At 42.5% G+C, this 66,028-nt stretch overlaps 1 protein-coding gene across 3 annotated transcripts; it reads left to right on the forward strand.

Moving 5' to 3' along the window:
- Positions 1 to 3,257: 3,257 nt before the first annotated feature.
- On the forward strand, positions 3,258 to 56,202 carry LOC149447621 (N-acylethanolamine-hydrolyzing acid amidase-like). 3 transcript variants are annotated; one of them, XR_016305844.1, is made up of 12 exons: positions 3,258 to 3,462; positions 9,007 to 9,174; positions 14,673 to 14,799; positions 16,963 to 17,053; positions 25,862 to 25,938; positions 33,004 to 33,176; positions 33,575 to 33,637; positions 37,707 to 37,773; positions 39,123 to 39,151; positions 42,068 to 42,140; positions 54,746 to 54,816; positions 55,860 to 56,202. XR_016305844.1 is itself a non-coding variant. In XM_089652305.1 (11 exons), the coding sequence occupies exons 1-11, from the start codon at positions 3,269 to 3,271 to the stop codon at positions 55,869 to 55,871; spliced, it is 1,074 nt and encodes a 357-aa protein (XP_089508431.1). In that variant the 5' UTR covers positions 3,258 to 3,268; the 3' UTR covers positions 55,872 to 56,202. The 3 variants fall into 3 exon arrangements, 1 of the variants encoding a protein (XP_089508431.1); XR_016305845.1 differs by lacking the exon at positions 55,860 to 56,202 and adding an exon at positions 55,272 to 55,853; XM_089652305.1 differs by lacking the exon at positions 54,746 to 54,816.
- The last annotated feature ends 9,826 nt before the right edge of the window (positions 56,203 to 66,028 follow it).

The following is a 66,028-nucleotide window of genomic DNA, read 5'->3' on the forward strand; positions in this document are numbered from 1 at the left end:
TCATATCACTATATAGACTCAGAGACTGGGAGGCATTGAGTAATGTCAGGCAGCTGACAGAATAGCATCTGTCAGAATGCGGCTGACTTTAAATCCCTTGTTTATAAAGTTGAAGAGTTAGACTTATACAAGAAAAACTAAATAAAAAGACAAACATAAATCTTTTGTAACTAAGCCTGCATATTTTACAACAGGTAAACTGTAGTGTAAAGTAATACATAAATTAAGAACTCAATTACATGACATTTATTCAGGTAAATACACTGTGCAGTTTGCTGGCAGGTGTTGATCTAACAAGATTTGGTGGAGCATGGCTAGCTATAGCCATAGACCCTTCAAAGCAATAATGCTAAATCTCCATCAAATTTTTTTTTGTTGTTTTTTTTTTAAGTTTTAATCTCTAAGCCTTAGCATCAATTTTCATAACAAAACAGGTCTTACTACATTTCAGTCGCCTGAATCTCTGGCGTCATTTCATGCACTGACTTCAATCATGTAAACAGCGACCTTCTACAGAACTGTAGGCAAAATAAATACATACATTCCTCCTGTTTGAGCAACAGGGACTTTGCTGTGAAGAATCTACATTTGTGCAGCTTTCATAATGATGTTTGCCACCCTAACCCTGTTTTGCATTACTATTTCAAATATTCACTCAGCAAATATCAATACAGGATGAGAAGTTTGCATTATTACCTTTAACTTTGCACCTAGCTAGTAAACTGAAAGTTATAGTTACTCTCTAGCTACTCATTCACACAATTACCAATTCTGTTAAACTTGCCATCTAGGAAGTGGATCAGCCATGACAGACATGGGCTGATGGGAGTTGCACAACAGTGGTGCCAGGGAGTACTATTCCAGAGGGAAACAGGCAAGCTGTGCTTCCTGAATGGCCCCGTCATCTTCTGGGATCTGTCATGTGTCCCACAAGACTTCGGGGAGGGAGGGTAGGAGGACAACTTCCGTTTCCGATCGCCTAGGCGATCTCAGCGGAAGTGGGAGCGGGTACCCGTAAAATTCAGGTACCCATTCCCCCCGCTCCCCAAAGGTGCCAATCCTTAATGGGGAGCAGGGGACCAATCTTTAAAGCGGAACTCCGCTTTAATAAGGAGTTATTCATGAAGGGAATATTTCTGCCAGAGGCAAAGAGGGCAAAAAGGAGATGCCCCCTCTATGGAAAAGTTCTATACTACCCCATACCACAAACAAGGTAGTTGAGTATGTGAAAAGTTCATTCAAACCCTGATACAACTGCTGAAAGTCTTAGCTTGTGAAAAACAAAGGACATGAACTCATTACTTGGCCAAAATTGTTAAGAAATAAAACCATAAGGCATCCCACAACCAGGCACTCCAGGCCGCTCACCCTACCAGGTTATGTTTGGCTGAGGTCCACAAACCTTTGGGCCACTGTCTCCAAAGAAAAACTGGAGCATACTTTGCCTTTATTTATTCAGAAATTGAAACAATGCCTGTCTGAAGTCCAACAGTTCATTAATGACTGGTCATATGAGGACAAGGAGAGTCAAAAGCTTTGACCTTCAACCTGAGGACAGAGTGCTAGTCTGATGTAAAGGCACATACCAGCAAGAAAAAAATTGCAAACACCATGGGAAGAAGTCCCTGGAGTTGTTCTACAACAGCCTATTCCAGGTGTGCCATTTTAAGATATCCAGAGAGAAGGCACTCAAGAAAAAAACTGTGGTACCCACTGTAAGCTCATCAAACCCACTAAGAACCAAAGAAAGGTTATGGGTGTTTTTGTAAGAACCTGACCAAGTTCATGAGCCACTAACATCCCAGCTACCAGAGGTTCCACAGATGCTGTGGCTGCCTTTTGCTTTTCCAGCATTATCTTTAAAACCTCTCAGGACATGCCACGGATCTTGACAATATTACACATCCCATTAGTCATTCAGCTCAATCCATATCCCTGCTGTGGTGCCCTCTGAACCACCATCCACCATCACACCTCAAGATAAAGATGCATTTTGTCTCAAAGGATAAAACCATAAATAAACCTCTGAAGTGTGCTCAGAGACCTAATCTTGGGAGACCCCTTGAACATTTTACACAGAACTTGCCTTGAACAGTAAGTTCAAGTGGGGTGCCATGTGGTGGAGTGCCACTCCACTCACCATGCTCAGAGGCAGGTGTGGGCTTTATTAATTCCTCTCCCCACAATTCTTTAAATTCCTGCAATCCCCTGCACTTTTTTAACTTACCCAGGGGATAAAACGTTCCCTGTATCACACCATGAGGTGTACAGAGCCGCATCTGATGAGGCAAAGGTGGTTGTACACTGCAACCAGGAATATGATTCTTCACTGTTAGAGGACTGTTGGAGAGCACTTCTCCAATGCTACCACTGTACTGTTCTTCAAGTAGGGGGACCCTGCATCTCCAGCTGCTCGCTTGTGCTACCAGTCCTGAGACTCCTACTTAGCAGCTCCCTCTACTTACTCGACTGTGTTGATAGAGTTGGACTTCACTATGAAGTAGTGAATGTAACTGTTTGTGTACTTTACTGTATACTTAAAGTAGAACTAAACCCATTGATTTCACTGCTTCCAAAAACAATTACATTCAAGGTATGCTATGAATGATAACTGTCATGGTTGTGTGTGCTCTCAACCAAACTATCAAGCCATTAAATGGGGGGGGGGGGTCATAACTGACCACATGTGCAGCACTATGACAACTGCAGATCAAACAGACATAAGATGGTAGATTCCTTGGCTGTAAATGATAGGAGGGTGTAGGTTCGCTTTAAGTATCGATTTTCATCTAGTTTATGTGACAATAGAGCCTTAGAGAGACTGTGCCTTGATACCAGCTAATGTTTGATTGAGAGACATTGCTTTGAGTAATTCATGCTTGCACAAACTCATAATCTGTTTAACATAGTTCTATACTGTATGCATATTATTTGCCTTTCTGCCCATTTGCTTTGTTAATCCTGAATGGCACCTATTTAGTAAAGTTTTGTTTGGCTAGCTATAGTCAAGGATCCACCAAAAATATTAACCCTATATTCCCATCAAAGTGGTTGGTTTACTTTCAGGTTTTAAGTCAGCTTTAGGCTTTAGAGTCAACCCTCATGGCAAAATATAGGTCTTACTCCAATTCTGTCAGCTGAATGTCAAGGGTTCATCCTCGGACTTTGATCAAGTAAACAGCGGCCTCTTACGCAAAATAAATAGTGCAACATAAATAGTCATACATTCTCTGGTGTTGGCTACGTCCCTGCTAAAATTTATATTCCTATGTCTGGCATGGCTTGGCTATGGGTGTTGCTGCTCCTGGGGTCCTGTTCTCTCACCTACACATCTGAAATAAAGGACAATGCAGCCCCTCGATTTAATATCAGCTTGGATCTGCCTTCTGAGGAACGCTGGGAACCAATTATAGAGCATTATAATTTTACGGAGCTACAGCAGTATATGAATAACTTATTGAGGTATTTGTTCAGCCTGGCAAAAATTTCTGTTAAATTTATATAATAATGCTATATTGACATTGCTATGGAGATTATTGTAATTACACGTAATCTGTCAATTATGAACATTTCTTTTTTTATTTACATAATACATTGAGAGCTTTGTATATGTATAAGGAACTTACATTGTAATAGATACCCCATGGTTAAATTTGTACAACTGCAGCAAATTTGATGCTCATTAATGTGCCTTTTGTTTTCAAAACGATGTATCTTTAAATATTTAAGGATGATGTGTAAAAATTTGTCTGGCAAAAAAAAATTTGGAACTGCCAGTAATTAAAATTTATGCTAAATATGGAATTTAAAAATGCGCTACCCAAAGTGAATATTGCAGTAGCTGTGTTGCCAGGAATTTTCATTTAGAATCTTCTAAGCAAGAAAGAATATTAACTAAATATTTTGATTGCATGAATTTAAGAATTGAGATACACTATGCAGACTACTTAAACCGGAGAATACAATACAAAATCTGGTGCAACTCTGTATAGAAATTATTAAATATTTTATTTTCCCAAGCGGGGGGGGGGGGGGGGGGGTTATGCCCACACTGCATGGGAAAACTACTAATTTTGTCAGGGGGCTTAGGGAAGAGCTATACTTACCCTGTCCTCCAATCCTCTGGAAAACTGCGCTCCCCCACATCCAGCTGTGGACTGTTACGTTGCCGGTCTATGGGTATGATGATGTCAGGAACAGTCCATTCACAAGACCGCTGGCGTGCAGGGGGGCAGAAGTGGCAGGGACTGGTCTTGCACTCCGAGGATCAGCGGATTCAGTAAGTAAATCTTCACTATTATCACCCCTAGACAAAAACGAGCAGTTAGCCCCACTGCATGATTCAAAAAATGTTTTGCCTGGATTTCTGCTTTAATTGAACAAGCTGAAGTTAGAAGCTGATTGGCTACCATGCAATGAGTGCACCAGTTTTAGTAAATCTACCCATATAAGTTAAAAATAAATATTCATTCTAGGGTTAATAGATAAACATGTAAAAGAGATCAGTAAATCTTACCAACATGTTTTAACATGTGAAAATCCTAGTTTTCATGTAAAAGCTGTATTAAACCCAAAAGCAAACATTTATTATATTGCAGCTTACAAATTTTTAGATGTGATGGCTGCATTCATTGTCATTTCTAAGCCTTCTTTCTTCTATTTGCACCTTGTGCTCCAGCCAGTAAGTCTGTTGTTTTTCAAAAGACCATGCTCTCCAGCAGAATGTAGCGGTTACAGGGTTGAGAAAAACCATTCAACACTGACAGGAGTGCTTACAATGATCAGCTTTTAATTATTTACGTAAAACCTTTATTCCACAAGGAAAACAATGGTTACCTATAAGGTATTAGCTGGAGTTTGTCTTCAATTTGTTAGTGTATCTAAATCTGCTAGTATATCTAACAATCCTCTCCCCCCAGACTGACAAAGGTGCCCTGTGCTCATTCATCCAGATTGGAGGCACTCTAATACAGGAGGTGTGTTACTGGCCAGATCACCAGGTTTAAACAGAGGGAAAAAAGCCTAAAAAAATGAAAACTAATGCAGCCACCAAATCTAATAATTGATAAGCTGCAAAATATAAAATTTTTGGTTTTGGGTTTAATACCTCTAAAGGTTTGTACTTATATAGGAACCTTGGGCAGCCGTATTAGTTTAATACATTAGGACTCTTCTCACTCTTTTTCAGTGCTATACCGAGGTGTGCTTTAATGTTTTGTCTCAGAATTCAAGTATATGAGTCGGCTCAGTTAAAACAATGTACTTCCTGTGTAGCTCAATATTTTACCGCAACAGTTGTTAATAGACGGATTAATTGCATTGAGCGCTGAAAACATCCTTTACTTGTCTAATTCCAATCTTTATATTTAACCCCTTGGCGCCAGCGCCTTCCGGCCCTTTAAGGGTTTCAGAAGCCAGGAGGCGGGGCGGGGTTTTAAGTCATGTGACCACTGAGATTTGCCGTCATGGCGGTCACATGATCGGGAAAAGTCTCGATCGAAAGAGGAGATTGGGACCTTTCTGTGAGTACCGGACATGTGTGCTGGGAGCGTGCAGGGTGCGCGCTCTCAACACATATGTTTTTCTTAATTGCACACAAATGTGCGGCCACTCAGCGTCAAGGCCCAGACGCCAGGAGGCCGCAAATGTGCGGCCGGTGCGAAGAGGTTAATACATTAATAAAAATAAAAAACCAGCAAGCTTGTAGAAATGTGAAAGTCATATAAACATTACTTTAACCTTGTCACACCGACAGTACGCAAAATATGTAGCCTCTCGGCGGCTGGGCTTTGACGCCGAGCAGTCGCATATTTGTGTACCATTTGTAAACAAACGTGCTCTGCGCTCTCCCAGCACATGTGTCGGTGTCCCACATAAAGATCCCGATCTCTCCTTGTGATCAGGATCTTTCCGATCATGTGACAGCCAATCACGGCAGTCACATGACCCTAAACCCACGCCCCACCACCCAGCATCAGAAACCCCTTAAAGGGCTGAGAGGCTACAGTGTGAAGGCGTTAACCTAAATACTGCAAATAATTCTGGCATATACTCACTGCAAATACACCATATGGCCCCATTCACACCTAGTGTTTTCTAAACGTGTGTTTTTTTGCACATTATTTTGTGAATGTTTTTTAAATGACACATATAGGGCAGCCCATTAATGGGATGCTCTATTCGCGACAAAGTAGCCCATATAGCTTTTATGCCACGTTGAGCCTTGCACATTTTTTACCTTGCAGTTTGCCCTGTATGTTGCATATTTTTTTACACTGCAAAATGTGTGTTGGTATGTCGCATTTGGGGTGTCCAATAAAAAAGAATGGCACCATAAATGCAACACATATTTTTAGTTTTTTAAGGGCCCTTTCACACTGAACACAATTGAATGCAGTTGGCTGCATTTTTAACTGCACTCCAACTGCATAAACAGTTCAAAATCTAGGCAATCCTATGGGTACAGTTCACACCATTGCAGTGCAGTTCAGCGCAGTGCAGAAAAGTACAGCATGTTGCATTTTTCCACACCACAAACGTGCAAAAACGTATGCAAATGCACTGTAATGCATCACAGTGCACATTGAAACCATAGGAAAGAAGATGAAGGAAGTAGTCTCACAAGTCAAATGCAGTTATAAAAGCGCAAAAACATGCGTCAACTGCATGTAAAACAGGTATCAACTGCATGCATAGGTACAAGGAAAAAACGCGCAGTTACATGCAGTTTCTGGTGTGAATGAGCCCTAAGGAACTTAAAAATATGTGATTTTTCGTGCATTTAAATAATGGGAAGTTGGGAATGGAGCCTACCTTCTCTTTAAATTAGACCTGTCAGTACAAGTTCCAGAACTACAGTGAAGACACTGAATTGTGCCTGCACTCATCTGATGTCTGTTATTCTAAAAATGAACTCTAGCTTGTACCTGTTTGGTCTGTTAAACATACAATTGTTATATGTTTTGTCATATGTGTTTAAGGCTGGCCATACACTATACAATTTTCTGTCCAATTTCTGCCCAATTTCCTTTAGATTTACCTTCAACTATGTAGTGCAAGGTCCTGCCTGATTGGATACAATTGAAAGTGTTGTTTGGGTTTAACCTCCTATTATATGGTTTTTGGTAAATCTAAACCAAAAATCTCAAGAAAATTGAATAATGTATAGCCGGCCTTATACGTGTAAAAGAACTGTTGATCTTGCCAGAAAATCCAGTGCTGTCCTGCAGTTTACCCCTACTTAGGCTGGCCATACACTATACAATTTTCTGTCCAATGTTTGCCCAATTTCCTTTATATTTACCTTCAGCTATGTAGTGCAAGGGCCTGCCTAACTGGATACAATTGAAAGTGTTGTTTGGTTTGACCTCATATTATATGTTTTTTGGTAAATCTAAAGCAAAAATTTTAAGAAAATTGTATAATGTATGGCCAGCCTTAGGTGTGATGGATGCATTAGTTTTAATTATTAGGCCTTTTATCTTTATTGGATCCTGCTGGTAACACACGCCTGGTCCTAGGGTGACAACGCTCACTCACTGCACTGTATCTATGGGGTAGCGGTGTTGTCATACTTACATAGGAAGTATGTTAGGACCACAGGATACCTTTCCTCTCCTCTAAAACATGGGTGGGTGTTCTGTAGGTCACTGAGCTAAACTGAGCAGACTGATACAACTGCAGAGTACACAATATGTTAGTTGTTTGTTCTTGGATTCAGATACACTTCACATTTTTCTGCTAGTGTTGAACACTGGCCCATCTCATGCATAAGGAGCCAACAGAAACGTATACAAAGCAGAGGGGGCAGCCAATGCTTATTTATACTAAACATTGCCTGAACTGGATTGTTGTAGCCCTCCAGGGATCATGGAAGAAATACCATTAGAAGACTTATGTTGATTTTAAACCCTCACCTTGTATGTGATGGGAGTCACTTTGGGTGGGGGGCCCATGGAACCCTGCTAACCTTAGAGAGGTGGTGAGACCCCTGTCTCAGCTCCCCATATCCCTCTTATGTGTAAGTCACCCTGTGCCTGTTAGTGGTGCACGGTGAAATGTCCTGCTATTGTGTAGACATGTATAGGTGGGGGTTGTTCATTGTTTAATGCCATGTGGTTGTTCCATTGTTCTATTGTGTGTCTTGCTTGGGAGCAAACTATTATGGGATGTATGTGTTTGTGTATTGGCTTGGTGGGGGGTGTCTGCTGTGTGTCTCTTGTTACTAAATGTATTGCCCCGCCCTGTGTATATATCTTGTATCTGTGTTAAAATAAAGCAGTGTATTTTCTGGTTTCCTGCAAGTCTGGTGCTGTCTCGTCTTGTATGGCCAGCGGTGGTGTCCGTGGATCTGTACTCGGACAGGGAAGCGGGAGTCTAACGGAAATACCCTAGTGCGGTCGGTGTTGGGGTAAAACAAATTTAATATAGAAAGGAAAGGCAAAACATTTGTGTATAGATATAAAAATGTTATAAATACCTTTTTTTCCCTTTTTCATAAGTGATCACATGCCTTCTGTTCTCAGCTGCATAAAAGCTAAGGGAGGAGAAACAGCAGAACAATGATCTTCCCAGTGAATGGCTATGCCATGAGGGTGGGGCATGTCAGGACAAGTCTGATCATTGGAGGAGAGCATGTGCTCCCAGCACAGCTAGAGAAAAGACCATGCTGTGCTCCCATGCCTTTAAATACAAAGAGAACAGGATACTTTTACATACAAGTACATGATACAACAAGCACATATCAGCAATCTGAAAAGTTGGGTTTATATATTCTTTAAAGTTTATTTTAAAGGTAGAGTACAGTTAATTATATTTGGAAAATAGGTTTAAAGTTATCAGATTTGTAAAAAAAACTCGACACTTATGGTCTTACAAAATTGTTCAAATTTGTTTTTACTACTCCAGAGAAATGAAAGAATTAAATCCTTAGTTCTGTTGCACTTGGATAGTGAATATGAAATCCTGCAAGATTGTTTTTTGTAACTGTTACTTTATATTTTCCAGCCTGATCAAAGATCATTGGTCCAAGCCCATATATTTTATAATGGCAGATATCTACTTAGATCTTATAGCTCATGAACCGTATGCTGGAGAGATCCGTGGTATAGCCAGATCGTTTGGCTTAAAAAGCTCTGAAGTAACCCTCATAAACCTTTTCTATGAAACTGTCATGTAAGTTGTTTGCAAGTATGCACTTTTTCTAAATAGGCATCATCAGTATTCTGTCATTGACATAACAGTAGCAGCTACACAAACAGAAACCAGCACTGGGCCCCTATCCCCTAAGGTAGGGCTCTCCAAACTTTCTAAAGAAAGGGCAAGTTTAGTGTCCTTTAAACTTTAGGGGGCTGGACTGTGCCCAGTGGGAGTAATCAATGCCTGATCTTTCGTATTAGAGGAGAAATAATTGCTGCTGTTGGGAGGAATAGTGCCCCATTTTTCTTGCCAGTCGATGTAATTATACCCCATGCTTGGTATCAGTGGAAGAAATGATGCCCTGTTGTTGGTGTCAGTGGAAGAAATGGTGCCCTGTTGTTGGTGTCAGTGGAAGAAATGGTGCCCTGTTGTTGGTGTCAGTGGAAGAAATGGTGCCCTGTTGTTGGTGTCAATGGAAAAAGTGGTGCCCTATTGTTGGTGTCAGTGGCAGGAATTATGCCATAATTTCCAGATAAAAGCTAGCAAAGGGCCACATCCGGCCCCAGTTTGGAGACCACTGCCCTAAGGTAATAGGAAAATTCTTATAAAATACTGAGACTGAGAGCAACGGTTTGGGCACATTTTTATCCCTCTGACACCAAAATTGTGTGCCTAATTTTTCCCTCCAATAATTTGAGTCTAATTTTGCTTCCACTGACATTAACAATTTGCTCTTAATTTCCATTGACAATAATGATTTGACTGATTCATTTCCAATGACACCAATGATTTTGGGCTACACAAGGCCTTGTTTACATGGGTGTATAAATGTGTATCCCATGTGAAGGCCTTGTTTACCCACAGGTGTTCCATGCATGGCCAGCGCACGGGGTAGGCATTGATATATCTCATGTGAATGAGCCCCTATGATGACACTGGGACTGGGGTGGTGGTGGACTACACTGGCTACACTAATGTGGTGAGTGAGTCTCGTTTACACTAATGGGTAGGGGTGGTAAAACTCTGCTGTTGAGCCACATTTTTACTGTCCCTCAACCGCTCCCCATTTAGATGGGAAGGTAGCGGCCGGGGGGGTATGCACATTGCACAGCAAGAATTATACCCTGCTGCACTAATGCCCACCGAGCACAACCGATTCAATTGAATGAAGATGCACTGTAACTGCCCCACAATCACTCATGTTATTGGACCGCAGTAGCCCAGAATTTAGGGATAAAAACAACATCTATTGCAATACAACACACCCTCACCACCTGTTAAATGACTTCTGAAGAGCTATCTGAATGCAGATCGTTCTTCAGAGACCATGGTTAGTCTGAATGAGCTCTTTTGTATCACTGTCATTTGAGCAGTGCAGTGTCACTATGATGACATTGCACTGCTCTGGCCAATGTTCAGATACACTGTGTGCTGCAGTGGCATACTGGGGGAGATTTACTGAAGCTGGTTCACTGAGAAACTCCTGCAAATGTGCATGGTAGCCAATCAGCTTCTAACCTCAGCTTGTGCAATTAAGCTTTAGCAATAAAACCTGGAAGCTGATTGGTTTCCATGCAGAAGTACACAAGATTCGGAGTGAACCAGCTTTAGTAAATAAACCCCACCGTGTCTTTGAGCACTAACCAGAGCCGTATAATATCATCATAGTGACAGATCGCTTTTTGTTTCTTTTTCAGTGTGTAGTACTGTTCCCAGCACTGTACTACAGCCGATTGTTGAGAGAGGAGAGATCTTACAGCCTGTGTTCACACATGTGATCACTGTGATTGTTCATAGAGATCACATAGTACAGGGCCAATGAAATTGGTTCTGTACCCCAATCTGTGATCTGTGTCCAGGGGATGAGCAACTAGAACAAGAGAACATACAGTATGTCCTCCTGAAACAAGGAAGCTCCCAAATCTCTATTTATATATAGTGGCTGGAGGGGAGGTGATTAATCAGATTAGTATAGCTTTCTGATTAACCGCTTGCCCTCAAGAGGATTTACCCCTGACCAGGCCATTTTTTGCTATATGGCGCTGCATTACTTTAACTGACAATTGCGCAGTCATGCAACGCTGCACCCAAATTAATGTTACATCCTTTTTTCCCCACAAATAGAGCTTTCTTTCAGTGGTATTTGAGCGCCTGTGTGTTTTTAATTTTTTTGCGCTATAAACAAAAAAAGACTGACAATTTTGAAAAAAAAAACAATATTTTTGACTTTTTGCTATAAAACATATCCAATAAAAAAATTTAAAACTCAAATGTTGTCATAAATGTAGGCCAAAATATATTCTACTACGTCTTTGCTAGAAAAAAAAAACCCAATACATGTAATTTAATAAGTTTACATGAAAGTTATAGCGTCTACAAATGGCCATATATATATATATATATATATATATATATAATGGAATAAAAAAAATTATACTAGTAATGGCGGCGATCAGCAACTTAAAGCAGGACTGTGGGACTGTGGCAAGGAATTTTGACACTGGGGCCAAACTGTAACTGCCACTGACATCACCAGTGACACTAATACAGTGATCAGTGCTAATAAAAAGCACTGACACTGTACTAATGACTGGACAGGAAAGGGTTAACATCTGGCACGATCAAAGGGTTAAATGTGTGCTGTGAGAAATACACAGCAGCATGTTCTTGCTGACAGGAGAGAGATCTGTGTTGTTTACATACAGGTCTCTCCCTTATCACTGTTCCTCGTTGATCGCCAGGTGCCAGCGGGGATCAACATCTGTAGCCGCCAATGGTGGAGCAGGTAGAGCGGCGCGCACGTGGCCACTACCCAGAAATGCAAAATCATGTGTATACAGGTGAAACTCGAAAAATTACAATATCGTGCAAAAGTTCATTTATTTCAGTAATGCAACTTAAAAGGTGAAAATAATATATGAGATAAACTCATTATATGCAAAGCAAGATAGTTCAAGCCGTGATTTGTCATAATTGGGATGATTATGGCTTACAGCTCATGAAAACCCCAAATCCACAATCTCAGAAAATTAGAATATTACATGCAATCAATAAAACAAGGATTGTACATAGAACAATATCGGACCTCTGAAAAGTATAAGCATGCATATATACTCAGTACTTGGTTTGGGCCCCTTTTGCAGCAATTACTGCTTCAATGTCGCGTGGCATGGAAGCTATCAGCCTGTGGCACTGCTGAGGTGTTATGGAAGACCAGGATGCTTCAATAGCGGCCTTCAGCTCTTCTGCATTGTTCGGTCTCATGTCTCTCATCTTGGCAATGCCCCTTAGATTCTCTATGGGGTTCAGGTCAGGCGAGTTTTCTGGCCAGTCAAGCACAGTAATCCCATGGTCATTGAACCAAGTTTTGGTGCTTTTGGCAGTGTGGGCAGGTGCCAAGTCCTGCTGGAAAATGAAGTCAGCATCCCCATAAAGCTCGTCTGCAGAAGGAAACATGAAGTGCTCCAAAATCTCCTGGTAGACGGCTGCGTTGACCCTGGACTTAATGAAGCACAGTGGACCAACACCAGCAGATGACATGGCTCCCCAAATCAACACAGACTGTGGAAACTTCACACTGGACTTCAAGCATCTTGCAGTGTGTGCCTCTCCATTCTTCCTCCATACTCTGGGTCCTTGGTTCCCAAATGAGATGCAAAAGTTGCTCTCATCAGAAAAGAGGACTTTGGACTACTGAGCAACAAACCAGGTCTGTTTTTCTTTAGCCCAGGTAAGACGCTTCTGATGTTGTTTGTTGTTCAGGAGCGGCTTGACAAGAGGAATACGACATTTGAAGCCCATGTCCAGGATCCGTCTGTGTGTGGTGGCTCTTGATGCACTGACTTCAGCCTCAGTCCACTCCTTGTGAAAGTCCCCAACACTTTTGAATGGCCTTTTCCTGACAATCCTCTCCAGGCTGCGGTCATCCCTGCTGCTTGTGCACCTTTTTCTTCCACACTTTTCCCTTTCACATAACTTTCTATTAATGTGCTTTGAAACAGCACTTTGGGAACATCCAACGTCTTTTGCAATTACCTTTTGAGGCTTTCCCTCCTTATGGAGGGTGTCAATGATGGTTTTCTGCACAACTGTCAGGTCAGCAGTCTTTCCCATAATTGTGATTCCTACTGAACCAGACTGAGAGACCATTTAAAGGCTCAGAAACCCTTTGCAGGTGTTATGGCTTAATTAGTTGATTAGAGTGGGACACTTTGAGCCGAGAATATTGCACCTTTTCACAATATTCTAATTTTCTGAGATTGTGGATTTGGGGTTTTCATGAGCTGTAAACCATAATCATCACAATTATGACAAATCACAGCTTGAACTATCTTGCTTTGCATATAATGAGTCTATCTCATATATTAGTTTCACCTTTTAAGTTGCATTACTGAAATAAATGAACTTTTGCACGATATTCTAATTTTTCGAGTTTCACCTGTATATACACGTGATTTTGCGCAGCCCTGCCGCCCTGTAGCAGCAATTCTGCTATAGGACGGCGGGGAAGCAGTTAAGTACAGTTTATTGCAAACATTTCCCATGCAGTTTCTGTAGCTCCTTTTTATATTTCTTTTGTGGTTTCACACAAGCATATATTCACAATTTGATCATCATCTATAATTGTGGATAGAGTACTTTAGGCTTTTTGATCCTTCTTCATTTACTCATCTGTAGCAAGGTCTGGTATGTGTTCTTGATTACACATCCATGTACCTTCTCTTTATCAGCAGCATCTTCATTTAAATGTCCAGGACTGGTAGCTCTGGCTTGTCAGAATACAAATTAAAAATGAAACACTGTTAGTATCCATATATGCTTTCTGACCTTTTTCTTTTTTTTAGAAATTGTTTTACTGTACCTCTGAGCTGTATCTGTACCTGCAGCAGTATGTAGTACTTTGGCTGTAGCTGGGCCAATAATCTGTTTGAAAACTGTTCCAGATACTGTATGTTTTGTTTTTTTTTAATCAGTCAGATGTTGCTGGACACATGGCTATGTCCTTCTTGTATTATATGGAAAACAACAGGACCACAGAAATAGGATATTACATCATAACCATATAGTTCCACTAGAGGGAGCAATGCATTATTCCAGCAACCAACACAGCCACCTAGTGGCTAAACTATGGATCGCAGTATAATATATGAGAATAGCTGTTGCACCTATGTCTGTATAAACAGCTTGCTAATACCACACCACATTTTTTTCTTTTTTATTTATCATATATATTTACAACTTAATGTGTATATTGTATCGTGAGCTGTAGATTAATCATTTTCAGATCAAAGGGATCATCTGCTAAAAAATTTTAAAAGGGTACCACCATAGTCAACAGGTTGTCAAAAACGTATTTAACCTAATGAACACACATTATGGTTCCGAAATTGTTAAAAATAATTAACCAGTTGCCTATATATGAATATAAATTTTACCATTTTAGTACCATTTGGGAGGAATTGTATAATTTTTCCATATGTTGCCAGTTTTCTCTTATTATAATTCTAACAAAAATGTTTGTCCAACATTTCTAGGGGCTGCACAAGTATAATAGCAGAAACTAAGGAAGGATATATTCATCACACAAGAAACATGGACTTGTACTTTCCCGTAGACCTCAGAAAGCTTGTGGTGGATGTGGATTTTATTAGGAATGGGCAGGTACAGTATAAAAACTATTAACTGAACACATTTTACTAAGCATAACCATGCTGAGTATTTTTTATAACCTGAGATTCTGTAAAAGGGGTTGTGATATTGTGGCTGATGTCGTGTAAATGAATGGCATGTCCAAAATATCAGAATTATATAGATCCGAATTCATACCTAAAAAAGAAGTGGAATCTCAGTCAGTCTATACATGACTGCTTTAGAGGAACCATGTAGTCTAATAGCACACACACATATAGATACACAAACATAACATGCATACCCCAATATGGATTCCAAAGGAGCCTGCTAGATGAAAAAAGCACTCCCTGGAAGTTGGATGGTACAAAGATCTTCCCTCAGAGGAAAGGATGGTTCCACAAGTCTACTCTGTCAACACCTAGGGCAAAAGCACCAAGGTAAATTACAACAAACACCCAATCACTCACCATTGGGGCAAAAACACTAAATGATATTGTCTATTGTGAGGTGATTGATGCAACTTACCTTTGTATGCATGTAAAAAAAAACTTAAATAGTAAATAAATGCAAAGACATACTTTGACAAGTCCTTTAAATGAAAATAAAAAGACTTGTCCCATGATGTAAATAAATCGCCAGGCACGTTGCCCAGCAATGCGATTTGCTCTCAGTTTCCAAGTCCAACTCCCACCGATATGCAGATACATACACCACCCCGACTGACATGACCAAATGTTGTCATGTCCATATTTGGTCACTGATGTCACCTCTAGATCCCACGGGCATCAAGACTGAGGGTAGGTTGCATCTCTGGATGACATAACTGATGATGGATCTACATCTTGGGACAATTTGTTGTTTTTTTAAAAACATATTAAAGGTTTGTCAAAGTGTGCCTTTGTGTTTATATACCATTAAACCCCATGCCATTTTATTCTTGTGTTTGGCATAAATTCTCCCTTAAAATTTGAAGGGTCTGGTATAGGTTTTTGGGAGGATTCCATGCCATTTTTTTTGTTTGTAACAAGAGGTTCCCCCATAAAATTCTACCAAATCTGAAGGGCTTGGTGCTGATTTTAAGGGGGACCAATCTCATTTTTGTCTAATTTTTGTTAAAATCAAAAATATTTGCTTGTAATTTACTTTTACCAGCCAGTATCTTTATTTTGTAAAAAATGGTATGGGGAATCACCAAAATCTATACCGGGCCCTTATCCATCTTAATGATATTGGGTCTGGTATTTTTGGGTGGTCCTTATGCTTCCCATGGCAGTTCCCAGCCCCCATACCATTTATTGCCAATACCTTGCATAATAGCATTTAAAATAGGGATATTTGATTTGACAGATGTGGCTCCCATTGACTTTAACCTTGGGTACATTCAGCTCTTCCTAGTTAGGACCTACTTCAAAAGTGTTTCTTACAGTGCATGTTGGGTGATAGATGATATTTTTCTGCCATAAATATTTACTTGGACAGAACTTTTGTATTATATGAGTTGTTGATCTCAAATTAAACTGTTACTAAACCCAGGACCCTCCATTCACTATATCTGGTCTCCCACAGTACACACTACATGGAAATGCAATTATTTTAGTAAATATAATCTGCTAAATACCTTTTCTTATCAGCAGTATATAGCAGTCTTGTGACTTCTATCAGTGTGCAGCTTGTAGGAGGAGTTTTCATTCTGCTCTGACTGGCCTAAGAGGCTGCATAATCCATCACCCTCTATTTGGACAGTGCTGATTGACCATGTGCCAATCACATGCACCCTCCCAAAGATTAAAAAAAATCTCTAGACATAAACACTAAACTGAGCATGTGCAGAGTGTCTCCTAGAGCTCTGTACTATCAAGAGATGGATTGGGGACAGTAGAAGAAGGGGTGGATTAGAGAAGACAGGATCGAACAGCCCTTTTACACAATGCAGATGATTAACCCCTTAGGTTCCACTGTGAGTATAACGAGCATGCTTTACTGCATATAGACTGATTTTACTGTTGTGAGTTTAGTAGCACTTTGAGAGCAATTTTCACCAGGTGTGTTCAGGTAAAAGCAGGCAACTGATTTTTTTATTTCATTTTTTAAAATGAAGTAATGCAAATTAATACATGAGAAAGCCATGTGTGTTTTAGAATCGAAAATGTTGGTAGTTGTTTTATAATTGCTGTTATGTGTATTATATTTCAGATTGTGTACACAGGAACAACCTTTCCAGGAATAGTTGGTCTTTATACTGGGCAAAGTCCCCAAAAATTTACTATATCTGCAAATTCTAGAGGTAAAATATACGTGTGCTTGTACATACAGTATATTCCTTATATAATATATTTGTTTTCTTATACTAGTGTTAAAGCTAGCAATGAGCATTTTTATACATATTTTTCTTTTACCCAGCCCACCACCTTCAGGGATAATAATATTTCTTGACAGACTCCATGGAAGCATACGTATGGATTTACTCCACGTCCTCTCCCACTCTATAGGAACCCACTCCTGTAAATTTTGGCTCAGAGCCCGAGGTCACGTTCTTTGTTTGTCTTCCTCAATAGGACTTGTGGGTTAGAAGTTATTTCCTTACCTTTTTGATTATCCTTTGTGGTCAGGGTCTGGTGGATCAGCATGCTGGTATATTCAAGTGTTGCCAGATGATACGTCCTTTGGCATTTGCAGTATTCCCCAGCTATCAGCAGGGTGGAGGTGGGCATACAAGTCTTCATGCAGCTGAAGATCCAAGGCCCTAACATTGACAGGCAACGTGCGGCTGACCAAATTGCCTTGCTATCTGTGGGTGGCCGTGGATTGCCCAGTGTGGATCCTGCAGCTGTCTCCCCTTTCCAGGCACAGGGTCAGGTGTAGACATGTGCAGAACATAAAAACTTGTTTTGTTTAGTTTTGATTCTATTCAAATTCAATTCAAACTAATTCAAATTGCATTCGAACGCTAATTTATTTCAGAAGATAGTTATATTATATTTTATTCTATTCTATTTTATTTTTTTTCTATTCTATTGTCTCATTTTCTATTCTTTTCTATTCTATTTTGAATTCATTCTATTTGAATTTCCGAAGACAGTTATATTCTTTCTATTTTATTCTGTTGTTTTTTGTAATCTCTTCTATTCTATTCTTTTCTATTATATTGAAATCTATTCTGTTCGAATTTATTCTATTCGAAATTCGAATTTACGCAGTTATATTCTATTCTATTATTTTTATTCTATTCTTTTCTATCCTAATCTATTCTTTTATATTGTATTCTATTTAACAGTATTGTTTTTCTATTCTATTCTGATCTATTTTATTCTATTTGTTCTATTCTGTTCTTTTATATTCGAGTTTGAATTTTGTTTCATTATTTTGGATTCTTTACTATTGTAATTCAGAAATTCAGAGACATCTGAATGTCTGAATAAGGAAAAATGTGTCCAAATTTGGAACAAAATGAACCGCACATGTCTAATCACATGTTATGTTTGCATGGCAGTTATATATGTTTTTAAGTGTGTCTTTACCTTTCTTTCCTGGCTCTAGTGTTTTCTCGACCTCTCATGGTGGATGGAGGGTATCTGCATTGCAGGCCACCACTTCTGTTCTGGCCCGGCGCCTGCAGTATGCTTCTGCACATGTGCGAGCCTCGAGCTAGTTCAGTCAGACGGGAGGCAGTGACGTTACACAGGCGGGAAATTTAAAGAACTGTCAAATTTCCTATGGGCAGAATGCGGCACTTTCGCCAAGCTGGGTGGTTCACATATACAAGTATGCTCTCTGTGTTTAAGCCCTAGGAGGCTGTCTGCCATCCAACTGTGTTCCTAATGGTACCTTTGGCTCTATCCCCTGCCCGTCTATATAGCTGCCACATTTTGGATGTTTCACCGCTCCCTTGTGGCCAGCAGCAGGTAGGAAGGGGTGTTTTTAACCCTTTTCTTTTCTTGTTTTGTTGGGGCTTTCTGGAAATTTATAACTCTCTCTTTTGTGCATTTTCTTTCTCTCTCTTCATTAGCCCTTCAATGTCTGATCGTCAGCACACAACAACATGAGATGATAGAGATATGCCTTGATTGCAGCAGCAACATTCCTCTTCCAGTTTAAGAGGTTAATAGGTCCACAAGTTCCTCTGGTTCACTGTAGGTCAAGTTCATCTCCAGTTCACTTGTCTCCCTTTCAGGCTTTCAACATCATCCTGTGTATTTTCCAAGGTCTTGTTGGCCATGATGGCCTTGATCAAGAGGCATATGCCTGCACCACTACCTGGATGATCTCCTTCTGCTGTCGCAAGACAAGGGGCAGCTTCTGGAGCACAGATTCCAGGTTATCTACACACTTTAAGAATATAGTTGGCTGTTAAATCTGGGAAAGAACCACTACTGGCACTGTCTTCCTCCGACCTGTGAGCCTCTTCGTGTTTAAGATTTATCGGCACTATAGTGTCTATGGCTCCGATGGTCATGTGGGTGCTCTGCAGGATGCAGTCCTTCCAGAAGGGGTTTCTCCATCAGTGGGAGCCAGGAATAAGAAACCAGGTCATCTACATAACCTCTGTCATGAGAGAGAGTTTGTTCTGGTGGCTACAATGGGAAAACCTGAACTAAATAAACTATGTATAAATCAATTGAAACAAGTACATATAATATTATAAACGCAGTGTCAAAAAAAAATAAAAATACAATAAACGCAGTGTTCAAAAATAAATATTATAAACGCAGTGTCCAAAATACCAAGGTATAAATCTATTAATCAAGTACATAGAATAATATAAACGCAGTGTTCAAAAATTAATAATATAAACGCAGTGTCCACAAATACATATTATAAACGCAGTGTCCAAAATACCAAGTGTCCAAAAATATACTAAAGATGCAAATCCAAGTCCTTTCTGTAGACACTTTCCCAAAAAGACTCCAAACTCCAAAGTGATCCTCAAAAAAAAAAAAGAAACTAAAATAGTGTATTATCCTTAAAACAATAATGTACAATCACATACAACATAAGTGTCACTCCACATCAAACGTGACCATATATGTGAATCAAGTGGTCGACGTGAAAAAACGTGCTAGTGAAACACTCTGGTGATCCAACAAATCAAAAAACTAAAGTGCTAGTAGTAGTGCACACTTCTATAGTTTAATGACTGAATACCCTTACCAGATGGCAAAAGAAAAAGAACTTTAATACCACTAAGGGTATACACCATCCAAGGAAAGCCTGGATATGTTCATTGAGATGTCCTCATAGCCTCATGGATAATTCTGCTAGCTGTCATCAGGACCTTGCGCAGGATTACTCCATAGTATTCATAGTACCCATCATATATAAAAAGGATATATAGTGTAATTCCGTATGGTATAAATAAATAACATTTTATTATGCTCTTAATTTTAAAAACAGATAAATAGCACCACTGCTCTCATAACTCAAACTTTTTGCCGAGCTCAGCAGCTATCAGATTTCTTATCGCCAAACCTTAATGCAGTGTCTCACCAGTATGTAAGCCGTGTACCGGGGTGGGCTCCCCAGGATACAGTGAAGTCACGAATGAGGAAAGCAACCCCAACACCAGCTTTTGCCACAACAGAATTTTACTTAGATGTGGCAAATAAACACAACCACAAATGCTGGGAACATACAATAAATTTACATACACCCAGCCCAAAGACTGAGACCCTTGTGCTGCACAGCACGGCGCCTCCTGATGGATGAAGGTAGAAAGTGTAGTAATTTACCTACTGGCGGGCACAATTAAGCTGCCACACCTTACCCATTATTACCCTAAGAGAGCAGGAATCAGTGTATGGGTGTATGGTATGGGCTAGCTGCGGTGCAGCACAACAGCTTACAATCTTACACAAATCTACAGTATTCCCCCTCCCATAACTGGTCCTGTAGCACGTGCCTGAGTATTCCTTCTGAGCAAAACACCAGTCTGGCTTGAGTTTGTAGGATTTTATCAGCTCTGCAATGTGAAATGTCACTTTAAGTTGTGGAGTCCTTCCAATAATCAGCAACAACACTTGTGGCCTGACACAAACAGAGACCCTAACTAACTATAGGCCTGGACTCAGCCTCAAGGCGCCAACAATGAAATGAGGTGCGTGCACGATCTTACCGACCCGGGTCTGCTTTGCATCCGCTGGTGACTCTGAACAGAACAAATGTCTCTCCAACAAGCTTGCGATATTGCAGTGTATGCTGCGTTGTTCCTCTGCTCTCATTAGCATTACTGGCAGCAATCTTCCTTTCTCTGAACAGGATCAGGGTCTTGGACAAGATCAGCTTCACTTAGCCGCAGCTCTGGTTACCGAGGGATGCTCCCACACCTGGATGTCATCGGATTCTCAGCTCACACGGCCCCTTCATTCAGCACAGTTCAAAACATGGCTGCAGTCTCCTCTTCCTGTTCACTCCAACTCTGTGTGAAAACTCCACCTCTACAAATATCTATGCAGTCTGAGGCTGTGTTAGAAAAACAGTTACATCTTGTGGCTAAACCGCAGAATGTCAGTCAAAACATTAATTTACTTCCACACAATCAGTGTTCAAACAATGAGAGCTGTTTCCCCATCTCACAAGTAGACTGGAGCATCTGGATAAAATCTCTTAATCCAAAAACCCCATGCAAAGTCTTAACAACTAGCAGAGAGTCTGTATAAGATAACACTACATGCCAAACCTCTTGCAGAGTCTCAGCAGCTAGCAGAAGTGTCTGGGTCAGATTTTCCAATTTCCAAAATGGCCGATTTGACACTTCCAGTTCATTCGTTGTCTGATGTCACTTCCTTAACATGTTTCGTCTCAGGGACTTATTCATAAGGATTTGGCTATAGGGTGAGCATATTGAGGTATTATAATTTATTACACTTTCAAGTGTGAAAGTAAGACTTATATGCTTTCAGAAGATAGGTTTATATGTTTATTTGAGATACCATCTTGATTCAAATGGGAAAACCTGCTCAACTCCCATTCCATTGCTCCAATAGATGCCAGCAGTACAGGGTGGGGTGCTCATTGCCTGATGGAAGTAGCTCAGGAGGAGTCCTTCTCACGGAACCGTATCAAACATCCTGCAGTTGCAGGCAGGCTTCTGCACCCTTCAGGTCTGATGAAGGGATCTTCCCCATCTGATGAAGAGAGCATCAGTGCTCTTAAGGCTTGACAACATTATGGTGGTCTTCTACATAAAGAAACAAAGGTAGCACTTACAGCCTTTCCTTGTTACAGAAAGTGGAGCCAATTATGTCTTGGGCTCAGAAGAATCTAGCCAATAAGTCAGCTGTCTATGTACCCAGAGACCAGAACATTCAAGTGGATTTTCTATCCAGAGTCCAGTTGGACAACAACAAATGGTCTCTCCATGCAGAGGTCTTTGTGTGGATTCTGTCCCTAGGAGTTAGTCCAGAAATCGATTTGCTTGCCTCCCATACAACTACAAGCCTGAGAGGTACTTTACTAGGAATTGGTATTCCCAGGCCTTCGCTATTGATGAATCACTAGAGGTTCCGCAAGGCCTATGCATCTCCTCTAATCCCAGCCATCCTCAGATTTCTGCAAAGACTCAGAGAGGAAGATAGAAATAGTAGCAGTGATCCCATATTGGCCAAACAGACCATGGTTCCTCTCAGTTTTCAGAATCCAGTGCCCCTGCTTCTCAAGCCGGACCTTCTGTCGCAGGGCCTGGTTCTATATCCTTGCCTAAATCGGCTGCATCTGATGGATGGACCGGTTCTTGAGAGGGCGAGGCTGGAGGCCCTCAGCTGTTCCTCCAGAGTCATTTCCACATTCATGAGTGCCAGGAGAGTGAACACAAAGTTAATGGAAGAATCTGCTCCAAATTCGTGGAGTTCATGTCTGAGGCTGGCGGTTCAAGTAATGATCCTGAAGTTCAAGATGTTCGGGGCTTCCTCCAGTCAGGCTTAGATGTGGCCCTATCGGTCAGTTCCCTCAGAATACAGATGTCAGCCTTATCTGCCTTCACGGGTGTATCCTGGGCCAGACATCCTCTTGTCTGACAATTTTTCAAGGGAGCGACCAGCATTAAACCTCAGAGAAAACCAAAGTCCCCCAAAGTGGACCTTCCCCTTGTCTTCAACTCACTGTCATGGTCAGGTACAGAATGTGCTAGGTATCTCTCCATCAAAGACTTCTTCATCAAGTCCGCATTTCTTGTGGCTATCACATTGGCAAAAAGAGTCTCGCAAATTGGAGCCCTTGGTCATAAAGAACCTTTGATAACATTCTTCCCAAATTGGGTAGTGCTGATTCCTATGCTGGACTCAAATCCCAAGATAACATCAGTCTTTCATGAGAACCAGGAAATAATCCTGCCTACCTTCAGAGTGCCGAAGAGCTCCAATGCTCATCCCCTGGATGTGGGTGAGACCTTAAAATTGTACCTACAAGCCACAGCTTCCTTCAGGCTCTCGTATTGTATGTTTATCCTCTTTGCTGGGAAGAACAGGGGGAAACGTGCCTTATCTACGACAATCATGGCATGGATTGTTCAAGCTGTCCAACAGGAGTACAGGGCTAAGGGCTTGGCTCTTCCCGAGGCAGTGAAAGCCCACTTGACCAGAAGTGTATCTACTTCTTGGGCAGCTTTGCGACATGGGGCAACTGCAAAGCAGTCTTGTGGTCCTCAATCAACACCTTTATGCCTCTTTATCCTCAATTAATTTTGGTTTAAAGGTACTGTCTAATGACAGTACAAATTAAAGCTCTTTGGTTCAGCATTGCCCGCCTTCGTGTATTTGGCTAATTATTTCCCATGCGTATGCTGCCATGGAGTCTGTCAGGGAAACAGAAAAATCCCTATCAAATACATACTGTAAATTTCCTTTCCTGATGGACTCCATGACAGCATGAGTTCAAACCCAGTGTCATGCGTAGGCTAGTTATGGCATACAGTCTCTGACTCTTGAGCCAAAATTTATGGGAGTGGGCGAGAAGGCGGAGTAAATTCAGGACTTTTTTTCAGTGGGAACGCGGAAATCAGTTCCGGCACCTCCAGGACAAAATGTTTGTAATGGCAAGGGGTGCTAGGGTGTGCTGGAGGGTCTATTAATGCTGGCTCTTGGAGGATATATTATTGCTGGAGGGGATATATTTTTACATGTTGGTCCATTGTTGCTGTGGAGGTCTATTGTTGCTGAATGGGATCTTCTGTTGAGAGAGCGGTCTATTGTTGCTGGAGGGCATATATTTTTTGCGTGGCAGTCTATTGTTGCTGGGGGGGGCAGGAGTTGTTGCTGGTGGGGTTCTATTGTTGTTGAGGGGCTTGTATTGTTGAGGGTCAATTGTTGCTGGCTGCTGCAGAGTCTATTGATGCTGGCTGCTAGGAAATCTGTTGTTGCTCCCAGGGGTCTATTGCTGCTGGAGTCCATTGTTGCTGGGGGTCTTTTGTTGCTAGGGGGGTCTTTTGCTGCTGGCTGCGGGGGATCTAATTTACTGCTTTTCTTGTTATCATTAACAAATTCCATAGTACCATAAAATGGTATGCTCTAAAAAGGGTGGTACTGGGAGGTGGGTAGGGGGCGGAGAAAAGAAGTGACTCAGAAGGGGGAGTTCGTTCACCTATTCTCTGAGAAAAAAAGCCCTGAGTAAATTCATACATATGCTGCCATGGAGTCCATCAGGAAATTAATATTACAGTAAGTATTTGATAGGAAATGTTTTGGTTATTGTGCATGTTTGAATCGATTAGACTTGGACAGGGTTGATTGCTATTGCTTCTCACCAAAATAGAAGGGTATAATAGATATATAAATTGTACACCATGCAAGTCTTTATATATTTGGGAGATACTGATTTTATTTTTTTTTTTTTAAAGTCCAATTACAAGGAAAAAAAATGTTTCAGAGCATGGAAGGGTTAGAACATCTGTCATTTGTCTTTGCCCCCCTGTGAGGAATTTCTTTTGATTTTTTGACTAATTGATAAATGTCAGACTGAATAGCAAGTGAGAGAAAATCTCCCATTGGGGACACAGACAGTGATAAAAGCATTTTTTCTAACAAACTGCTGCCCTGTGTTTGGGTGTCAGACAGCAAGTAAGGGAACTCTCCTTTGCAGGGACAAAGCATTCAAAATCTAGCAAAGGTTGCACCCTCTCAAAATTCTATTCAAGATTACAAAACTTGATTTTGATATTTTCAAGCACTACAGTAAACTAGTTAAAGAGTAACTCCACTTTCACTGAGAAAAAAAAAGCATTCCCCTCTGGGTGATCTATGTACTTTGTAAACTTAGTTTCAGATTCCTACCTTTTGTTATTATGAAGAAATAGAGTTTTGTTTGTCTGTATCCATGTGCAAAGTGAATGGTTGTGACTTTATAATTATTAATGAGCTTTTGCACCTGCAGGTTCTAATGAAGAAAGTGGTAGGGTCTGCATCTCTTGAGATGTGAATAACCCTTTAGGAGTATCTCAGCAAAACTGAAACATTTGTTGCAAAGGATGCCCAAAATCTGACTTGTATCTTGGTGCAGACGTCTGGGAAAATCAGTGAGCCAATCAAACAAGCAGGAAATTACATAGTGTCACAGTGTCTGCCCTCAAGTTCCTATATTGCATTTTACAGAAAATTGTATTTCTTCATAATAACAAAAGGTAAAAATCTGCAACCAAAATCTGGAAAATACAGTACATAGATCACCCAGCGGGGAGTGTTTTTTTCTCAATGAAGTGGAGCTACTCCTTAACCAGTTTTCTGTAGTGTTTGAAAATGTCAGAAACATTTTTCTGTAGCCTTGAATAGAATTTGGAGAGGGTACAACTTTTGCTAAATTTTAAATGTTGTCCCTGTAAAGGAGAGTCCCCTCCCTTGCTGTCTTACACCCAGATTGAAAAGGAAAAATAATTTTTAATAATGTTTTATTACAATATGGCTTGTGTTGCAATTGTATATGCTATTTTTATTTGTGGTATTTTTCCCCACAAAAGTGGAGTTAATCTTTAGGCATTTTTTGGGAAAACAATCTTGTTCCTATATACAAAAATTAAACCACAAATACCCTGCAAAGGAATAATGTGTAAAGAGACATGCTAAGAAATCTTTACCACCTAAAATGTTTAAAGGTTAATTTTTCCTTACAGAGGATAATAATATCCTGTGGAAGAATGCACTCTCTCTGTTATTGGGAAGATATCCAGTCAGTTGGCTCATCCGAAATGTAAGCTTTGTGTGATTTAGAATAGATATGCTTTAGGACATTTTACTATCACAGGAAATATGTTTATGAATTTTGACAACAATATACCAGGAAAATATCATCATGCTGTCTTTAACCTGAGGAATGAATGTAAAAATTGGCAATGTATAAGGGTTCTTCTAAAAGTTTAACATATATATAGAGAGAGAGAGACCTCTTGTGTACATAGTTTGTGAATGTAGTTAGAGGCTTGTTAGAAGCCTGAGTGTGAGTCAGAGGGTTTACCTCAGGACAGGCTGGAGGGCTCTACAGGTCAGTCCTCTGGTACCTCCCATGATTCTAGAAGCCAGTGGGTGGAGGCCAGGAGGAGTTGATCTGCATATTCATGGGACTTTGACCAATCCCAGACAGGAGGCCTGGCTGTGTGGCAGACTGGCCCATAAATATGAGAGAGCCTGGCCAGCAGGGGAGTTGGGTTGGAAATGGAGTGCTGAGGTGTGCTGCTCTGTAGCCTGGCAGGGGACCCCATAGAAACCAGCCCAGCAGAAAGCCTGAAAGCAGTTTATCCAAAGCTACAGGACACAAGGACAGTGTGAGTACCTCTACGCCCCCAGGGCCTACAGGAGAGAGGGTTGCTAGATGCTATACCCAACTAGTTTTCCCTGGGACAGTGTGACAAGTCTGTTCTAGAATCTCTTGCTCCGTGGTACTCTTCAAAAGACAGCAAGGTGGATGGGCAGTTTCTAGCTGGGATCTGAAGAGGTTCATTTAGAGGTGACCAAGTGCTCCTCACAGAGGCTGTATTACTGATCCGTGAAGGGACTGATGCCACTCTGGAGGGAGTAGAAAATCCAGGATCCTACATTTTTGTGCAGAATTTAGGAAGTTTGTCCTCAGAGTACTGGTTTCAAGTCAAGTTGGGTATCCAATATAACCCTAGACCCTATCCAAGTTTTTAATCCCTAAATAAAACAACAAAAAATTAGTCCATGGCCTGGTTACTGACTGTGAATGAAAGTTGGAAAATGCGTATTGCCTGGCCATACAGGAAATAAGGGGGGCCCAAAATTGGCATCTCCCAAGAGGGTAGGGCTACATATGTATAAAAGTGTGGAAACGTTTTGAAGACCCCCTCGTATATAGATAGAGAGCCCTGTCACCTGTTAAAGTGTATGTATAGCCAAACTTGTTTTTTTCTTTTACTGAAAGTTTAAAACCCACCATTTTATTTTTAGCTGTTTGCATCTGGTGGGGGAGATGTCTCTTTACTTCCTGCCCCTGTCCTGAGATGTAGAAGTGAAAGAAATTTTCTACAAAGTGTGTGACATCAACTTGTAGACAGTTTAGGTTAGGTCAGTTGCCCCCCTATTGGAAGATGTCCACTCACTTCTTGTTCTGATGACAAAACTAACATTTTGGATTTCCCATCACTTTCTGTCTCAGGATGATGTCCTGAGGACAAATAGAAAAGGTGAATCTCCCTTGCAGGGAAAAAGAAAAAACTGACTTACCTGCTCTATCCAAAACTAGAAAAAAAAAATTCAATGCCAGAGCATGAGACAGGACTGGAGCTCACAAGATGAAGTTGAGTGCTTTACTCACACCTTACTTATGTTAAAGAAATCCATAAAAAAATGTTTTTTCCCATGCAGTGGAGCTGCTCATTCTGTCTAGAGGGCGCACTGAAAGGCTATACTTACCCGATCCTTCGGTCCTCCGGAAAACTGCACTCCTCCACGTCCAGCGGTGGACTGTTCCTGTCGTCCTCATGTCCAGAGCCAGCCTTTGGGCGTGATGATGTCAGGAACAGTTCATTCACAAGTGTGTGGGTGGAGGGGCAGGAGTGGCAGGGAACGGTCTTGTGCTGAAAGGATCGCTGGATTAGGTAAGTATATCTTACTATATAAGATATACTTATATAAAAAAATTTGAGTTTTTTTTTCAAATAGTTCTATGCAAAGCACCTCTGAAAAGTACAGTTGTGACCAAAATTATTCAACCCCCAATGCTGTAAAGGGGTTTAGGGACTATAGTGTACATTTGGAATTGTATTCAGAATCAAATCCTACAAGGACGTTGTAACTACCCAAATGCAACTAAAATGACATCAATTGTTTATGTAATACAGTAGTAAATGGTTCTTATGTGGTTTCTTCATTGCCACAATTATTCAACCCCTTAAAGACTACCACTCTGAAGAACAGAGGTTCATACAGGTGCTTTCCATCAGGTATTGAAAACACCTGTGGATGTCACCGAGCAGCAATCAAGCATAATAAGCACCAATTAGGCAGCTTTAAAATGACTGTGATACTCAGCTCCTTCTAGACATTTACTGGTGTGGTTACAAACATGGTGAAGGCAAGAGAATGGTCCAGGAAGACAAGAGAAGAGGTGATTTCTCTTCACAGGAAGGGCAATGGCTATAAGAAGATTGCAAAGATGTTAAACATACCAAGAGACACCTTAGGAAGCATCATTCGCAAATTCAAGGCAAAGGGCACTGTTGAAACGCTACCTGGTCGTGGCAGAAAGAAGATGCTGACTTCGACTGCTGTGCGCTACCTGAAGCGTAGAGTGGAGAGAAGTCCCCGTGTGACTGCTGAGGAACTGAGAAAAGATTTGTCAGATGTGGGTACAGAAGTTTCAGCCCAGACAATAAGACGCACACTGCGTAATGAAGGCCTCCGTGCCAGAACTCCCAGGCGTACCCCCTTGCTGTCTCCAAAGAATAAGAAGAGTCGACTGCAGTATGCCAAAAGCCATGTGGACAAACCACAAAAGTTGTGGGATAGTGTTCTGTGGACTGATGAAACAAAATTAGAACTGTTTGGGCCCATGGATCAACGCTATGTTTGGAGGAGGAAGAACAAGGCCTATGATGAAAAGAACACCTTGCCTACTGTGAAGCATGGTGGAGGGTCAATCATGCTTTGGGGCTGTTTTGCTTCTGCAGGTACAGGGAAGCTTCAGCGTGTGCAAGGTACCATGAATTCTCTTCAGTACCAGGAGATATTGGATGGAAACGTGATGCAGTCCGTCACACACCTGAGGCTTGGGAGACGTTGGACCTTTCAACAGGACAATGATCCCAAGCATACCTCCAAGTCCACTAGAGCATGGTTGCAGAGGAAAGGCTGGAACATTTTGGAGTGGCCATCGCAGTCACCAGACTTAAATCCGATTGAGAACCTCTGGTGGGACTTAAAGAAAGCAGTTGCAGTGCGCAAGCCTAAGAATGTGACTGAACTGGAGGCCTTTGCCCATGAAGAATGGGCGAAGATACCCGTAGATCGCTGCAAGACACTTGTGTCAAGCTATGCTTCACGTTTAAAAGCTGTTATAACTGTAAAAGGATGCTGTACTAAGTACTAAGATTGAATGTCACTTGGGGGTTGAATAAAACTGATAATGCTGTGAGCACAGAAAAGACATTTGTGGTTATTTCATTATAACTGTTATGTTATATTTGTCTGACCTACAAGTGCCTCTTTAATGTAAATGTAAGCAAGATGACTGAATGATCAAAAGCAATGTCAAACTGGCCAAAACACTCAATTTCAGTGGGGGTTGAATAATTTTGGTCACAACTGTAAATGTTTGTCAGATATATGCAAACATTAAGAAAAGGTACCAGATTTATTTTTCTTAAATTTTTTAACCCAGCAGTCACATGACTGCAAAACCTCTTCTGCGTTGTAACCTGGTATTGTGGGGGGGGGGGGGTGTCAGTGTTGGAAGGGGAACAGGCTGTTAATGATGTCTAACACAGTGCAGAATATTTTCCCCACTGTGTACATTGTGATTCCAGGCTGTGAGTAATGTCATACTCAGCAGGGAATTGCTTTCCCTGTCTGTGTACATGTTCTGTCCATGCTCATATTGGCTGCAGCTGCATTGGCTAATGGTTCACAGCCATTGTTACAGCCTTATTGCTGCAGCATCACTGGCCATGTCTGTAAGTCTGATTACAGAGACACACATGCCTATGCATGGCGTGTTTGTATATCTGTCAGGGAAGTTAGATGCAAACTTACCACGCCAGCATGGATGTCCTTCTCTGCTTAGCGTGGTCAGTTCTGAAAAGTAACTTAACGGGAATGACAGGATCACCAGTTATTTTTATCTGAAGGCAAAAACTGAAACACAAAAGACATACCGTATTAGACACAGTATATGCTATAATAATTTTAAGGGTAACATATACTTTAAATTATTATTGCAGGTGTTATATTTCCTCTGTCCTGTCTAGTGATTGGAGCAGTATACTACATGATGTCACAAAAACATAGCATATTTTAACACAGCATATGCTGTCCTTCAAAGCAAACCTATAATCAGCAGTTCTGACTTCACTCTGACTTTCCTGATGTGCATTGGCTAAAACCTGTGTCAGTATGACAGCATGGTACTAGTATTTTCAGGTCAGAAATGGCTGCCTCTGTATTTCTCTCAGTATAGGTTTCTTTTAATTAGACTTTTAAACTACCCACATTGTACTTGACCATGGAGCATGCATATGCTCAACTTTCAGCAGTATCGGGTGATTACTTACTTCTGATCTCTCAGCTACATCACAAGGCAATTAATCATAATAGCTGTGTAGCAACCTCCCAAGCCCAGAGACATGGTGGTACCCCCCCCAAGACAGGGTAGGCTGGCATTTCACCTTAGGGTGTAGATTACATAGTCAATAATGGAATGTGAACAGATGGGCTTCAGTCACTTAAAGGTATAACAAAGGGAGTTTATTGCTCACAGTCAAACTCTACGGAGAGAGGGCAAGGGTACAGGACCCCAAAAACTAGGAGACTCCACAAAATGGGGAACAGGGTGTAGATTACTTAGTCAATAGTAGAAAGTGAACAGATGGGCTTCATTCACTTAAAGGTATAACAAAAGGAGTTTATTGCTCACAGTCAAACTCCACGCAGAGAGGGCAAGGACATAGGACCCCCAAAAGTAGCAGACTCCACAAAATGGGGAACAAAAGTGCTCTCAGTCTTCAAACAGAGAGAGTTTGGAAGCCAACCGTGCATTCTGTGATTAAAGCTTGTAGGCAGGTTGCCTACTGTATTTAGCTTGGCTTCCCAAGCAGGGAGAAGGGGTTAATGTTTTTTGCAGCCTTCTCTGGGCAAGTTCATGAGTTTTCTGGCACCTGGCCTCTTTTTCTCATGTATTATATAAAAGGGAGAGGTTTGGGTCCTGGGGGTGAACAAAAACAGGAACTTTTGAAGAAGGATGCAGAGATCTGTGTTCCAACCCAAGGATGCTGATTTGCAGGGACACCATAAAGATAGTCACTGCAACCCTGCATCAGCCAAATGTGGACTTCTCCCATAAGGAATTCCTATGCAGGTATGCTGGCCCAGACAGTTAGGTTTAGTTAGGGAAATGACATTTTTTGCTGTTATAATTGTCATGTCAAGTTTGCAGTAAATCCTTGAAATGTTGTTCTGAAGTTGAAAGGGGTGTATGAAAGTAACTGGCACTGGTCACATCACCAACAGCTGGGTCAGTGAAGCACACTGAGGTATGAAGACAGCTTTGCAAGACTTAACATGGTACAGACTTAAGACAAGTAGTAGATGTCAAGATTAATGGACTTCTGTAATCAGCACAAGCAGCCTATCATGAAGTGTGGTATCTGTGCTCAGCGAGGCATACTATGGTAGTGAGGGGTTTGCCTCTGGGACTCCCTCTCCTAGCGGCCCATCTTTCATAACAATAGGAGCAGATCAGCGTTACAGAGGCCCTTGACATGGCCACCAGGTATGGGAAAAGAAGAAGACAATTGCACTCATAAGGTCCTCGCTAGGTGCATGACGGGACCCCATACTGTCACTGGGTGGGCATAGGTTTAGCATTTCCCTCCTAAATGCAAACAGTCACAGTCGAGGTGTGCATTGGCAAGGGACCATAGAGTTAACTGGAATCCAGTTTACCCACTCAATGTACACAGTGTACAGCCTATCTCAGAGTTTGAGGACCACTTAAGGTTGAATTCCCCTTACAGCAGCCCCTTGCCCTGTCCTGGGCATTGATGGGTGCAGTACAGTAAAGGTACCCCATGGGCAGAGTGAGTGACCCTGCACACAGTGCCTAGCATAGCCCAGAACATAAAGACACAGCAGTCGCCCCCATCAACCAGCGCACAAGTTCCTGACTGTATAACACTTGTTATCTCAGCTGCCAGCACCCTGGGAAGAAAACTCAGTACTCCACTGAGGCCCAACCCCCTTATCCAAGCTTTTCTGGCCCCTCAAGACATTTGGAGGCTCTGATAACTCCTCAATCCCCAGGCTAGGCCCAAGATCTAGGCCATTTCTCAGCCACATGGTCACCCTTTCAGGGTGCAGGCCTAACAGTTTTCAGCAGCAAACACACCCCTCCCCAAGGCGGGAGGCCCAGGGAGAATATACTGACTACTCAAGGTCACACTCTGAATACTTATACCTTCTCCCAGCAAGGAACCTCCTACTGGTTGGCCAGGAAGTGATAAATATTCATAACTCTGATTAGTATAGCTCTCATGGTATTACTAGAGGCAGCAGTGTCACCTACTGCCAACAGAAGGACACACACGGTAACCAGAGCCCAGAAGAAACCTAAGGGAGCTAAATTATCAATTTAGCTAACCTGTCTGCAGCTTAACACCACTAAATTTAGACAATTCTGCTTAGGGCAGGGTGGCTACATTTGTAAAAGCAGGGTATGAAAGCTCAGATTAGTTGATCCTCCCTTTCATCTGAGGGTACATAACCATTTTTTTTTACCAACAATGAAGGAAGCCCAGCTCAGAATTTTCTCCTTAAAAGTATTCAAGGCTTTCAAATAAACCAGGTATTTTCAAGACCCAGACACATGGCATTATATAGGAGATTCTAGGCAGTGCATAGCACAATACAAGTTTCGAAACTACTGTGGTCATTCAGTCACTGTGGGAACTGTTTATTTCCTAATTTAGGAGTTTATAAACTTCAAATAGTCCTAAACTGGCCCGAATGACCAATATCTGGTGAATGAAAGATAATGGGCCTACCCTATCTGTGAGCCAGTTTTTTTTATGTTTATGTTATTCAACAGACTTTGAACAGTGCCCCAGATTTTGACTCAGCAGTGAAGCAACTATCACATACAGAAATCACTGCTGAGATATACCTGACCGTTGCCGGTACAAAACCAGGTGAAGGTGTGGCTATTACTAGAGACCGAGATGGATTGGCTGATGTTTTGAATTTGAATGCCTCTGATGGAAGGTAAGTAGGTATTTTAAATCTGTTTATTTTGCTGACTGCAGCTGGGCCATATTTTAAAATACAACACATATTAAAATTACATTGTACTGCATTAAACAAAAATCCATAATGTTTGAATAAAAACATTAAAAAAAATTATTATTAAAGAGACCTTGCCATTCTCTCAAAATAAATAATACCCAAAGTTACATGCAAAAGAGGAGCTCTAATTCTGATCTGTGTCTCCTACCTACCCTCTGTATTGTGACTCCAACTACCCACGCACCAATACACAACTTATATTCTAATATACAGTATATATCGTGAAACAGAAGATTGTTTTTGTCATTCCTCAACAACCAACTCTTGTTCTATATATTTTTTCACTGGCTAACATAATGTTTGTTTCTTATATGCAGGTGGTTCCTTGTACAAACCAATTATGACAGAGGGACCCCACATCCACAATATGACAACAGAATGTATGTATTTGCACATTCTCAATTGATGATAGAACACTGCATTATTTATACATGCCAATGGCTTAGAAATGATGGGTTTAAAAAAAAAAACATTTCTATTCAAGGTCTAATTTTGAGTGACTTTCAATTTTTCTAGATGTTTAAACTTTAAGTGGGTTTGAACTAAAAAAAGTGACAATTTTCAAGCAGGTAGAGTTTGTTTTGTAGAAGAAACGTAAAGCAGAATGTAAAATATTACAATACTTTTAATATATTAGTGTCCTTTAGGCAGTTATGTAAATTGTAAAATTATGTCAATTCAATTGTCAGGCTGATTTTAGACAAAGTGTGACTTTTTTAGACCACACTTGGCAACACATAAATACAAAAGATAAAACAAATTACAGGTCAGTATAATGAAAACAAAAATATGAGAAATAAAATCAGTAGTTATAAATATGTAGTAAGCTTTAGAAAAATATTGAACTTCTTGCCTGCTCTATTGCAAAGTAGTACAATGAAAAGTCCTTTAGGCTTTATCCTGCTGCTTTGGATGAGACTGCTTTCAGATCTTTTTCTGTGCTAGTCCTCCCAAGCCAGGCAGGCTGTCTTTTCCTTTAGACTACAGGCAGTGGAGCTTCCTCTTTCCAGCTTCTTTTCCTTCCTTATTCTTCCTCAGCTCCATCCTGAAGGCAGAGCCCCCCTTCCTCAGACTCCCCTCCCAGGCCTCATGATCCTCAACATTCCATCTTTCACCCGATCCCCAGACTCCCCTGCTGGATAAGCACTTTCATATTTATAGGTCTATCTCACCACACTGCTAAGCCTCCTACCTGGGGTTGGTCAGACTCCCATAAATATACAGATCACAGTCTCTTGACCTCCGCCCACTAGCTTCTAGAATCTTCTGGAAGACTCTAAAACCAAGAGGAGGTACCAGAGGCTTGACTTGTACAGCCCTCCAGCCTGACCTAAAGTTAAACCCAAAGCAATTCCCCAGACTTGCCACACTGCTGTGAGCTATTATATTTTCCTCACTCTAAGTGCACAGTAGAGGGTGCTACAGTCTTCTATGTTAAACTTGTAGGCAAAGCCTCTGGTCCAAAAAGGCTAAATCTGGCATGTCACCAAATATGCCTCTCAATCTTTGTATCAAAGTAAATCAAGAGTTCCAATTCTTCACCCTAGTTAACATCCCAACTTCCTTTGTCTATTTGAATGGCAAGTTCTTTTCAAAAATTTTTGCTACCTTCGTAGAGCACACAAAGATATAATTCACACAGATCAACCTGAGTGAGTAAGGAATATACCAACAGGCCAATAAACTTAACTGACTTTGCTTGACAGAGGTCTTTCACCTTCAGTATCTTTTAATGGATGCACACATAGCTTAAATGACATGTAATTAAAGTGATTGTAAAGCTTTTTTTTTATTAAAATAATTTATTTATTAATTTCAGGTACTTATATAGCGCTGTCAATTTACGCAGCGCTTTACACATATATATATTGAACATTCACATCAGTCCCTAACCCTCAAGGGGTGTACAATCTAAGGTCCCTAACTCACATTCATACATACACATATTAGGGCCAATTTAGACAGGATCCAATTAACCTACCAGCATGTCTTTGGAGTGTGGGATTAAACCGAAGCACCCGGAGGAAACCCACGCAAGCACAGGGAGAACATGCAAACTCCATGCAGGAGGCGCCATGGTCGGGAATCGAACCCATGACCCATTTACTGCAAGGCAGACGTGCTAACCACTAAGCCACTTGGTTTTGCACAGAGGAGCCGAATCCTCCTCTTCTCGGGTCTCCCACCAGCACGCATGGATCCTCCTCTTCAGTGAGTGCCCTCTCCTATCCCCTTCCCATGGGGCACTCATGCATGCTCACTCCCCAGCCCTGCTGCCCCAGCATCCATAAACACAGACAACAGAGTTCAGTCCCGCCCTCCGCTCCCTCATCACAGAGTTTGATTGGCAGCAGCAGAAGCCAATGGCTCCCACTGCTATTGATCTGCCCTGTGAGGAGGGATAGAGGGGAGAGAACTGCTGCTCTCTAGCACAGCACTGGATCATGATGGGGCTCAGGTAAGTACAAGGGGGAAGGTCAGGGGGGAGATTTCAATCACACAGTCACAGAAGTTTTAAATCTAAATGCAAAGAATGCATAAAAGTAAAGATAAAACATTGAGGCTTTATAATCACTTTAAATTTTATTCATATTTTCACAATTTCAAATTACAGGAGTGTCCCTGTCCCCCCTGATTTTCATTTTAACATGAAGACTGGTGAAGTTTATCCTAAGGCTGCTGCCAATAAGCACTCTCAGTGCACTCATTTAAACTGCCTTTTTGATTTTTAATTTTCTTTTCCTCATATCAAATGTGATGGTTTGGGGGTTTTCACCCAATGATAATACTTATCAGTGAGGTCAGTCCACTCCAGAACTACTGTTTATAGCACGGGTCCTCAAACTATGACATGTGGGCCAGATATTGCCCACCAAAGCCATTTATCCAGCCCACCGGGCCAGCCGAAAAAAAAAAAAATTGAAGAAAAACAAACGGACTGGCAAATAGCTAGGCTGCTCACTGGGTCCTCGGTCACGAAGACCCAGCGAGCCGCAGCCTGGAAGTGAGGAGGGCTGCACCACTGAGAATTATCCATAGGCTATCTACTCCCTGGCCTCTTCCTGGCATTAACCCCCCTCTTTGAGGTACTGGAGAGACAGTGCTTGACAGCCTGGAAGTCCCTGATTTCACCTGCTGCAGCCACAGGAGCAACAGGAGAGGAGGAGAGTACACCAGGCACCAGGTACAGTGCATTGTGGTGTCCAGTGCATTACAGTGTGCAGGCTCAGGCTCTGCTAACCAAAGTCCATGGCCCTCACACAGAGGTTTGGGAGCCTGGATCTTCCAGAATGCAGCAACACCACTTCCTGCATTGTCAGGAACATCCCCCACTGGGCAGAACAACTTTACAGCAAAGAATCTTTGCAAAGTGTGCTTTCATAGAAGAGTTTATACTAAAGGGCTTTTGTCTCTAGGCCAGGATTCTGCAGAACTAGGTAAGGGATCATTCTCCTGCTATGTAGAAGTGACTTTTTGTAGGAGTTTTTGTTGATGAGCCATCACCTGCCCTAAAGCCAACAGCTCAAAAGACATCTCCCAACAAGTAACACAGTCTGCCCTCTGAATTGGGCAACAGTTCAGTTCCTGAATGAAAAACTAGAAGAACAAAACTTCACAAAGGCTCCTTTCCTTTGGGTACACTTCTTGTGGCAGGCCATTGCCCGGCCTCACAGCAATGACTCGCCCGAAATCACCTCAGCATGGCATGTCCAGGCATGAATCAAGTACCCTCCCCCCGTATCACAGGAAGGTAAGGGATTTAGAACTAGGGATTTACCCCTTTAAGTTGCAGTTCAGTTAACACTTGATCTTAAAACTTGAAACAACTGGAGAAGCTTTCAATAGGAAGTCTTTCCTCCCATACTGGAGTAGAAAAGATATGAGCAACTTACCTTTCGCCACAACAGCAGCCCACATAGACTATTTGGCCATTTGTCTTCAGAAAGAGTTCTCTGAGCACCAGGGGTTTACCCCATTCAGGTTGTAATCCTGGTTGTTGAATGGGAGAAAACCTTATAGTGGAAGTCCTTTTCTCCTCTGAAATCTCATGGACCTATTCTGTCTTCTCAACTGGCTCCCTATCTCCTATCACTTCTGCCAGGGATCCATAGTGGTAATGGAACAGCAGAAAAACACAGCTATACGTGACCTAACTATACAAATCCTAGCACTTAACTAGGAGGGTGCTACATGTGTTTGTAGTCTTTTGATTGAACCCTGTAGAGAGTGAAATATATCAGAAAATGTTGCTGGGTGATATGAGATTTCAAGTTCCCAATAAACACTCATAAAGAAGACTTTGTTGTGCAGCTTTGTTGTTCCTCATGTCATCTAATACACAATGGTTTGTATAGCAGTTATACAGTATATGCGGTATAAAGATGGCCTACCTGCTAACACAGTAAACTCTGTGACTAAACATTAAATAAGCCTTTTTTTCCATCACAGGTACTTTGCTACCCAGGCATTGAATTCAACAGGGCAAGAAAATATTACCAAAGATTCTTTATACAAGGTTGGTTTGATATTAATGTCATAGCATGTCTATAGACTTTTTAAGGATACCTCTTTTCATGCAGTTGCTTACATTCTGTAACTGAGCTGTCTCCAGGTGTTTACATTAGTCCATTCTGTGGATAGATAGGCAGCTCAAGTAGTGTTCCATGCTATTGAAAGACTAACAATAGCAAGCTTCTTTGTTGACAGGTTAAAGGGTAAGTTCACCTTTTCATAAAAAAAAAAATGAAAAAGGTGAATGAACTTTGAAAATCCTCATCCCCACTGCACTTAGATGGTCACTTGCCATTCTCCCACCACCTCTGCTGGTCACTATAAGGTGCCGCACAATCTTCACCACACAACCTTGGCAGCTGTGTAGCATCATAATGTGGGAAATCAGTGAGTGGTCAATGCAGCTATGTTGACCATGTATCCCTTTCCTCAGGAACCAGGTCCCAAATGAAAGAAGGCTCAACAGAGATTTTCATTGTTCAGCACAGTTATGTGGTCACACTGGCCAGTCACCACATTTCCACTGTGGGTGATGAATCATATAAGCACAATCAAAAAAAAACTAAACTAGTCAGTTTAGTTAAGGTGCTGAGGAGACCGTTGCAGTACAATTCAGCCGCACATTGGTGCCTGCACATAGCTTTCAGTGATGCCTCCAACTCGAATGCTTCATGTACACAAGCAGCTGCTAAACTCGAGTGTAGGAGCTTTTGGTATATTTTTGCCAAACCTTCTAAACTCAACTCCATGAAAGCCTATGTGTCCATGTGCACATAGGCTTTTAGCAGAGTTTAGGAGCTGCCGCGTTTAGGTGAGGATAAACCTCCCTCTCCTGAACGCAGAAGAATCGCGTTCAGGATAGGAACGTTTTGACCACCAACCACGGAAAAACGCGGCAACCGTGGTACCATGTTTTTTCTGTGATGTGTGCTTTTCCTTGGCCGGCGGTCAGGGTAGGCTCATGTACGTAAAGCCTTAGGGAAACCCAAACAACAGAGGCTGCTGTAACAAGCTCTTTTCAGTACTTCCTGTCAAAGGCTGGCCTGTTTCCCTCCAGCCTGTTCCTACTTACTCATCATTGTGATGACTGGCCCCACTGGCCATCAGCAACAGGCAGGAGGCAGCAGGGCAGGGGCAATTTCCAAGGGGAGGTGTCAAAACTAGTATTTTCAGGTACCGCACATTTCAGGTTAACTTGATAATATATTACTTTTCAACAAATGTACATTGGCCCTGATAGTTTTTGTCACATACAGTAGATGCCATTACTGTGAGGGATTCCTTACCCTAAGTTGCATGCAGTAAATCATTAAATAAAGTTCCTAATAAAATCATTTGTTCCTAATTTTGTAGGTCCTGTCAGACCCAAACGTTATAAGGTGGTAAGTCTCTACAAATGCTATTTCTAATGTTTTGATAAACTTTATGAGCTAAAATTCAGGCTAACAATTTAAATTTTAAATCACATCATCAATGTAAGGCTTATTACAATGTTTTCCTTTCCTAGCAGCAGGACGGACACAGTTAGCTGGGATTATGACACTGCTCTGAAAGTAACTGACTCAAAGTAGTGCAACACCACGGTAGAGTTTGAAAACACTTAAATCATTAAACACATGTGTAATTGCATAGTTTCCTATGGCGATTGTTCTGTCTCTCCTATCTAAGCATTGAAGGTGTGATCTCTGAAACTTACAGTTGTGATGAGATAGCGAAAACTCCAATCTTAGTTGAATAACATAGGCAGTGACTCGATCCAGACAACACCTTGTAGATCTTGTGAAGTTTATTCCATAAACTGAGAGAATCTTACAACAATGAACATCGGATAGGTCAAAAGGCATATGAAGGCATAGAAGGCATATGACAGTCATGTGAAACATGACAGCGATGTTTAGTTAGTGGTACAGAAGCATTACTACAGCATACATAAAAATAATGAGATTTCTAGATATATACTACACTATGGGGATGATACATTAAAATTGAAGAACAGAAAGAAGAAAGTGAAAACTAAACTACTTTTGTTAGGAATAACTGACATTGAGAATTTTAGTTTATTTTTTCCATAAAATAAAATGCATGATTAGTTGCCTTTAGCAACAACTGCACTTTGTTCTCATTTTCTTTTCTCATTTTTATTACCACACATCTAGTAAGTAAGGCATTGCCAGCACTGGTGAACAGACCTTAAGCAGCATAGTGTTTGATTTACTAAAACTGGAGAGTGTAAAATCTGGTGCAGCTGTGCATGGTAATGAATAAGCTTATAACTTTAGCTTTGACAACAAAAAAAAAAGAATGCTGACTGGTTGCTATGCAGACCTGCACCAGCTTTTGCATGCTTATTTTAGTAAATCAACCCCAGTGTGTTGTTATACATATTTAGTTATATAATGTAATGCATATTTAGGGTAATGTTAATTACATAGTTACATAGTTTGGCTGAATAAAGACCATCCAGTTCAACCATTAAAAAAGAAAAAAAAAAGTTATAATCCTATACCCACAGTTGATCCATAGGTAAAAAACCCAGCAAAGCATGATACAATTTGCTCCTGCAGGGGAAAAAAATTCCTTCCTGATCCCCCGAGAGGCAATTGGATATTTTCCCTGAATCAACTTTACCTATAAATGTTAGTATCCAGCAGGGGCGGACTGGCAACTCATGGGGCCCCCGGGCAATAGAGAATCATGGAGCCCGTGTCCTTGCCCAAACTCAAAAAGCCTATGAAAAAGGTACCAGGGGCATCTCATGGGGCCCCCTACTGACCCCGGGCCCTTGGGCTGTGCCCGAGTTTCCAAATGGTCAGTCCCCCCCTGGTATCCAGTTATATTCTGTGCATCCAAGAAAGAATCCAGGCCTTTTTAACCTCCCTGGCAGTATGATCATGTCAGGAATTTTGTGCTGAAAGCGGTACCATTTTTTTGCATGGAAATATGTAGTTTTTAATTGTAGGCTGTAATTTTTAGGAATAACTCACTGAAATCTATCCGAAAAAGAGTCTATTAAACATTCCGGATATGATAAAACTTGAAACACGAAATCATAAATTATAATTTAATAAATAATCATAAAAAATAATAATATAATAATAATAAATTTAATTCAATAATATAATCAAACCAAAAACACTGAAATTTGAAATACAGAGGCAAATTCGCACATCGCTGAGCAAAGTCGCAAAATCGTTTTCAGTGTCTGATGACGAATTTCCCCACAAATCATTATCACTCAATTCTGCAAGTGGTTCTGATTTACTATCGCTGTTCTAAAACCGCTTTTGACCTAAAGGGACGCTTTTTGGCCGCCATGGACTTTTCTAAGTTTCCAGGCAGAAAGAACAGTCAAAATGCAGGCAGGGCAAAGGACAAAGCAGTAGGGACAAAATGTATGTGAAATGCAGTGAAACAGCAATGACAGCAAAAATGTAATTTTTTAAAAATTTCAAATTTCCCGCCGGATCCGCCGCCCGAACGTTCCGACGTCACAGGGACCGGAACACGGAAGCCAGATGCCGGCATCCGCCGGAGGAGATGGACGGGGACGCTGCAGGGGACACATCATGGGAGCGAAGGACAAGGTAAGTGCTGCAGGGACCCCCAGAGAACGCTGCATGGTAAGCCCGAGTGTAGCTCGGGGTTACCGTTCTTGGTATAGAAATTGTACCCAGAGCTACACTCGGGAACACCGCCAAGGAGGTTAAAAAGCAATCCACTGAGCTGGCCAACTCTTGAGGGAGTCTATTCCACATTTATAATATTCTATTAATATACTGCCATCTTGTGGAGATTTTGGTTATTGCACCTTCCTTTTCTGTCTTCCATCCTGATCCCCTCCACCTGTGATGCATTTCCCTTTTCCTTCTCTTCTTGTACACTGTCTTCTTGAATATGGTCATTTGTTTTTAGGCCACATATAATCTGCTTGCATCCAGGCACGCATTACCATGTTATGGCCTGCAAATACCGTCTTTTCAATCATCTGCCGCATCTGTTGTCTGCTGTAACTGCTGCAAGTAATAAAGATTTTGTGGATGAGAAAACAGGTGTTCGTGAGTTCAGTTATCTGATAAAGCCTGGCAGCGGTAATTGCATCTGCTTATGCAGGCCAGGCATAGAGGTCCCAGCAAGGAACAAGTCACTAATACTACAGATGAAGTCAGAATACACAGAGCAGTTGCAAGATAAGAAAGAACATTAGAGTAGAATGTTTGTGTATTGCCTGCTAAGAATAGTCCATTCTGCATTTATTATTTTATTAGAAGTAATGTGCATGTATTGTATGCTGTTTTTAGGGGAACAATCCATACTACAATGATGAGTGCAGCTTCTCCAGAGGACTATGTTTCCTTTATTCGTAATAAAACTGTAAGTAGATCCATTATTAATAGTCACACTTTGCATTCATCAGTAGGGTATATGTTAGTTTTATTTAAAATTACAATATTCAGTTAATATTCAGTTAAAACAGTGCCTCTTTTTTGCCATATATAATGAAGTAATGTTCCCAAATGTTTCATAGGAACTATAGCCTATACAAATAGATGTAATATACAGTAAAGTCCCATTCAGAGGTAAGTGGTGTAATTCAGCTGGAAAGAATGTGACAGAGTCCACCTGTAGAGCCTCAATAGGCTGCTCTGTGGATGTTAGTGCTCAAAAGATGATGAATATAGGAGGAAAACCTTCACCAACCCAAACACACAGCCTCTTACCAGAATGTATTGACCCTCCTAAAAAGGAATGGTCAAACAGCACTGTATAGAACCAAAATGAACATTATTGTCACATTATTTGCTACTGAATTACACCATTTACCTATGAATGGAACTTTATATTATATCTTTCAGCAGTTTACTCCAATAGGATTTTAATGTTAAGTGCAGCACTGATAAATAGTCATAAAATATAAAATTAAAAGTTCATCCAGTGTAGGAAATAAATAATAAGTAGGTAAAAAGTTCATATACAGCTGTGTTCAAAATAATAGCAGTCAGACATCACTAACCTGATCAATCACTGTTTTTGGTAGAAATGATATTTCTACATGGCAAATAATTTACTAGCAGGTGTAGTAGAGTAATAGAAATCCAACAGTCATGACATGCATGCTTCTGATTCTGTGTAATTGAATCACTAATTGAAAGGGGCATGTTCAAAATAATAGCAGTGTGGAGTTCTATTAGTGAGGTCATTCATTCTTTGAAAAACAGGTGGCAATTACTGCCCTTATTTAAGGAAGGAAGGCAGCAAATGTTTTACATGCTGGTTACAGTGCATTTCTCTCTGAAATTCTGAGGAAAATGGGTCGTTCCAGACAATGTTCAGAAGAACAGCGTACCTTGAATAAAAAGTTGATTGGAGAGGGGAAAACATATAAAGAAGTGCAGAAAATGATAGGCTGCTCAGCTAAAATGATCGCAAATGCTTTAAAATGGCAACCAAAACCTGAAAGACGTAAAAGAAAGTGAAAAACTACCATTTGAATGGATAGAGGAATAGCCAAAATGGCAAGGACTCAGCCAACAATCAGCTCCAGGAAGATCAAAGAAGGTCTAAAGTTACCTGTGAGTACTGTTACAATTAGAAGACGCCTATGTGAAGCCAAGCTATCTGCAAGAAGCCCCCACAAAGTCCGACTGTTGAAAAAAAGACATGTGCTGAAGAGGTTACAATTTGCCAAAGAGCACATTGACTGGCCTAAAGAGAAATGGTGCAACATTTTGTGGACAGATGAAAGTAAGATTGTTCTTTTTGGGTCTAGTGGCCGGAGACAGTTTGTCAGACGACCCACAAACACTGAATTCAAGCCACAGTACACTGTGAAGACAGTGAAGCATGGTTGCGCAAGCATCATGATATGGGGATGTTTCTCATACTATGGTGTTTGGCCTATTTATCGCATACCAGGAATCATGGATCAGTTTGAATACATCAGAATACTTGAAGAGGTCATGCTGCCTTATGCTGAAGAGGAAATGCCCTTGAAATGGTTGTTCAAACAAGACAACGACCCCAAACACACCAGTAAACGTGCAACATCTTGGTTCCAGACCAACAAGATTGACGTTATGGAGTGGCCAGCCCAATCCCCGGATCTTAATCCAATAGAAAACTTGTGGGGTGACATCAAAAATGCAGTTTCTGAGGCAAAACCAAGAAATAGAGAAGAACTGTGGAATGTAGTCCAATCATCCTGGGCTGGAATACCTGTTCACAGGTGCCAGAAGTTGGTTGACTCCATGCAACACAGATGTACAGCAGTTCTCAGAAACAGTGCTTATACAACTAAATATTAATTAAGTGATTCAAAGGAAAACAAAATCTTCAAACATTTTTCAGTTTATATAGTGAATGTTTGAGTTTGTAAAGAAGAATACAAATGCTGCTATTTTTTTGAACAGTCTAATATTCACTTTTTTTCAATTTTGTTAGAGGAACAACACAAATTTGATATATTTTTCTTCATGTTTTGATTTGGAATAGAATGTGTAGTGTTCCCAATGCATTTGTGTGTATGAAAATAAAAGCTATTAGAAGGATTTTGAGTTTTATTCACTTTTTAAAAACACTGCTATTATTTTGAACACAACTGTAGCATTAAACGAATAATCCTCTCAGCAGCAGATTTATAACAAGCTTGTGACTGGAAGTAAATTTTTACTCTGCAATTACTTTGCAATACTACCCTGTCTTTAATTACTTACTGGAATAAACATTTTTTGATATACTACACTATGGGTACCTGTTTTATGGCTCCTTTATGGAGCTATTAACCTTGCAGATAATCCCCATCGAATTGAGCACCCAGAGGAAGGGAGCCCTGTATCCAGGCTGAGCACTCATCCATCCTTAAGGGGACCTCTGGACCTAGCAGATTTTCTTATTATCCCAAGACTTGATGACCGATCCATAGAAGGAAGCTCACCATATACATGATACATTCCGCCTACCTAAGAGATCCTTGATGGTAATATTTATAAGCGCATTGCCTATGCACTGCCGGTGAGTGCGCAATTTTACCATTGGTTCTAGTTGCATGCTTGTTAGAAATCTGCTGCTGAGAGGATTATTCATTTAATGCTATATGAACTTTTTACCTACTTTATTTATTTCCTACACTGGATGAACTTTTAATTGTATATTTTAGGACTATTTATCAGCGCTGCACTTTATATTTTTATTGTCATTTTGAAGGTTTATTGTGGTTACCTTTAGTGTTACAGCTGCTAATCTAGAGCGCTCACTTCACTATATTTTTACAAGGATTTTAATGTTATAGAGATTTATTTATCAATAGTGCTGCACCATCTTTTATATGTTCATTATATTGTATCATGTAATATTGTGCTAGTGGCTTGATTAGATCTTTTTATGATTTTTATGAGTTTTTAGCCCAAGTGCGAATATTTGTGCTGTTTATTCTTTTACATGTTACACCCTGAATACAGGTGTAACATGTAGGTGAACCTATCCTTTAAAGGAGTATAATTACAATTCAATACAATATAGGAGGGTTCAAAGAAGCTATGAGCATGTTATAATATATTAGGAGCCCTAATGAAGACTTCCCCTTTAGATCCCAGTTCTGCACCTTCCTGCCCTTATCCATACCACTATGCTGAATTCTCTGATTAACCACTTTAATACCGCAGTATAGCCGGAAGACGGCTACAGCGTGGTTCTTTGGATCTTGGTGGTCTGTACACGTCCTCCCAGAACACACCTCCAGAATGCATTGGGTGCACTCTGTGACGGCTGTGCCCATCAATGCAGCCTCATCAGTGCCCATCAGTGGAGCCTCATCAGTGCCCATCAGTGGAGAAAAATTACTCATTCGCAAAATGTTATAACAAACGAAGAAAAGGGTGAATTTTTTATTCAAAATGTTTAATCTTTTTTTTGTTTGATTAGCAAAAAATGAAAAACACCCAGTGTGGTTGAATACAACCAAACAAAAGCTCTACCTGTCTAAAAAAAATGATAAAAATTTAATATGGGTACAGTGTTGCATGACCGTGCAATTGTCATCCAAATTGCAACAGTGCCGAAAGCTAAAATTAGCCTGGACAGGAAGGATAGCTAAAGAGTTACTTCACTTCATCAAATCATCTGTACATAAAAGCAAGCTGTGCAGCTTTGATCAAGATTGACCAATGCCCTGGCTATAAGTGTATGCCTCATGTACTTCATAAAGCATGACTGGAAAATTCTCAGGTAGTTGTTAAGGGCCTTGCTAAGATAGGCCCAGTTCTTTCTGTTCACCTTCACCATCATAAGAGTGAGCCCTCAGAGCTCTCATATGAGTCAGAGCTACTGCATCAGCAGAGAAATCACATGAGGAGCCAGTTTGATCTGGGGGTGCAATAAAAAACTTGGGTGCACACGGTCAACACACCTTCATTTTATCCTCTCCAGCTCTGCCCACTGGCACTGGTTGTGTGTGAGTCACCGATAGTCTATCACACAGGGTTATAAAGATGCAGGAAACCAATAGTTCCCTGTTTACTTGATGCACATCTGTACCACAAGTTACAACCTGGAAGCAAAATCTAACATTACTGGGTAGTGCAAAGGTGGTGCAGGACTGAACAGGGAATGCTAGTTCCCTGCCTCTCTGTGTCAAAGAGTACATGTATTAAGTCAGCGTTTCCCAACCTTGTTTCAGTCATGAACAGTATTTATTGGGCTGAAGGAAAGTGATATCTGCACTGGATGATGATACTTGGTGCCGCATGGGGGAGTCCCCCTCAACCTTCACATTAGAGCCCCCCTCCCTTCCACAAATAGTCCTACCTTCAAATCGTTACCTTAGCTGCGGCATCATGGTAGAGTGTAGGAGGCAATGGAAGTCTGGACAGAAACAAAACTTCCATTCTCTTCTGAATATCTTGACTGTCATTGTTCTGCTGGCACCATAGTAACAAATGATATAGTGTAATAATCCTGTCAGCCCCCATGAACCCTACAAATGACTGTTTGGTGGATGGGACAGAGCACTGTAGAGCCATGCCAACTCTGCAGAGCTGTGCCCCCAAGCCCCTCACCACTGTTCAGGGCTACCTTTAGAAATCATGGAGCCCCATAGAGGCTAACTGGCAGGCAGGGCTCCTGTTAGAAACCATACAGCCAACTTGACAGAGCCCCCTCCCCTAAAAAAATAACAATTTCCTATGCTTCATTTATGAATGATCACGGTATGTGACTGGTACTGATCACTCATTATGTTCATTTAGGAAAGGAAGGGACTGGTAAATGTGACATATTTACCAGACCCTTCCCTCACTCTCCATCCTGAAGAATCCTATTGTGACGGTGAGGGGAGAGGAGGGAAGCTGGGACCACTGCGGAGGTGGGGGTACACATGGGGGGGCCTAGGCAGCAGGGGGAAATGTATGGTGCACAGGTTGGGTGATGGGTGCGGGTGGGGGTAATTACTGGAACCGATCCCTTGTTTGGCTCTCTCTGCTGCAGCTGAAAGCCAGAGGATCGGTTCCAATAATTGCACCCCCACTGTGCTGATCACCCTCCCTGCCCACTTCCAATTCACCCAGCTTACTGGGCCCCCCTGCTGGCCTGGGCCCCATACAAGAGGACTGGTGGCACCCCCTTATCCAAAGCCCTGCTGGCGGGGCTCCCCAGTGTCAGCATGTTATGCTCATGTGCAGAATGCCTAGCCAGCTACACTTGCAACACCACCAATCTGCCTCCTCACCTCCCCAGTACCACCCTATACCCTGAGATCATCACATATTCAAAAGTAAACTGGGTGACAGCATTTTATTCTGATTGAGTTACAAGCAGTACAACAGCCAGCAGTACACACTGCTATAAAGTTACAACCCATTCCTGTGTTCAAACATCATCTGGTTTTGGTGGGGTGGGGTGGTGTGGTGTGTCTGGGCATCTGTACCTCTTTTCTCACACCCCATCTACAAAATGCACAATGAGACTAAAAGCAGCCAGTCATCATAAAAGTCATCAAGTTGCAGATATGACATTTGATGGCTGCAACTAAAGGGGTCTCTTGGCATGAGAAGCCAGTGTTGGAAACTTTTGGGAGTGTTATTTGGTATTTATGCTCTGTGAGAACATGGGTTCAGCGTCTTTCCCTGGGGAGGATTACACCAAGCAAGGCTGGAGGTAAGCTTGCCTCGCTTGGCACTTGCTGCCATGCGGGCCTCAGGTGGGCAACCTGAGGGCCTGAAGTCAACAATAGCTTTCATAGACTGAAGCATCAGCCACCAACCAATCATCAGCAGATACAAATCTTGTCACCAACTCTTCTTCCCGTAAACAGGTAATAATCATATAACACTGTATTTAGGCAGAAATGCACTCCTGGCCCATCAGAGATGTCTGGTACAAGACTCTATGGCCTGTGTGGGATACATGAGTACAGCGGCCGGCCGCTTCCTCCTCCGAGAGACGTGCTTCAGTCTATGAATACTTTTGTTGACTTCTCTCAGGAGGGTCACAAGGCTTCTGGTAAGCCTTTTGATGAATTAGTGATATACACGTGGTGAGATCGGGGAAGGAGACAATTGATTTACTTATCATTTCATGCACTGGGTGGCAGTTATCTACATCTTATGGACTTTTTATCATTTGAGTTTTGTGTTTTCAATAATTTATGCATTCAGTATTTAGCACTGCACAATTGTTTATAAACTTGAAACATGGAATGGAATCTCCAAGGAGTTTGCCATTTATTTCTCCCTAAAGACACAAAACATAGATTCAATTTTTTTTAAGCACCAAAAACACAATAAGTAAAATTACATAAAAGTTTTACTGAAACATAGCTAAAAACACCTCCATAAAAGGAATGAGGGTGGTAAACCAGTATAATCACAACTGGTCCATTGTTTTCTGTCACAATCGAACCACTCCACATACAGTATGTAGACAAATAACTTTTACAATAATCAAATTTTAACCTATTTATCCATTTGAATCCCAACGCATTTCTATTTCACAAATATTCTTCAGGGGACGAGGTGGTTATTCTGCAAAATAAGTACATCTGTCACAGAAAATCTTTCATAGTAGACATAAGTATAGATATAAATTCGTGTTCTCAGAAATATCTAAACAAATGAATAACGAATACCACTGACAAAACAGCACATTTAATCAGACTTCCATTACTGTGTTTCTATCAAGTACTAATCATCCTGCCAAGTGGGAAAAGGAGCATAAGGGGCACTAGGAGACCCCACTGAAATCTACACCCAAATTAAACTATTAGTCCAATAAAGCCTGTATAATGTACCAGCTTTTGGAAAAAAGGGAAAGAAAAACCAGGCCAGTTTACCTATATTGACCAATTCAGGCATCAATAACAAAAGTATCTTGGTTGAAATAGCTCCCCATAGGTCACAGAATTAGAATATATAGGACGTCATCAGGCCAGGAGTATATATTATCTGTCAAGGGATATACAGTATACTGAATATGAACTATATGACATATGAACAATTATGACAACCAATCCAATACAAATGCCAAGCATGGAGAAGTTACCTGCTTAACCAAAAATAAACCAAAGGAACCCCCTGAAGTATAGGGTATCTCTAGACAGCTCCAAAAATTCCCCAGTCAAAATATAGAATATGCAAGTCTGAACTCTGGAATATGAAGGTCTGATCCTAAAAAAAAAATGAAATAGTAACTAGTATCTGTCGCAAAAAAAAATATTTATCCACAAAAAGACATGAAGAATCTTCAAAAAGAATAAGCTAGCTCTCATCTAGTACTGGATGGAACTTATCATAGACCTGCCTGAGTGGTATGGTGAGCATTGCAACAAAGGCGACTATGGCCATGTCCAAATAAGTACTTACCTCCAAAAAAGTACCATGTGACCAACTAGCCCCAATAAATTGCCCTCAATTTGGCACCAAAGCCACCTTACTGGAGTGTAAACCAATGAAGAAAAAGCAAGGGATATTGCCTCCTGCTTCGCACCCTACGTCACTTCTGGTGTAGCAGCGTCTCCTTCGGTATCGATGCCATTGTGATGTCACTGAATCCAGAAATGAATGCAGACACACACACAGTGGGCCCTGGCGGTGGAAAACAAATGCCACCCAGCAGGAGTGAAAGATGAAGAGACAGGCAGAGCCACACCCCCCACTATGCATAAACCCACTGCACTCACAGAAAGACTCGCCGACCAAAGAGTCTCCTGCATTCAACCATCCAAAGAGGAGGAAGAGAGCAGGGGCTGTGCATGTTGTGCGCAAATTGAGTTACACCACCTAGTGGGTGAAAGAGTCAGCAACATCCAGACACACATAATGATACAGAAGTATCCAAAAAAGCTTATACAATCAACTTAATATAAAAACAGCAATTGACAAAATATAAAATGGTTAATTGTGCATCTCAGGGATAAACAACAATCATATGACAAAAACTAAAACAAAACAACCAAGAAAAGAAGAACATAAAAAATATACCAAAATTTTAATACTAGCAAATATTGGAAGGAACTGTGTGAGGGAATTCCTGCATGGCGACTGACACAAAGATATGCACATGCGCACAACATCATGCATAGAAAAAAGCACAGGTGCATTGCTAATAAAAATGAGCATAGGCTCGTTCATGCACGCAAGTATGCGCCCACACAAGTGCACACCCGTGGGAGTTTCTGCTGCCAGACGGGCTATTTAAGAAAGACTCTTACTCTCTGTCAATGCTGACTGGTCTTCAGCTGTTTGCTTGTGTCCTGCTTGTATCCTGTGTGTTATCCATTGCTGACCCGGCTTGCCATTGACCTGCTCTTGGATCCTGTTTGTTTCTGATCCTGACTTACTGCTGACCCTGGCTATGCCCCTAACTATGCTTCTGGCTCCAGTTCTGCTCTACAGACCTACTGAGTGCTTTCCCTGGCTGTCTATCATATCAGCTCCAGTTGTCACGGTGTGTTCCAGTCTCACGCTTGTTAGAAGCAAACCACGCTTCCAGATCTCGCAGTTCCAGTGGAGTGCTCCTTTAATCTTGCCTGGTTGTTCCTGCATCTCCTCTGTTTCTGACTGGATGCCCTGCCAGATCTACCGAGTTTACACCTCCAGCCGCAAGTTCTGCAATCAACATCTGGAGGCATTCATGTTTCTCCTGTCCCTCGGCACCATCTGTTCCACCTTCATTGGGGCCTGGGCTGGAAATACAAGAGAGACCAACCTCGTCAGTTCACACTTCTACCAGGTACATGACAAACTGTTTGACGTTGCCTGAAATAAATCCTTCAAGGAAAGGTTTAAAACTAAACGTGCTATTTAGACCTGGAAATTGGGTTGCTTTGAGATAGTAAAATCTATCTTTTTGAATTCTCCACCTTTCAGGTCAGGGTGAACTCAAATGAAATGGAAACACAAGCATCTCTCAAATGGAAAAGTGCCTCAAAAGTACAGGGATCTGAATGTCCTTGAGAGTTAAATGTACTCACAACTAGTTTGTCATGAAGAGAAAGAACCCGCTTATACGTAATACATGTGGACAAGATAAATTTGCCCACACATTGGGGATCATATGGATAACTGGGTCAAAATTTAATTGTTGTATTAGTTATTTTACTGTATGTGGGGTGGTTTGAATGTGAAAGAAAACAATGGACCAGTTGTGATTATACTGATTTATCAGTCTCAGTGTTTTTTTCTGGATGAGTTTTTAACTATTTCAATTATTACAAATATTATGTTATTTTAATTCTTATGGGTTTTGGTGGCTAGAAAATCCCTGTCCATGTTTTGTATTTTTTTTTAGTATAATTATTTTAGGACATGGCACCCTGACAATCATTGGACCTTATTTATAATTTCAATTTAGGGTGGCAAACACCCTGTTGGGCTAGTGCCATATAATTGTCAGAACCAATTTTACTTTGGAGGATTTATCACTCACAAACATTTTCTTTCTTTGCTAAATACATGAGTGGCTGTATAACTGATGATGATGGTAGTTTATAATGGAACTGATTGGGAGGACTAAATGTTAAAATTACCAAAGAGCAGTATTGGGAAAATGAGAACCTGGAGGAAGATCTTTTTCCCTTATTTACAAGTCTATTTACAATCCTTCATTTTGGCATATTGGTATATACACTGCTCAAAAAATTTAAAGGATTACTTTTAGAGTATAGCATCAAGTCAATTAAACTCAATTAAACTCCTGGGATATTGATCAGGTCAGTTAAGTAACAGAGGGGGTTGTTAATCAGTTTCAACTGCTTTGGTGTTAATGAAATTAACAACAGGTGCACTAGATGGGCAACAATGAGATGACAAAACAGGAATGGTTTTACAGGTGGAGGCCACTGAAATGTTTGTCCCTGCTCATCTTTTCTGTTTTTTACTAGTTTTGCATTTGGCTAAGGTCAGTGTCACTACTGGTAGCATGAGGCGATACCTGGACCCTACAGAGTTTGTACAGGCAGTCCAACTCCTCCAGGATGGCACATCAATACGTGCCATTGCCAGAAGGTTTGCTGTGTCTCCCAGGACAGTTTCAAGAGCATGGAGGAGATTCCAGGAGACAGGCAGTTACTCTAGGAGAGATGGACAGAGCCGTAGAAAGTCCTGACCCATCAGCAGGATCGGTATCTGCTCCTTTGTGCAAGAAGGAACAGGATGAGTGCTGCCAGAGTCCTAAAAAATGACCTCCAGCAGGCCACTGGTGTGAATGTCTCTGATCAAACAATCAGAAACAGACTTCATGAGGGTGGCCTGAGGGCCCAACGTCCTCTTGTGGGCCCTGTGCTCACTGCCCAGCACCATAGAGCTCAATTGGCATTTGCCATTGAACACCAGAATTGGCAGGTCCGCCACTGGCACCCTGTGCTTTTCACAGATGAAAGCAGGTTCACGCTAAGCACATGTGACAGACATGAAAGGGGCTGGAGAAGCCGTTGAGAACATTATGCTGTCTGGGGCTCCTGGGTTCCTCCTGGTGCACGGCAATGCCCAGCCTCATGTGGCGAGAGTATGCAGGCAGTTCCGGGAGGATGAAGGAACTGATACCATTGAATGGCCCAAACGCTCACCTGACCTAAATCCAATAGAACACCTCTAGGATATCATGTTTCAGTCCATCCAATGCCGCCAGGTTACACCTCAGTCTGTCCAGTAGCTCAGTGATGCCCTGGTCCAGATCTGGGAGGAAATAACCCAGGACACCATCCATCGTCTCATTAGGAGCATGCCCAGACGTTGTCAGGCATGCATACAAGCATGTGGGGGACATGCAAACTACTGAGTACCATTTTGAGTTGCTGTAATGAAATTTCAGCAAAATGTAGTAGCCTGCTGCATGATTTTTTCACTTTGATAATTTTCATTTCCATCAAACGTTAGGGCATCCTTACGTTCCTAACACATTACTTAGTCTATATCATTATGGATATCCAGCATAGTATTTTCCCTATTGAGATCTGATGTGTTTTCAAAGTGTTCCTTTAATTTTTTTTGAGCAGTGTACATTGGCATATAAAGACATTTGAAAGATATATTAAAGATGGCCATGGGATTGAGAATACAGATCTTTCCCAATATACCAAAAAAATCTCTGAGGATTTAAAGAATGATTTAGTTAGGAAATAGATCCTTCATTATTGGCATCTTGTTTCATCCCATCCAAGTGTGGCCAAATTTATCTCACCTGCACCTCAGATTACATATAATGGGGCTCCTTCTCTTTCTGACAAACTAGTTGGAAGTACATTTAACTTTCAAGGACGTTAACATCCCTGTTCTTTAAGAGGCATCATGTGGGGGATGCTCGTCTTGCCAATTCATTTGTGTTGAAAAATAATCCACTATCAAATGGGATTAAATATTTACCTTATCACTTTGTAAATTGTTATACGAAGGGTATTTATATCATGATTTGTCCTTGAAGGATATATTCCGGGCAAATTTGAAGAGTTCCTTTGAATATTTGCTGTTACTGAAATATTGGTATTTTTTTTTATGTTCTTCCTTTTTCTTGGGTTTTTTATTTTAATTTTTGTTTATTCCCCCCATGCACAATTAACAATTTTATATTTTGTTCATTTCTATTATATTAAACATTTATATTAAGCTAATTGTGTACTTTTTTTGGTATACTTCTGTACCATTATGTGTGTCTCGATGTTGCTGATTCTTTCTCCCACAAGGTGGTGTAAATTGAGTTGTACCTGACATGCACAGTCCCTGCTTCCTCCCTCCTCTCTAGATAGTTTGATGCAAGGGACTCTTTTGTCCCTGCTGCCAGTGGTTCTTTTTCTGTGGGTGCATTGGGTTTATGCATGGTAGGGGTGTGGCTGCACCCACCCCTCCATCTCTCACTCCCACTGGGTGACATTTGTTTTCCACCACTGGGACCCACTGTGCATGTCGTCGTTAGTTTCCAGAACTGGTGATGTCATGACATTGCTGCACCAGAAGTGACGGAGGGCGATGTCCTCATTGACTTACATTTCAGAGGGGTGGCTTTGGCACCAAACTGAGAGCATTTTATTGGGGATAATTGGTCACATCATGTGGGCGGACTGACAACTCATGGGGCCCCCGGGCAATAGGGGATCATGGGGCCCCTGTGTCCTTGCCCAAACTCAAAAAAGCCTATGAAAAAGGTACCAGGGGCATCTCATGGGGCCCCCTACTGACCCCGGGCCCTCGGGCAGTGCCCGAGTTTCCAAATGGTCAGTCCGCCCCTGGTCACATTGTGTGTTTTTTGGAGGTATATAGTGTGTACTTATTTGAATAGGACCAAAGTCACCTTTGTTGCAATGTATACATGCCGCTCTGGTCTAAGATGAGTTCAATCCAGTACTAGGTGAGAGAAAGTTTTTTTTTGGGTGGGGGGTTAAGATTTTTCATGTCTTTTTGGAGATACATATTTCTTTTTGCAACAGATACTAGCTACTATTTCATTGTTTTTAGGAACAGGCCTGCATATTCAGACTTGCATATTCTATATTTTAGTTGAGGAACGTTTGGCGCTAGAGATATCCTATACTACAGGAAATTCCTTTGGTTTGTTTTTGAGTAATCAGGTAAGATCCCCATGTTTGGCATTTTTATTGGATTGGTTGTCATATTTGTTCATATATCATATAGTTCATATTCAGTGTATATCCCTTGACAGGTCATATATCTTGGCTATCCTACTTTTGTTTTTTATTCCTGAATTGGTCATCTTTCCCTCAATATAGGTAAATTAGCCTGGTTTTCTTTTCCCTTTTTTTTAGTTAGTTGGTATATTATACAGGTTATATTGATTTCATTTGGGTGTAGACTTCAGTGGGGTCTCCTGGTGCCCTTTGTGTTCTTGGGTTTCCCACTTGACGGATCTGCACTGGATTGATACAGTATGATGGTTGGCTGATTAGGCGTGCTGTTTTGTCAGAAGTATGTATAAAGTTTGTTTAGGTATTTCTGTGAGCACAAATTTATATCTATACTTCTGTTTACTATATAACATATTCTGTAAAACGTACTTATATTGCAGATTAACCTCCTCTTTCCATGAAGATTTGTGAAATTGAAACACCTTGGGATTCATATGGATAACTGTGCCAAAATGTTATTATTATAACAGTTATCTTGTATACATATGTGGGGTAGTTCAAATGTAATAGAAAACAATGGATCATTTGTGATTATACTGGTTTATCAGTCTCAGTATGTTTTATTGATGAGTTTTTAGCTATGTTCCAGTAAAAGTATTATGCAATTTTAATTACTGTGTTTTTTGGTGCCTAAAAAATCCCCATCCATGTTTTGTATTTTTTGAATATAACTATTTGGGATGTGGCAACCTGACAATCATTGGTCCTTATTTATATTATCGCTTACTGTTATGATGTTTATGTTTTTACCATAGACACCTAATTATGTCATGACCCAAACTCATGAGAATTAAATTACTTAACATTGATTTATATTAGTCTTTTGCTTTCAGCTACATATGAAGTATTTTTAATGTGTACACATTTATGAATTCTGCAGAACAAGAAGCTGATTTGTATGTTGTAGTGATGATTACAGGTGTGCAGTACATTTTTTCTGAAAACTTTCTCCTGTTAAAATGTTCCAGAGAAATAAATGAGTCCCTATCGGTGGTTTTTGTCTGTTATCGCACATTGAAGATGCTCATCAGTGGACTATCTCACTCTCAAGTAATATGCATTCTAGGTTGTACCCCATCCTGATATATTATATGCACATTGTGAACTGGGGCTTTAGACATGCTATGTATACCTTTTACACTACTGTGTGATATTCCATGCTCATTCAGATTCATTTTTACTACTCTTTTTGCCACGTTCAAACTCTGTTTAAAATGTGATCTCTTTCTCTTACTAAACTAATAAAAATTATTGATAAAGAAAATGTTCTAGAAAGTTTGTATTTATGGTAATAAACAATTTACAAACCAATCGTGTAAATTGATTTGTACAAGTGCTTTATATTACATTATATTATTGAGAGAGTGCTAAAATGGAACATTATTCAAAACTTTTTTTTTATTTTGAATCAAGCAGGAAAGTGTTATAACTAGAGATGAGCGAATCGAAGTATCCGAAGTGGAATTCGAGTCGAATATCGGAAAAATTTCGATTCGTGCCGAATCCGAAAAACAGCCTAATTCGGACGCGCGAATCGAAATTTTTCCGAAAATGGCGGCTGACATGTGCGGCGACGGAGCGGGGATGTCGGGGAAGGCGCGCAGACAAGGCGCGCTGCCCCATAATGCATTCCTCAACGACATGTGATCGCATCAGCCAATCAGCAGCCAGCCAGCCAGCACTGTGTAATGGTCGAGGTATATATAGCGGCCATTTTGGAAATCTTCATTTGCCTGCAGTCATTGAACAGAGGCAGACCGCTCTGTACTAGGGACAGGGACAGAGTTAGGGCCACAGAAACGAGAATTGGGGACAGAGAGAAGTTACTTAGGGACAGAGAACCATTACTCAGGGACACAGACTTGTTAATGAGGGCCACAGAATCGTTATTTAGGGACAAAGAAACGCTAGTTAGGGCCACAGAATTCATACTCAGGGACAGACAGAATTTTCACTCAGTGCCAGAGAATTGTTACTTAGGGCCACAGAAACGTTATTAGGGCCACAGAATTTTTACTCAGGGACAGACAGAATTGTTACTGAGTGCCAGAGAATTGTTACTCAGGGACAGACAGAATTGTTACTGAGTGCCAGAGAATTCTTACTCAGGGCCACAGAATTCATACTCAGGGACAGACAGAATTGTTACTCAGGGACAGACAGAATTGTTACTGAGTGCCAGAGAATTGTTACTCAGGGACAGACAGAATTGTTACTGAGTGCCAGAGAATTGTTACTCAGGGACAGACAGAATTGTTACTGAGTGCCAGAGAATTGTTACTCAGGGACAGACAGAATTGTTACTGAGTGCCAGAGAATTGTTACTCGCACAGACACAAAATTGTTACTTGCACAGACACAGAATTGTTACTCGCACAGACAGAATTGTTACTCAGGGCCACAGAATTCATACTCAGGGACAGACAGAATTGTTACTGAGTGCCAGAGAATTGTTACTCAGGGACAGACAGAATTGTTACTGAGTGCCAGAGAATTGTTACTCAGGGACAGACAGAATTGTTACTGAGTGCCAGAGAATTGTTACTCAGGGACAGACAGAATTGTTACTGAGTGCCAGAGAATTGTTACTCGCACAGACACAAAATTGTTACTTGCACAGACACAGAATTGTTACTCGCACAGACACAGAATTGTTACTCAGGGCCACAGAATTCATACTCAGGGACAGACAGAATTGTTACTGAGTGCCAGAGAATTGTTACTCAGGGACAGACAGAATTGTTACTGAGTGCCAGAGAATTGTTACTCAGGGACAGACAGAATTGTTACTGAGTGCCAGAGAATTGTTACTCGCACAGACACAAAATTGTTACTTGCACAGACACAGAATTGTTACTCGCACAGACACAGAATTGTTACTGAGTGCCAGAGAATTGTTACTCAGGGACAGACAGAATTGTTACTGAGTGCCAGAGAATTGTTACTCAGGGACAGACAGAATTGTTACTGAGTGCCAGAGAATTGTTACTCAGGGACAGACAGAATTGTTACTGAGTGCCAGAGAATTGTTACTCGCACAGACACAAAATTGTTACTTGCACAGACACAGAATTGTTACTCGCACAGACACAGAATTGTTACTGAGTGCCAGAGAATTGTTACTCAGGGACAGACAGAATTGTTACTGAGTGCCAGAGAATTGTTACTCAGGGACAGACAGAATTGTTACTGAGTGCCAGAGAATTGTTACTCAGGGACAGACAGAATTGTTACTGAATGCCAGAGAATTGTTACTCAGGGACAGACAGAATTGTTACTGAGTGCCAGAGAATTGTTACTCGCACAGACACAAAATTGTTACTTGCACAGACACAGAATTGTTACTCGCACAGACACAGAATTGTTACTCAGGGCCACAGAATTCATACTCAGGGACAGACAGAATTGTTACTGAGTGCCAGAGAATTGTTACTCAGGGACAGACAGAATTGTTACTGAGTGCCAGAGAATTGTTACTCAGGGACAGACAGAATTGTTACTGAGTGCCAGAGAATTGTTACTCGCACAGACACAAAATTGTTACTTGCACAGACACAGAATTGTTACTCGCACAGACACAGAATTGTTACTCAGGGCCACAGAATTCATACTCAGGGACAGACAGAATTGTTACTGAGTGTCAGAGAATTGTTACTTAGGGACAGACAGAATTGTTACTGAGTGCCAGAGAATTGTTACTCAGGGACAGACAGAATTGTTACTGAGTGCCAGAGAATTGTTACTCGCACAGACACAAAATTGTTACTTGCACAGACACAGAATTGTTACTCGCACAGACACAGAATTGTTACTCAGGGCCACAAAATTCATACTCAGGGACAGACAGAATTGTTACTGAGTGCCAGAGAATTGTTACTCAGGGACAGACAGAATTGTTACTGAGTGCCAGAGAATTGTTACTCGCACAGACACAAAATTGTTACTTGCACAGACACAGAATTGTTACTCGCACAGACACAGAATTGTTACTCAGGGCCACAGAATTCATACTCAGGGACAGACAGAATTGTTACTGAGTGCCAGAGAATTGTTACTCAGGGACAGACAGAATTGTTACTGAGTGCCAGAGAATTGTTACTCAGGGACAGACAGAATTGTTACTGAGTGCCAGAGAATTGTTACTCAGGGACAGACAGAATTGTTACTGAGTGCCAGAGAATTGTTACTCGCACAGACACAAAATTGTTACTTGCACAGACACAGAATTGTTACTCGCACAGACACAGAATTGTTACTCAGGGCCACAGAATTCATACTCAGGGACAGACAGAATTGTTACTGAGTGCCAGAGAATTGTTACTCAGGGACAGACAGAATTGTTACTGAGTGCCAGAGAATTGTTACTCGCACAGACACAAAATTGTTACTTGCACAGACACAGAATTGTTACTCGCACAGACACAGAATTGTTACTCAGGGCCACAGAATTCATACTCAGGGACAGACAGAATTGTTACTGAGTGCCAGAGAATTGTTACTCAGGGACAGACAGAATTGTTACTGAGTGCCAGAGAATTGTTACTCAGGGACAGACAGAATTGTTACTGAGTGCCAGAGAATTGTTACTCAGGGACAGACAGAATTGTTACTGAGTGCCAGAGAATTGTTACTCAGGGACAGACAGAATTGTTACTGAGTGCCAGAGAATTGTTACTCGCACAGACACAAAATTGTTACTTGCACAGACACAGAATTGTTACTCGCACAGACACAGAATTGTTACTCAGGGCCACAGAATTCATACTCAGGGACAGACAGAATTGTTACTGAGTGCCAGAGAATTGTTACTCAGGGACACCTAATCGTTGAATTAAATAGTATGTCAGACAACATGCAGAGGAGTGGCAGAGGAGGCAATGTTTTAGGAGCGAGCAGACGTGGCAGCAGAGGAAGGGGTCGAGGCAGCAGTATTCGCAGCCAGAGGCCAGTGCTCCCGGTGTCATCCAGCGGTCGTGTCTCCACCGACAACCCTGCCGTCATTGATTGGTTGGCTCGGTCGTCTTCCTCTTCCCAGGTCACCTCTGACACCTACAGCCAACGGTCGGTGGGTACGTCAGACACAACCGTTAGTTGGCATGGCCCGGGAGCAAGCCCACTGAAATCACGTGTCCTCTACCTGCCCCTGTCCTTTGCTGTTCCCTCACCAAGTGAAGTATCGCATGCTGTGGGCTCAGCCCCACTGTACAGTGAGGAAGAGCTAACAGAGGGCGGTCAGGAACGGGGAGAGACATCGGCCTTTTCAGCAGCCAAGCGAACAAGTACTGGCGAGGAGAGTGGCTCGGTAGCCGGTCTAGAGACAGGTCTGTCTCCTGACCCAGACGCAGCCGAGGGGGCTAGTAGTGAGGCGGAGACCCTACTTGATGATGAGGAGGTTGATCGCACTTGGCAGCCTCGTCGTCATCAGGCAATTTCTTCCGCATCATCAGGAGAAGAGGGTGGCAGCTTGGCAGCGAGCAAAACAGTCGGTGGGTTGCCCAGGAGACAGCAGCAGGGTCGCATCAGTGTCAGTGGAGCCAAACGTCCACGGAGTAGAGCACCAGCTCCACTGCAGCCTACCACCACGGCCAGTAGTGGTGCCGGTGCGCACGGAGGAAGTAGCAGTCAGCCAGTGAAGAGTAGCGGGGGCAAAGTTTCCTACTCGGTGGTGTGGCAATTTTTCCTCAAGCCGCCCGAGGAAGTAAACGTAGCCGTATGTCGACTATGTGGCCAGAAATGCAAGCGTGGCCAGGGGGCCCATGTTGGGACTACAGCGTTGCGTCAGCATATGCAGCGTCACCATTCGGTGGCCTGGGAAAACCGTGATAAACATACGGCGGTTCTGCCTGCCCCAGCCCCCGCTCCATCACCCGCTCCGTTACTTGCTCCGTCACCCGACGTCGTCAATCGCCCTCTATCAGCCAGTCAAGGCTCCAACACCTCTGCTGAGGGGAGTTGTCGCTCGTTGGCATCTTCCGCTCGTTCAGATGCTCCTTCTCCTGCTACTCCTCTTCTCGGATTCCGTCAACAGTCTTTCTTGGAATCCGTATCCAAGAGACAACAGTTTGCGAGCACGCACCCGACGGTGCAAAAGCTGAACGTCCTCCTGTCCAAGTTGCTGGTGCTGCAGTCCCTCCCTTTCCAACTGGTGGACTCAGCACCTTTCCGAGAAATGATGGCTTGCGCCGCGCCGCGGTGGAGAGTGCCAAGCCGTCATTTCTTTGCCCAAAAGGCAGTGCCAGCCCTGCATTCACATGTAGAAGAGATGGTGGGCCAGTCTTTGAGCATGTCGGTCTCTGCCAAAGTGCATGGCAGCGCCGACGTGTGGAGCTGTAACTACGGTCAGGGACAGTACATGTCATTTACGGCCCACTGGGTGAACGTGGTGCCGGCACAGCCGCACCAGCAACTTGGACAGGTCACGACGCTTTTGCCTCCACGTTTGCACGTCCTTGGTCCAGCAAGCATGTCCGCCTCTACCACCTCTTTTTCCGCCGTGTCCTCAGCCGCCACCCCCGTGCCAAGTCCCATTACCCGACCGGCATATCACATGTGCAGGGCGCAACGGTGTCACGCTGTGCTGCACCTGGTATGCCTTGGCGAACGTAGTCACACAGGGGAGGAACTGCTGAGTGTAATGAACAGAGAAATCGACAGATGGCTGTCTCCGCGCAAACTAAAAATCGGAACCATGTTGACTGACAACGGAAAGAACATGGTGTCTGCTCTGCGTCAAGGAAGGTTGTGCCATGCGCCATGCATGGCTCACGTGTTCAATCTGGTTGTCAAGCGGTTCCTAAAATCCACCATCCCACTGCAAGACATCCTTAAAATGTCACGTAAACTGTGCATGCATTTCAGCCATTCCTACACCGCAAAGAACACCCTCATTGAGCTGCAGCGGCAGAACGGAATTCCACAGCATCGCCTGATCTGCGACGTTGCAACAAGGTGGAATTCAACCCTACACATGTTAGACCGCCTTTACGAGCAGCGAAAGGCCATCACCGATTTCCTGATGTTACAAGCGGATAAAGGTACTCCCCTGTGTAACTTAGATGTCAGCCATTGGCAGCTCATGCGTGACACCTGCCGCTTGCTCAGGCCCTTTGAGGAGGCCACGCTATTCGTGAGTCGGCAGGACTATGGGATGAACGACGTCATTCCTCTGTTGCACGTCCTGGAACAAATGCTGTTAACAATGGCTGGTCAGGGTGCGGTAGACGTGGCGCACAGATCTCAACGCCACATGACCCCTGTGGGGGCAGGACAGGAAGAAGAGGAGGAGGTAGAGGAGGACATTTGTGCTCAGGAATTATTGAGTGAAATGGGTGGTTTTTCCACTCAGCGGACAGGAGTGGAGGAGCAGGAGCATCTGGTAGAGGAGGAGGAGGAGGAGACAGAGGACCCAGACGCACCGTGGCAGTATGCTGTGGAGATGGAGGCAGGGAGTCCCTCGCATTCCTTGGCACAAATGGCCCATAGCATGCTCGGTTGCTTGCGTAGCGACAGCCGAATAATAACCATCAGACAGAGGGATGACTTTTGGCTGTCCACCTTGTTGGACCCTCGCTACCGGTCCAAAATGGTGGCCTTTTTCACACCTGCTGAGAGGGAGGCCAAAATTACGTACTATAAAAACCACCTATGTAGTCAGTTGGTCTCTGCCTTTGTGCGCCAACGTCCATCCTCAGACACTGTGGGCCCTGTGCGCTCGCGTTCCGCTGGCATGGCAGCAGGGGAGGGGTGGGGTGGTAGGAGCAGTGGCAGCTCCACCAGCAGCGGCTGCCTCAGTCTGCAGTCGATGATGAGTAGCTTTCTTCACCAGCGCAGTGAGGAAACTACTAACCAGCCGCAGCAGCAGCAGCAGCATCAGGTGGACCTGGAGCAGGAGCTCAAACAACAGGCTTGGGCCTACTTGGACAGCACCCTGCCAACCGAGGTAGACAATCCCCTTGACTACTGGGCAACGAAACTTGACCTTTGGCCCCAACTAGCTGAATTTGCCCTTGAAAGGCTGTCATGCCCGGCCAGTAGCGTGGCATCGGAGCGCGTGTTTAGTGCGGCAGGAGGTATTGTAACTCCGCGGAGGACACGACTGTCCACCCAAAGTGTGGAGAGACTCACGTTTGTGAAAATGAATCAGGCGTGGATTAGTCTGGATTTCAAACCACCAGTTCCTGACACAACTGACTAAATCCGCCATGAATCATGCCTCAAACATGTGCCACTTTCAGGTCTCCTCACACTGCTGGTGTGTTTAATTTTTTGACATAGGGTGCTGGCAGATTACGGGCCTCCTATAGCTGCTGCCAGGCCCCTAATCTGCCATAGGCCCCTATATACCGCCTCCTCATGCTGCTGCTAGGTCCAGAGTCTCTCATGGGTCCCTGTACGGCCTCCCATTGCTGCTGTCTCCATCGCCACACTCTGCTGCCATGTGCCACTTTCAGGTCTCTTCACACTGCTGGTGTGTTTAATTTTTTGACATAGGGTGCTGCAAGATAACGGGCCTCACATAGCTGCTGCCAGGCCCCTAATCTGCCATGGGCCCCTATATACCGCCTCCTCATGCTGCTGCCAAGTCCAGAGTCTCTCATGGGTCCCTGTACGGCCTCCCATTGCTGCTGTCTCCATCGCCACACTCTGCTGCCATGTGCCACTTTCAGGTCTCTTCACACTGCTGGTGTGTTAAATTTTTTGACATAGGGTGCAGGCAGATTACGGGCCTCACATAGCTGCTGCCAGGCCCCTAATCTGCCATAGGCCCCTATATACCGCCTCCTCATGCTGCTGCCAAGTCCAGAGTCTCTCATGGGTCCCTGTACGGCCTCCCATTGCTGCTGTCTCCATCGCCACACTCTGCTGCCATGTGCCACTTTCAGGTCTCTTCACACTGCTGGTGTGTTTAATTTTTTGACATAGGGTGCAGGCAGATTACGGGCCTCACATAGCTGCTGCCAGGCCCCTAATCTGCCATGGGCCCCTATATACCGCCTCCTCATGCTGCTGCCAAGTCTAGAGTCTCTCATGGGTCCCTGTACGGCCTCCCATTGCTGCTGTCTCCATCGCCACACTCTGCTGCCATGTGCCACTTTCAGGTCTCTTCACACTGCTGGTGTGTTAAATTTTTTGACATAGGGTGCAGGCAGATTACGGGCCTCACATAGCTGCTGCCAGGCCCCTAATCTGCCATGGGCCCCTATATACCGCCTCCTCATGCTGCTGCCAAGTCTAGAGTCTCTCATGGGTCCCTGTACGGCCTCCCATTGCTGCTGTCTCCATCGCCACACTCTGCTGCCATGTGCCACTTTCAGGTCTCTTCACACTGCTGGTGTGTTTAATTTTTTGACATAGGGTGCAGGCAGATTACGGGCCTCACATAGCTGCTGCCAGGCCCCTAATCTGCCATGGGCCCCTATATACCGCCTCCTCATGCTGCTGCCAAGTCTAGAGTCTCTCATGGGTCCCTGTACGGCCTCCCATTGCTGCTGTCTCCATCGCCACACTCTGCTGCCATGTGCCACTTTCAGGTCTCTTCACACTGCTGGTGTGTTAAATTTTTTGACATAGGGTGCAGGCAGATTACGGGCCTCACATAGCTGCTGCCAGGCCCCTAATCTGCCATGGGCCCCTATATACCGCCTCCTCATGCTGCTGCCAAGTCTAGAGTCTCTCATGGGTCCCTGTACGGCCTCCCATTGCTGCTGTCTCCATCGCCACACTCTGCTGCCATGTGCCACTTTCAGGTCTCTTCACACTGCTGGTGTGTTTAATTTTTTGACATAGGGTGCAGGCAGATTACGGGCCTCACATACAGTAGCTGCTGCCAGGCCCCTAATCTGCCATGGGCCCCTATATACCGCCTCCTCATGCTGCTGCCAAGTCTAGAGTCTCTCATGGGTCCCTGTACGGCCTCCCATTGCTGCTGTCTCCATCGCCACACTCTGCTGCCATGTGCCACTTTCAGGTCTCTTCACACTGCTGGTGTGTTTAATTTTTTGACATAGGGTGCAGGCAGATTACGGGCCTCACATAGCTGCTGCCAGGCCCCTAATCTGCCATGGGCCCCTATATACCGCCTCCTCATGCTGCTGCCAAGTCTAGAGTCTCTCATGGGTCCCTGTACGGCCTCCCATTGCTGCTGTCTCCATCGCCACACTCTGCTGCCATGTGCCACTTTCAGGTCTCTTCACACTGCTGGTGTGTTTAATTTTTTGACATAGGGTGCAGGCAGATTACGGGCCTCACATAGCTGCTGCCAGGCCCCTAATCTGCCATGGGCCCCTATATACCGCCTCCTCATGCTGCTGCCAAGTCCAGAGTCTCTCATGGGTCCCTGTACGGCCTCCCATTGCTGCTGTCTCCATCGCCACACTCTGCTGCCATGTGCCACTTTCAGGTCTCTTCACACTGCTGGTGTGTTAAATTTTTTGACATAGGGTGCAGGCAGATTACGGGCCTCACATAGCTGCTGCCAGGCCCCTAATCTGCCATAGGCCCCTATATACCGCCTCCTCATGCTGCTGCTAGGTCCAGAGTCTCTCATGGGTCCCTGTATGGCCTCCCATTGCTGCTGTCTCCATCGCCACACTCTGCCATGTGCCACTTTCAGGTCTCCTCACACTGCTGGTGTGTTGAATTTTTTGACATAGGGTGCTGGCAGATTACGGGCCTCCCATTGCTGCTGCCAGACATGTAATCTGCCATGGGCCCCCGTACCGACTCCTCATGCTGTGACGTTGCAACAAGGTGTAATTCAACCCTACATATGTTAGACCGCCTTTACGAACAGCTAAAGGCCATCACAGATTTCCTGATGTTAAAAGCGGATAAAGGTACTCCCTGTGTAACTTAGATGTCAGCCATTGTCAGCTCATGTGTGACACCTGCGCTTGCTCAGGCCCTTTGAGGAGGCCACGCTATTCGTGAGTCGGCAGGACTATGGGATGAATGAGGTCAAATCGGCCATGGGCCCCCGTACCGCCTGTTCACGCTGATGCTGGTCCCACAGTGTGACCTGGGTCCCTGTACGGCCTCCCATTGCTTCCACTCTGCCATGTACCTCTTTGAAATCTCCTCACACTCCTGCGGTTGTCCATTTTGTCATAGGTTGCTGGCAGATTAGCGGCCTCCCATA

Source organism: Staurois parvus, unplaced genomic scaffold (assembly GCF_062004578.1).
Source record: "Staurois parvus isolate SC_StPar_1 unplaced genomic scaffold, SC_StPar_1.0 ptg000679l, whole genome shotgun sequence".
Classification (NCBI taxonomy): domain Eukaryota; kingdom Metazoa; phylum Chordata; class Amphibia; order Anura; family Ranidae; genus Staurois; species Staurois parvus.

Coding starts and splice junctions, on each gene's coding strand:
- LOC149447621 (XM_089652305.1), top strand. CDS start 3,269: ATGTCTGGCATGGCTTGGCTATGGGTGTTGCTGCTCCTGGGGTCCTGT. Junction 33,177..33,574: donor TTGAATGCCTCTGATGGAAG/GTAAGTAGGTAT, acceptor TCTTATATGCAG/GTGGTTCCTTGTACAAACCA. Junction 33,638..37,706: donor CCACAATATGACAACAGAAT/GTATGTATTTGC, acceptor TTTCCATCACAG/GTACTTTGCTACCCAGGCAT.